Source organism: Diceros bicornis, chromosome 34 (genome assembly GCF_020826845.1).
Source record: "Diceros bicornis minor isolate mBicDic1 chromosome 34, mDicBic1.mat.cur, whole genome shotgun sequence".
Lineage (NCBI taxonomy): Eukaryota > Metazoa > Chordata > Mammalia > Perissodactyla > Rhinocerotidae > Diceros > Diceros bicornis.
The window spans coordinates 37708996-37774026 of NC_080773.1; the positions used below are offsets into that span (position 1 = coordinate 37708996).

At 44.0% G+C, this 65031-nt stretch overlaps 1 protein-coding gene across 3 annotated transcripts; it reads right to left on the reverse strand.

The window, feature by feature from the left end:
* Nucleotides 1–11954: 11954 nt before the first annotated feature.
* Nucleotides 11955–45301, reverse strand: ZNF606 (zinc finger protein 606). Of its 3 annotated transcripts, none has more exons than XM_058530623.1 (7): nucleotides 45215–45301; nucleotides 44102–44210; nucleotides 42979–43035; nucleotides 42371–42459; nucleotides 33193–33319; nucleotides 32844–32939; nucleotides 11955–12085 (listed from the first exon to the last, which is right to left on the reverse strand). In XM_058530623.1, exons 2-7 carry the CDS (start codon nucleotides 44130–44132, stop codon nucleotides 11970–11972), a joined length of 516 nt encoding a protein of 171 aa, XP_058386606.1. In that variant the 5' UTR covers nucleotides 44133–44210; nucleotides 45215–45301; the 3' UTR covers nucleotides 11955–11969. The 3 variants fall into 3 exon arrangements, with proteins under 3 accessions (XP_058386606.1, XP_058386604.1, XP_058386605.1); XM_058530621.1 differs by lacking the exon at nucleotides 11955–12085 and adding an exon at nucleotides 24870–27670; XM_058530622.1 differs by lacking the exons at nucleotides 11955–12085; nucleotides 45215–45301 and adding an exon at nucleotides 24870–27670 and having other exon boundaries at nucleotides 44102–44788.
* Nucleotides 45302–65031: the final 19730 nt, after the last annotated feature.

Below are 65031 nucleotides of genomic sequence, written 5' to 3' on the forward strand. Positions count from 1 at the left end.
TTCCCAAATAACATATATTCATATTCATTTGCCAAAATTTTATTATTGTTTCAAAGCCTCCAAATTCACTGTAAATCTGCTGATTGGGAATTTGCTTTATCTTTTATGTCTGTTTTAAACCACAACGAATTGAATATTACTAACCATTTGTTTTTTGTAAACGTGCATGAAAATTTTTTAAAATTTTGCAAACCATTCTAAGTGCAGGATACCGATAGATTTACATAATATTGTTCCCTCTCTTATCAGTTTTTATCACACACATTTAGTTCACAGCACTCAAACTTCTGAAGTTTTTCAGGACATTAAAATTATTCTTGAAACAAATTTTGATTCCTATTTTCAGTTGCTTTAATTATGCTAAATAAATTCTGCAATTAAAATGAAGTGTACAAGTGGCATTAAAGTTTTGAGGAAGAAAGCAACCAATTAATATAAATATTGATTCTATGATGATCCTGGTCATCACACAAGTCACCAGGGAACAGCATGCTGGGGACAGGCAGAGCAAAAGTCAGGCAAACCACCTTCTGTGGCCGTCAGTCAGCACGTTTCCAAGAAGAAATAGAGAGAATGGACTACCTCGGCCACACAGTCAAGTTGAGCTGGGTTAGGAAGGGTTTTTCCGTCCATTTGTAAATAAATCCAATAGTTCTGGTATCACCCACAGCAGTGGACACCCATGCTTACTCCCTGTGCTATAGGTGTGTGTGTGGGGGGAGAATACAATAATGAGTCAGACTAGAACGTTCTTTTTAACTTCATACTCAAGTGTGAAAATTATCATTTTTCTAACACCAAATAAAATTAAAGGACTAATAGAAAATCCTTTGAAAAATAAAATTATTTCATAGCAGCATTTAATGAATAAAGCAAAATAAGAGAAAGAAGAAAGAATGAGCACCAGAAATCAGTTGAAACCAAACTCTTGAAATAAAGGCAAAGAGCAAACTGCTTGGTCAATTGACTCATCATGGGAATTAAGTTTGTGTGAAGTGTGGGGCCAGCACGGGAGCCTGTGAAACCAATCCTGGCACAGACATCCATCACGCCTGCCCTTTAGGAATCAGACTCACTAGGGAAGGAATTTAGCCCAGTGGCTTCATGGAGAAACATTTAGGGTCTAACTTAAGTAAAGTAAATCTCAGAGACCGGGGTATAAAGATGCCCACAAGCAGCGTGTCTGGTCATCTTATTAGTTGCTGGGCAGGTGGGTGAATGATCTCAAATAAAAATCAAATTATGGGAGATGGACCCTAGACCAGAGAGCCACATTAACAAGAGAATTAGGGTTTCCAAGCACTTTAAAACTATTTCATATCAGTGTAAGTTTTATATCTCAAGACTGATAATGGGTCTGTCGAATCCTGCCGGCTAAGACCCACAATCTTGCAGCACGTTTTTCTAAACTGAGTCTTTCATTTCTCTACAGGTGGCAGTGGGAGGAGGTAAGGAGAGTTTTAACCTCTGTCACCGATTATAGAAAATTCTGGAGGCATAATATTCCAGTCTTGATAATACAACCTGCTCCTAGAGTCCAGAAAAATCGAAAGCATATGCCAGCAGTCGCCACTTCAACACCAAGAGGGCTACAGATAGGATGCCAAATACGTCTCATGGCCCTGCTTACACATGAAGAGGGAATCTGTTAAGTGAAGGGTGTGAGCTCAGTACTTTTATCGGGGATAAGGGTATCTCAGACAGAGCTGTGACAAAGGATGGAGTCAAGACATCAGGCAGGTAAATGTGGGTGACGCTATGTCTCTGGGTCCCTCAGAAAACGTTCCCCCTTCTCCTATCTACCTGCATTTGTGTTCCAACCTCAGCAAGCAGAACTGTTTTTCCACCTAAGACGTCTTGCTGGAGTTTATGACATATATTCTTCCCATCTAAGAATCTTAAATTTATCTGAAAGAAGGGCTGGTTACCTGATGGACATTTGCTGTCAGGACTGTGAGTTGAGAGGCGCCATCCACACAGGTATGGAGAGTGGGCATCTGAGCCTGAGATAAAGGTTTGGGTTCCATGATCTCAGCTCATTGCTGGGAAGTGATTATCATATCACCCATGGGTGCACTGACAGCATCAGCACGGGGACTGGCGATTATCCCTGGAAAACAGTTGTGAAATGTCTAATTACTGAAAGTTGGTAAAAGTGAATAACAAATTTATCCAACAGGAGTGGCAGAAATAGCTGAGGAGAGCTTACCTGTGACACAAACAGGAAAATAAGAGCTCAGGGCAGGTGACCCGAGGAATTGAAATCTAATCAGTGAGAAGGAAGCCGAGCACGTGGCTCAGATGGGATTGGGGTGAGAGATGCGTCAGTCCAAACCAGGCTTTCTTTACATTTCTTCAAACGTGAATAATAACAAATTTGAGGCTAGAGGTAGATTGGAGATTTAGAAAGAGCTTCCAGAGTGAGGCAGATCAGCAGGAGGGCTGTGATGTGAAATGTATTCACTGCTTGTATCTATCGAACGTTCACTGAGAGCCAGCAGCCTTTCCTGGTTTCAGTGAGATCGAAGGGAAAGAACACACCAGGAGCTCTGCTTTCAGGGACCTCACACTCTCAGGTAGGGAGACAGACAACAGACAATAATGAAGAGTAAGTTAATTATATGTAGGTTAGGGCCGGCCCCGTGGCTTAGTGGTTAAGTGCGCGCGCTCCGCTGCTGGCGGCCCGGGTTCGGATCCTGGGCACGCACCGACGCACCGCTTCTCTGGCCGTGCTGAGGCCGCGTCCCACATACAGCAACTAGAAGGATGTGCAGCTATGACATACAACTATCTACTGGGGCTTTGGGGGAAAAAATAAATAAATAAATAAAATTAAAAAAAATTATATGTAGGTTATAAGGTGATAAGTACTATGGGGAATTAAAAAATTATAAAAAATAAAATAAATTATAGGCTATCAGTGACATGGAGTTCTGAGGGTAGGGATATTTATTAGTCAGGGTTCTCCAGAGAAACAGAACCAAGAGGATATCTATATCTAGGTATAGACAAAGACACAGACATAGAGACACAGGAAAAAAATTGGGTCCTGCTTCCAAGTGCTACTGGTTCGAAAGTACAGGATGGGGCCTTCAATTTGGAATACTTACTGTGTTGGCCGTGACGTTTATGGCATACTCAGGCTAAAGAGCCACCGTTGCTCTAGGGTGAGGTATAAATACCATCTGTAGACAGGGGAAGGTGAAGGTCCAGACAGAGCATTGTCAAGATGGTCATTTCAAAATCCACAAACCAACTTTAAGAACAGAATGCAGACGATCATTCAGGGACAGAAAATGTTTCCAAGAGATCTATAATGCAGGTTGCAAAGACAGATTCTGAGTTCTGGAGAGAGTTTGTCCCAACCCCAATGACCAGATTCCCCCATTCTCCAACATCACATTCCTAACGAATCTTTTGGAGCACAGTCCAAGCATTCCTACTCCTCCTGAGAGAATTCTACGGCTACATCCTTGAATGTAATCCACTCAGAAAGTGGCAGAAACATCCCACCAAATGGCCATGGGGAGGGTTCCTCGTTTGGGTGCAGGGTAAGGGATGGAGAGGAGTGTGCAGGCTTGTGGTGGTAGTGATCGGGTTCTGACTGATTGATTGTATTCCTAATTTTGACCTTTACTCTGATGGAAAAAGAACATGAGAGACAGTCCACCATTGGAAATTTTGCAGTTTTGTGTGTGAGACATTGGCTATACAAATAAAAAATTAACACAGAACTGTATATAATCAAACGCTAAATATTATGCCAAAGAGTGCTGAAAAATTTCTCAGACAGGAGTGATCCGAGGAGACTAGAACACCGTAGAATGAGATGACAAAGAATTGACGTGAGCTTTAAAGAACTGGCAAGACAATTAATGTGGAAGAAGAGGAGGATTATGATAGAGGCAACAAATAAAATTTATTGAGCATCTACTCTATGGTAGACTCTATATGTTTTTAAAGAATTAATTTATATAACTTACAAACTAAGAGATAAATAATATTATTTTTTTTCCTTTTTAGAGATGAGCAAACTGGCAAAGATGACATAAGTACCCTGACTAAGGTTTAATGCAGGCAGTCTGGCTCCAAAAATGCATTTGGCAATTTAGATGAAACAAACATCATGAAGAACACTACTCACAGAACTGACACAGGAAGATAGAGAGCATCTGAATAGTCCCAGTCCTATTAAAGAAAATTGAATGTGCAATTAAAAACCTTACAAAGAGGACAATATTCTCTCTTTGGGTTTGTTAAGGAAGGAAAATTGGCATGATTTTCCAATTTTACAAATGCAGGATTTTCACATTCTTTAGGGGAGCAATCACTAGTAAAAGCATTAAAGATATTCAAACATTTTGACAATTTCACTTTTAGGAATTTTTTCTAAGGAAATAGTTAAGGATGTACACAAAGATTAGTTAGGTGTAGCCATTCAAAAACTGTTATAACAAAAATCTGGAAAGAAACTAAAATGTCAAAAACAAGAAGGTTTGCAAACATTATTGTAAATCTATAAAATAGAATCTCATTCAACCTTTAAAATGACAATTTTTTTGTAGATAAATTTTTGTTGATAAATATTTGACATGAAGATACATACATTAACATCATAATATTAAGTTACAAAACAACACTTCTTATCTCATTTGGATAAAAAAGTGTTATTAAATATGTCATCTCTATAGGCATACAATGTACACATAATAAACAGAGAAAATGCCTTGCAGTATCTTTGGTAATTCTCAATGGTAGGATTATTTATTTATTTGGTTATCTGTATTTTTTTAGTTTTTCTATAATGAATATGGAATTTGATTATGAAAAAACAGGGGAATTTATTTTTAATTAAAACCAAACCCATAATGAGATAACACTACACCTCCACCACAAAGGCAAAACAATGAAAGTACTGACAGTACCAAGTGTTGATGAGGATGTGGAGCAACTGGGACTCTGTTACATTACTGTGGAAGTGTGCACTGGTAAAAACCACATCAGAAAACTATTTAGGGGCCGGCCTGGTGGTGCAAGTGGTTAAGTGCGTGCGCTCTGCTTCTGCAGCCTGGGGTTCTCGGGTTCAGATCCCGGGCAGGCACCAATGCCCTGCTTGTCAAGCCATGCTGTGGTGGCATCCCATATAAAGCAGAGGAAGATGGGCACAGATGTTAGCTCAGGGCCAATCTTCCTCAGCAAAAAAAGAGGAGGATTGGCATGGGATGTTAGCTCAGGGCTGATCTTCCTCGCAAAAAAAAAAAAAAAAAAAGAAAACTGTTTAAAGGAACCATACATAGACCCATGACCCAGCAATTCCCCTCTTGGGAATATAAAGAACAGAAATGAGTGCAGATGCCCCCCAAAAGACACCTGCAAGAATGTTTTTACAGCAGCATAAGGCAAGAAAATCTGAAAATAGAAGCGACTCCCAAATATACCAACAGTAGAAATGGAAACTAAATTGTGTTCTATTCAAACAATGGAATTTTATGAAGCAATAATAAAGAAGGAACTACTACTGCTACACTCAACAACATGGATGAATCACAAAGATATAATGTTTACCAAAAGAGGCCAGATACAAAAGGATATATACTGTATGACTTCATGTGTATGAAGTTCTAGAACAGCAAAATGATCTTATGATGATAGAAGTCAGAAAATTGGTTGCTGGCTGGGGGATGTTGACTAGGAGGTGGCAAAAGGGAGCCTTCTGGGTGCTAGACATGTGCTATATATTGATCTGGGTGATGGATGCACAAAAAATTCATGAGACTAGTGCACTCTACTTTATGCAAGTTATACCTCTAGAAAAAAGTAAATGAAAAGTAAGGGTCTTGTATTGTATTTGAGTTGTACAAACAACTCAAAAAATGGGCAAAAGATTTGAATACATCTTTAAAGATATAAAAATGGCCAATAAGCACATGAAAGATGCTCAACATCATTAGTCATCAGGGAAATGTAAATCAAAACCATAATGAGATACCACTTCACATCCACTAAGATGGCTATAATCAAAAGACAGATAATAACAAATGTTGGCAAGGATGTGGAGAAATTGGAACGCTGATACATTGCTTATGGGAATGTAAAGTGGTGAAGTAACTTTGGTAAATGGTTTGGTAGTTCCCCCAAAAGTTAAACAGGGTTATGGTATGGTATCCAAGAGAATCAAAAACATGTTCACACAAAAACTTGTACACAAACGTTTGCATTATAAATTTTAAAACTTCACGTTTTCCTGCTGCCTCAATATTCCCACAAACAGGCTGTGAGCACTCTGCCCAGGTGACCAGGTGACCCAGTGTGATAAGGTCGGCCTTCCCTTGAGACGGCAATGCCTCAGCCCAAGACCGCCATGATGGAGGTGACTTTGCCTCAAAAGACATCGCCCCTGTCCAAGACTTGGCCAATGGCTGTGAATTCACCTAAAAAGTTGTCTAAGTTGTTTAGGGTTAGGGCTAGAGCTTGCAGACGGAGGGAACGTCACCTCGAAAACATTGCCACAGCCAAAGACCTTGCTGGTGAAGGCGACTTCACCTCAGAAGACATCCTCGAAGCCCAGTCCCTCACCTTTGGAGGTGACTTTGCCTCAGGTGACATTGCTCCAGCCAAAGACCTCGCTGATAAATGTAACTTCGCCTCTGACCACATCTGCCTAGCCTACTGTGTTGCCACCAGAGTTGTCTTCACCTCAGAAGACATCGATGCAGCCCAATAACTTGCCAGTGGAGATGACCTGGACTCAGAAGACAGCGACCCAGCCCAAGAACTCATCAATAGAAGTGACATCTCCTCAGACGACATCAACCAAGCCCATTACCCTGCTGACGGAGGTGACTTCACCTCAGAGGATGTTGTCCCAGCCCAAGACGTCACTGACGGAGGTGACTTGGCCTCAGACAACTGCCTCTGCTCCAGACGTGGACTCTAGTTTGAATACTTACCTTTTAAATAACCCCCACACTTGGTGCTCGGTGCTAATTCCTCTGCTACCCCTGACTGATCCCAGTGAGCTGGGATGTTGTCTTCATGTATGAACATGAACCCTGGGAGTACTATTTCCCTCAGATTGTACGTTGTTTCCCCCTGGATCCTGCTCTGCTGAAACCCGCCTGTGAAATCGTGAGCTCATAACCCCCTGAACGCAGAGCAGCCATAGAGGACATTAAACCTCTGTGGGATGCAAACCACTGCATCTTAAATGCCACCCAGCAGGGAGTCCCTCCTGAAGAAAAGCGTCTTCTCTGCCATGTCTAGCCTTTAACCCCCGGATGTGCCATTCCTATGCGCCCTTCTAAAGATTTCCCATGATCTGTTCCCCCGCAACTCCGACCACAACAGGGCCACCCACACCCCAGCATTGCTGAGGCTGGTGCCCAGGAACGTATACTCACACATATGACTCCGCAAACACTTCCTGTCTTCCTCTCACCTATATCACAACCATGCCACCCTGGCAACAGACCAAGACCCCCAACACGTATGTACAGGCTGCCTAAGTTTCAGCCATGGCCCCAGCCCTTCACAACCGCTGGGCCTGCCACCAAGGTCCCCTGGACCTGGGATCCCACCTGCACATCCTCCCTGGTGATGCTGCGCTGTACCAAGTTCTCACACGGCTTCCAAGGGAAACCCCCAAAGCCCCCATTCACTTAAATACACCAACTGCCTTCATCCTTACTCACCTGGGACGGCTGCACATTATAATCCAGTCACCCCTACACGCTTACTGCTTGTGCCCAGGAGCCAACTGCACGTGACCAGTTCCCTACACTGGGGCCTTCACTCTCCTTAAGATAACATCCCCACGGGTGTATCATGCTCTGAATAACAGCACCTTCAGGTTCTATTGTGGCCCAAACTCATGGGCACAGCACCTCATATATTTTTCCTTGCCGACTCCTCCAAATGTTTCCCCAGTGAAAAAGTGGTTACAAAACATTGTCCCTTCTAGAACAAGCCCACGGGTGTCTGAGCCCAAATGGTCATGGATAACAGTGGGCTTTCACTATTTACTAGTCAGGAAAGGAGGCGTCTGTGCCATTCAGGGCACTTCTTGCTGTACTTACCTTAATACTTCTGGACAGCTACAGGCCAGACTACAAGGTTTAGGCCAAGAGGTAAAAATCTTTCATAGCATAACCAAAACCTTCCACCAGATTCCCTTAAATCCAGAGGTGCCTAACCTTGGCTTGTACTCTTTGCTTTCCCCCGCAAAGTGGGGTACCTGATTGCGAACTGGGTTCCAAACCCTCTTCATATGCTCATAGGAGTCTTCCTCGTTGTCACCTTTATCAAAGCCTTGGGTGGCTAAATCAAGTCGTTCCAGTCGCAACCCAGGTGGCGAGCATTATCCATCCCAATCAGTATTGTTAATGATGTTGAGGCACTACAGGGTCAATTGTATTGTAAATTTCAAAACTTCATATTTTCCTGCTGCTTCAACATCCCCACAAACAGTCTGTGAGCACCCCACCCAGGTGACCAGGTGACCTGAGTAATAAGCCTGGCCTCGACAAAGGGGCTTCCCCTTTGCCCTCCCCTGAATGTGACCTAGCGACACTCAAATGCCCCAGTGATATCCCCGCACACCTGTTCCTGTGTTCTCCACCCTGATCTCCATAAAAGATCTCGCTCTCTGCTCCCCACCTGCTTGGGTAAGCCCACGCCTGTGGCACTCCTGCTGTGTGGAGCCGTGTGGTGTGCAGTGACTCCATCTCTCTAGAACCTGTGAGTCTAAAAAACTTTGTCTTCCTGGGCCTTTCCTGTGTCCCCTCTTGTGGCCACACCTGACTGACCATCACCTAAAAGAACACAGAAGAGTGTTCATAACATTATTTATAATAACCAAAAACTGGAAATAACCCAAATGTCCATCAACTGACGAATGGATAAACAAAATGTAGTCTATCCATATGATAGAATATTATCCATCCATAAAAAGGGGCAAAGTAATGATACAGGCTACAACACTGATGAATCATGAAAACATTATCCTAAGTTAAAGAAGCCAAAAGCAAAAGGCCACATATTATAGCATTCCATTTATATGAAATGTCCCAAATAGGCAAATCCATAGACAGAATTTAGATTATTGGTTCCCAAGGGCTGGAGGGAGGAAGGAAGAGGGAGTAGAGTAACTGCTAATGGGGTTTCTTTTTGGAGTGATGAAATGTTCTGGACTTAAATAATGGTGATCGATGCACAACTTTGTGAATACACGAAAAACCACTCTAAAAAGGTTAACGTTGTGGTATGTGAATATCTCATCAAAACTGTTTTTTTTTTAATAGACTGTTTTTTAGAGCAGCTTTAGGTTCACAGAAAAGAGTTCCCATACACCCCCTGCCCGCCCCCAGCCTCATCCATTATCAGCCTTCCACACCAGATATTACAATCAATGAACCTACATTGACACTCTGTACTCAAAGTCCATAGTTTATATTAGGGCTGACTCCGGGTGTTATACAGTCCACGGGTTTTGACAAATGTTATCACGACATATACCCAACCTTATAGCGTCCTACAGCATAGTTGCACTGCTCTAAAAGTCCTGTCTGCTCCACCTTGTCATCCCTCCCTCCCCCCAACCCTGGCAACCCCTGACTTTTATACTGTCCCATAGTTTTGCCTTTTCCAAAATGTCACATACTTGGAATCATACAGTGTGGAGCCTTTTCAGCTGATCTTCTTTCACTTAGTAACATGTATGTAAGGTTCCTCCACGTCTTTTCATGGCTCAATGGCTCATTTCTTTTTATTTTATTTATTTTTGTGTGTGTGGAAGGAAGATCAGCCCTAAGCTAACATCCATGCCAATCCTCCTCTTTTTGCTGAGGAAGACTGGCCCTGAGCTAACATCCGTACCCATCTTCCTCTACTTTATATGGGAGGCCACCACAGCATGTCCTGACAAGCAGTGCATTGGTGCACGCCGAGGATCCGAACCTGGGCCGCCAGCAGTGGAGCGCAGACACTTACCTGCTACGCCAAGGGGCAGGCCCCCCATTTCTTTTTAAAAGATGTTATTTTTAAAAAGTGAAGAGCCATTGAGCTGGATATTCTTAAGTGTGTAGATTGATCTAGGGAAAACTCACACTTCTATATTACTGGGTCTACTCATGAAGGAACAACTGGGATTGTGTTTCTTAATCATTCACATTTTCATTATCGTCGCTTGGTAACGTTTGTAAATTTACTGCTATAGGTTTTGATTAATTTTGTTTTTTTCCCACAACATTAAATTCTTGTGAGTTTGCAAAGTGGCATTCCCCGGTTATATATCCCATCTACGGCTGGCACATAGCAGACCTGTTGTTTTAACATTTATTTGCAAACCGCCGCCTGGGCTATCCCCGCTGCAGCAACCCACGTCCGGTGTCCTCGTGGGCACGTGAACGGGCCGGATCTGAGGGTTACGAGCGCTGCCCAGGAGCCAGAGGACTTTCTCGCCACCACGCGATCACCAACGCGCTCCGGTAACGAAACTCAAAGAGGACCGAAGACAATGGGGAGGCGGAGAAAGGAGAGCAGGGTAACCAGCACCTCCTATCCCAGGCCGCCCACCGCGCCCCCATTGGTCGGAGGCACGCCGCGAACCCTTCTGGGCGTTGTAGTCCAAGCCTCCCAGGGGCTCCGCTTGCGGGACTAGGCCAGCAGAGGGGTTAGTGGACTACAATGCCCAGAAGGCCTCGCAGCTCCCGCCATATTCACCGGGCTGCTCGGGCCGACCATGGCGCGTTTCCATTGGTCGGACTCACGCCGCGATGCCTTCAGGGTGTTGCAGTCCTAGTACTAGACCCCACTCCGTCCGCCCCGCTTCCGGACGAGAACAAGGCCCCGTCCGGTGGACTACAAGTCCCAGAAGGCCGCGCAGCCCAGCCGCGTTTCCTAGGTAACCGAAATCGCCACACGGCCGGCTAGCCCCTTCGGCTGCCGGGGAAACCAGCGCTGTCCCCCAGACGCCGCCGCACACGGCGGTTGTCCGCGCGCCCCGGTCCGGAGGAGGGCGGGGTCAGGAGCGAGACCGCCGGAATCCTACCGCTTCCGGCCCAAGCCCAGTCTAGTGGGCTCTGAATACCCCTCGCCGCAGAGCCGGGCAGCCCCCGCGCCCAGGGGTCAGGAAAGCGCTGCGGCGGCGGGAACGGCGGGAGAGGCGCCCTGAGGCGGGAAGGCGCGACGGTGCCCGAGCGGCGGGAGGCCGGAGCGGGGCCTGCAGGGAGCGGTGGGGCGGGACGAGGAGTCACGGGGCGCCGCCGGGCCGGCCGAGGTCCTGCTCCGGCCGCCCGTGCTCTGCGGTTGCCCTGGGGCACGGGAGGGGAGTGCCGCAGACTGGGGTGGGCTCCTGCGCGTCCCTCGGCTCTCAGCCTCGCCGGCGACCCTGACGGCCGCCGCGGGCCCCTGTGCCCGTGAGTCCTCGGCAGTGCGTTCTGCTCCTGCGGGCGAGGCCGCCGGGGAGACCCCTGGAGAAGAAGAGAGGGACGCGGCGTGTGGACCTCCCCGGGACGGTCCCTTGCTGCCAGGAGAGGGTTCCCGCTGTTTCTGCCTGCCCAGGTTGTTTCCAGTTGCCTGAACCTTTTTGCTTGAGGTTAGGAGTTTTGTTATTGGCAGGGATGTAAATCGAATCCAAGCCTCTCCGTCAAAACCACGGCCTTTTGCTGCTTTGAGTTTTTTTTGGGCTTCAGTACTTTCACTGTGATGTGTTATTCTTTCTGTTAATCTTGTCTTGAGGTGCACTGAGCTCTTTGAATCTGTAGGTTGAAGTGTTTCCTCACTTCTGTCCGCAACGTCCACATCACGTTGATCCAAGCCTGCACAACGGTCTCATGCCCCAACAGTTACAGCAGCCTCCACGCTTGTCTTTCTGTCAGACGATTGTCTCCATTAGTCCATTATCCACACAGCAGCCAGAGGGACCTTTTTAAAAAAAAAAAAAAAAGCAAAGCATCTTCTGTCCTTCCTGGTTAAAGCTGCTGCGTGGTTCCCAGTGCCCCGAGAATATCATCCCAATACAGAAGCACAGCCTTCGTACATGGTTTCGGGCAGATCCAGACCCAGAACCAGGACCTGGAGCCAACATCTACCAAAAAAACACAAAAATCAATCTTAGGTAAGGAGAGACTTTATTCAAAAAGACTTTTGCAGTAAGGAGAGGGACTATTGCAGTAGGAGAACACTCTGACAGTAAGATCTGCAGGCATCTCACAGGTCAAGCAGAAAGGAATTTTCTTTCACAGGGAGGAGTAAACAATGCTGGGAAGAACCAGGTGTGGAGTGGGGCAGTGGAGCAGGAGATGTCTTGAGAGGGGCTTTTAAGGGGATTGTTCGGCATTCTAATACTTGTTTAACCTTAAGAGTGAGTCAAAGTTCAGGGGTCTTTGGGGAGGGAAGAAGCTTAACTAAAATTTGGTGAAGTCAAGTTTACAGCCTTCTGTTCTGATTGATTTGTGTGGACAAACAGTTTAGCAAATCATTTATGAGACAACGTAAATCTGGACAGTCTGTATCTGGCCTTGTCTTACATAAAAAAGGGGGTCATTGAGAGTCTTATCTGCCCTGTGGGGAAGGGTGGTCCTTTGCAGTAAGCCATTTCCCAGAACACAAAAGGTTGGAGAGATTTAACTGTTGCTGTTTTCCAGGAGCTCAGAGGTAAAGTTCAACATTGTCATCTCACATCCACAGCCTTTAGAGGAGGATCTTGGGAGTGGCTCACGAGACCACATGAAGCCTGGACTGCCACCTTCTTCTCCTATGGCGTCATCATTGCGTGGGGCTGTGTTCGAGCCCTGGCAGCCTTGCTTGGGCCCCAAGCCCAGCTGGCTTCTTTCCTATATGGTGTAAACCGTGTCAGGCCCCACCAGACATCTGCTCCCAGGATGACAAGAATCTCTAGAGCACTGGTTGAAAATAGAGATTTCTGGGTCTAGTAGATCTGAGTTGGGGCCAGGGGTCTGTATTTTTAAGAAGCCCTGTGGTGACTTTTAGGATCAGGAGTTAGGGAATCATGGCCAAACTTGGTGATTTCTCACTGGGAAATCTGAGCAGGTTCCCTGTGATTCCGGTCCTCAATTTTCCACACCCTCCCTCTTTGGGGCACAAATATCTCTGGAGACTCCTCTCCAGTTCTTCCCACCAAGAGGACCCACCTTGAGCACAGGTGCTCCCCATTAAATTCTGCTTACTCCATCTGCAGAGGGATTTTTGTCTCTGTGATGTCACAAGGCAGGGCCGTTGCCAGGGTAGAAAGAGTAGCATCTGCAGAGGAGGCTGGGATGAACCCTGACCCTCGTGACTCAAAGACTCTGTATTGCTGGGGACACCCCAGAACTGCTCACATTCCCTTCTACTTCTCTCCTCTGTCCACAAGGTAAGACTGATTTGTTGCTTCTCTGAATTAACTGACTCCTTGATCTCCCCCATTCTATGGCTGAGCCCCTTGACTAGTCCTCCCACATAGAGGGGTCTTTGGCCATCTGCCTAACATTGCAAAGCCCTTCTCCTTGTGGCCCCCACCTCCCAGTCAACCCCACAGTCTCTTCTCCATGGTCACGAGACCCAGGAGGGGGAGAACTCATGGTTTCTCCCAGCTGATGAGGTTAGGCTGCTGGGAAGCACAATCAGATACCCCCACACACACACTGGTATGTTCCAAGCACTCACCGTGCTATAGGTGCTGTGCTGGGCACTAGGGACACAGCATAAACAGGACCAATGAAGTCCCAACCCCCACGGAGCTCACAGCCTAGTGTGTGGTGTCGGGAGAAGGAGTGGACAATAAGGAAGGGAAGAAATGAACAAGGCGATGTTAAAAAGTGACGTGCTACGAAGCTGTCTTGACACGAGTACAGCCATGTTTGGCTGCTCCATTGACCTACAGCCACCAGCACAAAAAGAAATATAAAAGCTGCTTTCTGCGTGGTGGGAACTGGCCCTTCTCTCACGGAGGGAGTTGCAAGTTGCAACATTTCAAGGCTCTTGGAGCGTTGTAGCACGGGATGGACTGGCCATCTGTGCCGGGCTGGGACGATAACCAAAGAGAACAATGCACGTACACAACTACTGGGCTGGGACGTTAGCCAGGGGGCTCAGTGCACGTACGCCACTGATAACCATTTTGTGCATGGGAACACAAAATGCTTGCTCTGCAAACTCTGTAATTGCTTACTCTGAAAATTACTGATGGTATAAAAACTGCTGGAAACTGAGACCTGGTGAGAGTTCCACCTGTGGAAGGGACACCTTGCCCAGGACGTGTGATCCTTGCCCAGCCGCGTTGATTGACAGGGCTCTCCCGGCAGTGGGGCGTGGATGTTGTGAGTAATTGATTTGATGTGAAGTAATTGATTTGATGTGAAGTAATTGATTTGATATGAAGTAATTGATTTGATGTGTTCTCTTTTCGGTCAACCTGGTGTTTCTCTTTCCGGTTGATTGTGTCATTTCTCTTCAGCCGATGTGGGTGTTTTCCCTTTCCAGTCGGGCTGATGTTTTTTCCCTCTTAATACTTGACCTATTTGGATCTGTTTACAGAGTATCGCCTTTACTATCCTCTATATAATAAAATATACCTTCAGTCCATTTGTTTGGAGTGGAAAGTGTCTTTTACGTCTCCGATCGAATCCCCAAACCTCTCATTAACAGAAGCAAATAAAAACAGGCGATGAGACGGAAAGTGAGGTCTGTGTTGGCTGGGAGGTCAGGGAGCATCTCAGGGATATAACCTGGAATGTGAGACCCACGTGACAGGAGGGGGAAGCATCAGCCCCACCAAATATGAAATCATCGGTTTTTCCTCTTTGTGCTTCTGCATTTTCATGTTTTTGTCCTGAACGATTTTCCTTTGCCTGAAGTTTTTATTTTAGTTCTGGTCCACAGGTAAAAATTCCATCACTTTGGTTCATCTGAATGTCTCTCATCTTCATTTTTAAAGGATATTTTTGATGGGTAAAGAGTACAAAGTTGGCATTTATTTATTTTATTGAGGTCATAATGGTTTATAACACTGTAATTTCAGGTGTACATTATTATTATTTTTTGTGTGTGTGAGGGAGATCAGCCCTGAGCTGACATCCATGCTAATCCTCCTCTTTTTGCTGAGGAAGACCGGCTCTGAGCTAACATCGTCTTTTTTTTTTCCCCAAAGCCCCAGTAGATAGTTGTATGTCATAGTTGCACATCCTTCTAGTTGCTGTATGTGGGATGCGGCCTCAACATGGCCGGAGAAGGGGTGCGTCCATGCGCGCCCGGGATCTGAACCCGGGCCGCCAGTAGCGGAGCGCGTGCATTTAACCCTTAAGCCATGGGGCTGGCCCCAGGTGTACATTATTATATATCAGTTTCTGTATAGACTGCATCTCACCCGCAATAGTCTAGTTTTTATCTGTCACCATACATATGTGCCCATTTACTCCTTTCGCCCTCCCCTCCACTGCCTTCCCCTCTGGTAACCACTAATCTGTTCTCCTTATCCATGTGTTTATCTTCCACATATGAGTGAAATCATATGGTGCTTGTCTTTCTCTGTCTGGCTTATTTCACTTAACATAATACCCTCAAGGTCCATCCATGTTGTTGCAAATGGGACAATTTTGTCTTTTTTTATGGCTGAGTAGTATTCCATTGTATATATATACCACATCTTCTTTATCCATTCATCAGTTGATGGGCACTTGGATTGCTTCCACGTCTTGGCTGTTGTGACTTATGCTGCAGTGAACATAGGGGTGCATAAGTCTCTTTGTATTGTTGATTTCATGTTCTTTGATAAATACCCAGTAGTGGGATAGCTGGATCGTATGGTATTTCTATTTTAAATTTTTTGAGAAATCTCCATACTGTTTGCCATAGTGGCTGCACCAGTTTGCATTCCCACCAGCAGTGTATGAGGGTTCTCTTTTCTCCACATCCTCTCCAACATTTGTTATTTTTTGTCTTGTTAATTATAGCCATTCTGATGGGTGTGAGGTGATATCTCATGGTAGTTTTGATTTGCATTTCTCTAATAATTAGTGATGTTGAGGCATTTATTTTCTTTCAGCACCTGAGCTCTGTCATCCCATTGCCGCTGGCTTCCGTTGTTCTCCTGTGAAGTCCACTAGCAGCCATATTGCTGTTTCTTTGAAGTTAATGTGTCTTTTTTATTTGGCTGTTTTCAAGGTGATCTCATTGGTTTTCAGCAGCTTGTCTATGATCTACTCAGTGGGGTTTTCTTTGATTTGTTTATGTAGTTGATTTGATGTCTTTCATCACTTTGGAGAAATTTCCAGCTATTATCTCTTCAAATGTTGCTTCTGAGGGCAGAGTCTTCAGACATTCAGGTCTGAACACTCTTTTCAGAGCCCCCTGTTCTGAGAATGAGGCTAGCCCCCTTTGTGGGGCCATCTCAAAGGCTTTCAGTTCTTTCTGTTTCACCACCATCTCTTTCACACACGCCCTCAGTCTCAGAGACACGAGGCTCCTCTCTTTAAGTCAGTACCCCATTCTCTATTGATGACAGCACTCCTGGTCTTGCGTTCTCAACTGCTAGCCTCACTTTGCATGTTCTGCTAACGCCTGTCTCTTTATGGGACAGTCTTTCTGTGGAATCTCATCTTCCTTTGTGTATTGTATTTCTTTTTTTCCATTCTCATGGCTCCATCTCTTTCCTTAATGTATTCTATTTCATTTTTCTTCAGAGTACTTATTATATAAATATATTTTTCATTATTTGACTACCCTCACAAACTCAGCTGCGTGAAAGCAAGGGTGCTATTTTGGTGCTTCTGTGTCTCAGGGCCTCACACAAAGCCTGGCACGTAGTTGGCATTCTGTAAACATTTGTTGAATGGATGAACAAAAGGATGAACCCTGTCTGTCCCACACTGAGAAGGAGCAGCCACTCACCTAGTGGTTCCTGCTAAGGTAGGTCTCAGTCTGGGTGGAATGGGGTGGAGGGAAAGCAGTGGCCAGAAGCGTAGGCCGGAGGAGGGAGGGGAGCCCTGAGGACGCAAGACCCCAGCATGTGGGCTGACTGTGGGGCTGATGAAGGAAGAGTCTCCGTGGCAGGCTGGAACTGAAGCTGGCTGGACAGGACCCCAAGCCAGGGACAGCTTGCTCCCTGTCCTCCCTCGCCCTGCCCCATGTGTTTCCTCTTCAGTCTCTTTTTGGTCCCAGGCCTTGCCCCCAGTCTGTCTCCCCAACTTTTTCTTCATTCTCCTGCTTAGGCCCACCCTACCCTTTGCTGCTTCGATGGCAGTGTCCAAAACACAGACCTGCGCTCGTCTCTTTTTGTTGAACAAAACCTTGAGTCTCATGTTCTGAACTGCAAGGCAAGTGTTTCCTTTTCCCTCTCTGAAAAAAAAAACCCAGAGCAGGGGAAATGGCTGGTGGTTTTATCACTATTTTCTGGCCATAGACAGAAATAAGGAGTGGTTTCGTCTCCCTGGAAGGCCCACCCTGACTCCCTGTTCTGACTGTGGTGCCTCTTTTGGCATTCCCACCACACCTGCTCATACCCTGTTGTGGCCCCAACAACCTGCCGTGTCCTCACTGATGTACCCAACACCTCAGCCCGGGGACCGTGGCTCCTTGAGGGCATCACAGAGCCGACCCAGGGCTCCACATACACCAGCCCCTCCAGGAGGGTTTGCTGAATGCATGAATGAACGAACAAGCACATGAGCTGTTTTCCAGTGCACTCTTTCCCTCTCATGGTGACCCAAATGTTGTTGTCCACGCTTCAGACTCACCTGCTTCTGTTCTCTATCTGTAACTCTCCCCAAGTTGCAGCCATAAGGTGAAATCACTGGCCAGTGGCATCACCTATGTGTCATCACTGTCCTCAGAGCTGATTACTGAAAGAGGCTGGCACTCACTACCCTTCCCCACCCTCTTATATCCCTTTCACCATTTCTTTTTTTTTAACCATTGTGTACATCTGTTTGTTTATTTCATTATTTATTTATTTTTGGTGTATGTGTGAGGAACATTGGCCCTGAGGTAACCTCTATCAATCTTCCTCTTTTTTGCTGAGGAATATTAGCCGTGAGCTAACATTTGTGCCCATCTTCCTCTGTTTTGTATATGGGACGCCACCACAGCAGGGCTTGATGAGTGGTGCATCGGTCTGTGCCTGGGATCTGAACCTGTGAACCCCAGGCCGCCAAAGCAGAGTGTGTGAACTTAATCACTACGCCACCAGGCCAGCACACCTTTCACCATTTCTAATGGTGAAGTGGGTTATGCTTTCTGTAATAGCTAATACACACTCCACTCATGTCTGAGTGAGCTCAGTCCCATGAGTGTACTGGAAATGAGGATGTCCGGAGTTGGGATGATTGTAACTGGGCTATTTATTATCATGACCTTAAAAGACTTGCTCACATGTATTTACATATAATATCAGTTGTGGAAGATCTCCTCTCTGCCCTCTGCTTGGGGTGTTTGCACCCCCTGGCAGTGGTGAGGCACTGGAAGATCCATTGAGGCAGTGAGTGGCCATTTGGCAGCCCCCATCCAGTTTACTCCAAGCTCCAAAAGAATGAGCTTACGGCCTCCCAGTCCAGCTGGTTTATTCACTGGACAAGGATAACATCCAGTAAGTAAACTGGAGCAAGCACGGCATCCAGGAAGTTCTTAAGCATGGAGACTTGTTTCTCCAATCATCCAAACTGTAGATCAACCTCACCCATTGTCCCGTCTATATGCTCTGCACAAATCCACCCCCAAGATCTTCCCTTTGGTCTGGGTTGCCCTCCCTGGACTGTCAGGACGCTTCCAATGTCATGATAACACAGGAGGGTGTTTAGAGTCTGTGTTTGGTGCTTTGGGATTAACCCTAATGTTGGTTTGGCCTTTCATCCAACAGACATTTGTTGAGAACCTGCTACTTGTCAGGCACTGTTCCAGGTCCTGGGTACAGCACAGAACAGTGAAAACCCCTGCCCTCCTGGAGCTTGTGTCTAGTAAGAGTGAGGCAATAAAAAGAAGCATAATGAGTAAGTTGGTTGTATAGTGTGCTTGAAGTTGATGTGTGTTGTGAAAGTGTAAACTAGAGGAGTAGTGTGGGTAAGGGAACCAAGAATGAAGACTGAGGGTCTCCATTTTAAATAGGGCCTCTTGGCCTTGGACTTGCCAGTGTTGTGTGCTGCCCCTGTGGAGACGTTGACAGGCCAAGGGATGTGGTCTCAAGACCTTTCCACAGACCTCACGTTGAGACAAAGAAGATTTACAACTGAGATTCCTATTCTGGTTCCTACAAGGCAGCTCAACCACAGGCACTACCTGAGATAAACCCAGGTATAATTTAAGAGATTAGGAAATACCAGAAACTGTTAGCAAGACCTGAGTTGATAATTGATTTGAACTAGTGTGCTGGGCTGGGTGGCTGGGGCAGGAGGCAGCACAGCTGAGCTGTAAGAAAAAAATAGAAAAGGAACTTCTGGAGTTTGCTCTTGCTTCTCCCCTGCCTTTGCCTTGGAACAACAGACGGTCCCCACAGCTGCAGTAACCCAGCCTCTGGCCCAGGCTTCCTGAGGAGTGGAACCAAGGAGGGCAGTAACCTGTGCTTATGAATAGCTGAGAGACAGGCGGAGACCCCCTTACCTCAGGCACGTGTTTCTCCACCCTGCCTCTTCAAAGCCCTGGGCTGGTGAATCACATTCCAAGGAGTTATCTTGTGGGATGAGGATAATTGACTGGTTTTCTGATGCCTCAACCTCCCCATCCCAGGATCCATCCCCCCACCCATGAACAAATGGGGTTTATGGGGACCAGGACCTGATCCTGTGACGTGTATGCGTAACAACTGATGGAGCAGTCTATGACCCCAAGGGAAATGCAGTCTCTGGCCAAGGTAATAAGCAACTTTCTCTCTTTTTTGCTGAGGAAGATTCACCCTCAGTTAACATCCATGCCAATCTTCCTCTATTTTTTTTTAGTACATGGGCCGCCAGCACAGAATGGCAGCTAACAGAACCGTGTAGGTCTGTACCTGGGAACTGAACCCAGGCTGCCAAAGCGGAATGTGCTGAACTTAACCACTAGACCACCGGGGCTGGCGTATAAGCAGTTTTCTTCACATAACTATTTCAAAAGAAAAACAATACACTGGATTACAGATTCCATCAGAAGGAGATATATTAGAACAGATGGGCTAAAATTTTAAATTTGTCTATTAAATACATTTAAAGAGATAGGCATGATATTAGCAATGGGAAATGAGAATAATAAAAAAGAACCAATGAGAAATATTAGGTATGTAAAACAATTGTTGAAATGAAGACACAATAGAGGAAATAAATAGCAAAGTGGACAGCTGAGAAATTAGCAAACTGGAAGAGCAATTGAGGAAATGTTCAGGCAAAAGGAAGAAAGGAGGGGCTGGCCCGGTGGCGCAAGTGGTTAAGTGCGTGCGCTCTGCTGCGGTGGCCCGGGGTTCGCCAGTTCGGATCCCGGGCGTGCACCGACACACGCTTGGCAAGCCATGCTGTGGCAGCGTCCCATATAAAGTAGAGGAAGGTGGGCATGGATGTTAGCCCAGGGCCAGTCTTCCTCAGCAAAAAAAGAGGATTGGCAGATGTTAGCTCAGGGCCGATCTTCCTCACAAAAAAAAAAAAAAGGAAGAAAGGAAAAGGAATTAGAGAACATAGAAGAAAAGCTAGAAAACATAAAAGAAAAGTTAAGAGATATGAACAATAGACATAGACATGCTAACATCTGAATAAAGGGTTCCCCAAAAGAGAAACTTTTTAAATGGAAAGGATGAAATATTTAAAAAATAAGATAAATTTCCCAGAATGTAAAACAGATTAAAGATGTCAGATTAAAAGGCCCATAGACAGTGTCTTATCAAGTTAAACATACACTTACCATACAACCCAGCTCTTCCACCCCGAGGTTTTTACCCAAGATAAAGGGAAACTTGTATACACAGCAAGCCTTGTAGAAGAATGTCCATAGCAGCTATGTTTACGATAGCCAAGAACTGGAAACAACTTAATGTCCGTCAACAGGTGAACAGGATGACTAACGGGGCACATGCACATCATGGAGTGTTACTCAACAGAAAAAGGAGTAAACTACTGATAACGCTGCAACACAGATGAGCCTCAAAAAAACATTATGTTGAGTGAAAGAATCCAGTCACAAAAGGTAGCGGAGAAGTAGAATATTGTTTGAGTCTATTTACGTAAAACTCAAAAAGACAATTCTAATATGTAGTGACTACGCAGACACACGGCTGGAATGAACTGCAAAGAAGGAAATTTTTGGAGAAGTGAAAATATTCTCTATTTTGATTGTAGTGGTGGTTACAAGGGTGTAGACATTTTTTCAAAGCTCCTCAAACTAGCCTAGAAAGTCATCAGCATACCAGTGGTCTTTAAAGCCTCAAGACTGGAAGAGATCATCAAGAGAGTGTGAGCCGACAGGAAATGGGCCACCTGACTGTAAGAGGTAAGGGAGGTGGGAGGAAACAGCAAAGGGGACCGGAAATGAAGGGCAGAGAGGCAGAGGCAAGTAATGAAAGCCAGGTGAAGAACATGTTTCATGGAGGAAATGATCCATTATCTAAAATGCTGCTGATAATGTCCAGGAAGAAGAAAACAGAATTGACCACTGGACATAGCAATGTGGAGGTCATTTGGCAGCCAGGAGGTAGGTTTCGAGGGGGTTCAGGAAGGAATGGAAAGGGAGTGGAGACAGCAAGAACAGACAACTCTTGTGAAATTTTGCTTTCTAAAATGAAGCAGAGAAATGATGGCAGAGCTAGGTGATATGGTATGAAGAATCAAGAGGGGTTTTTTTTCTTCTTTAAGCATGTTTGCATGTTGATGGGAATAATCCAGTAATAGAGAAAACCTGATGATATAAGATAGGGGAACTTGCTGGAGCAATGTCCTTGAGTAGTGGAGAGGGGACAGGCTCTGGTGCCAACCCTGCTAGGTTATATACAGTCACTCGCAGAAAGGCACTGGCACTGGAAGGTGGATAGAGCAGGTGGAGAGATGTTTGGAAGGCCTCTGCTGGTTGCTCCCATTTTTCTCAGGGAAATAGGAAGCAAAGTCATCTGATAGGACTGAGAATGAGGGAAGGCTGTCATGGGACTGCTGAAATCTTGGTACTGGGGGAGATCAAAATTGGCCACCTCAAAATATGTCTCTTTACCTTATTTTCTCTGATGGACATTTGACCTCCCCCACTAACTGCCTAAACGAATTTAACTCTGGGTATGGATAGACTAGGAGGGTCCTTGCTAAGCCCATTCTTATCAAAGTTCTGTTTATCAAACATTTACATTTGTAAGGAACATCTCCATTTGTAAAGGTATCTCCCTCTCTGTAATGGGAAGGGGGTGGTGACCTTATTTCTAGAAACTCTTATCAGTATGGAAGGAGAGGACTTAAATCTACATACTCTTGATTGCTGTGCTCCCTGGTGGTCTCCCATGGCTGACTGTCCCACTCCCAACATCCTCCTTTGTCTTTATCTAAATCTATTCAAGAAGAGAACCTCTGCCACTTGTCGAGAAAACTGTTTCCCTGGTTTCTGCCATGTATACATGTTAGAAAGCTTTGTTTGATGTTCTCCTGCTATTCAGTCTCATGTCAATTTAATTTGTAGCCCAGCCATAAAGGACCCAGAATGGGTAGAGGATAGTTTTCCTCCCCTTCAGTACTAAATAGCCAACTAGCTTAGGAAGAGATGCTTGAAGCAGATGGTGGAGGTTCCAGTCACTGGTAATGGAATGGTCCTAGGGATAACAATGGGAGTGACTGGTTGTGGCAGGGTCGTTGACAAAACCATGAGCAGAAAGGTCAAAGAACTGTGAGGTCGGGACACAGGAAGATCATCTACATGGACAGTGGAATCAGGAAGGAGTATGATGGGGGTAACTTTATATGTAGTGAGGCAGGAGCTGAAATCTTTTATATGTGGATGAAGGATCCATTGATAGATCACTACAGCAAGGAGAACCCAGATGATAGTCTGGTATCCCAAGACTCAGGAGTCGGACCTGTTTTAGAGAAGGGAGCAGCAACGATCTAGAAGCAGCAAATGAGAAGAGGAGAGAAAGCAGCCACCCCTTGGAAGGATCATAAGAGACACCGTGCATAGGGGAGACCCAAGTTTCAGTCACAGCAGGAAGGTGAAAGGGGAGCTAATAGCTGAAGGAGAGTTCAAACTGGGCCCAGCAGAAACTTTCAGAGTTGGGGAGGGGTGGAAGGTGAGGTCAAAAGGGCAATGACCTGAGCCATGTTGAAGTAGATACAGGGAGCTAGGAGTCATGGACATCAAGGGCACGTTGTGTATAAAAGCTGTGTGTGGTGGGGGGTGGAGGGCAGGGAATCCTTCCAGGAGGAAGAAGTCTGGGACTTTCTCTTGACTTGTGATGTGGACTGGGCCACAGGAGGCCCTTTTAGAAATATTTCTTAAGAGATATTAAGCTTGGTAATATATAGTTATAGAATAACTTGCCAGGATGCTTGTGACATATTCTGTATGACTTATGAAATCCTTGAGTCCCTAAGTCAGAGAATCTGAATTTGCTCCAAGTCTATCTCTTTGGGTGTTAGAATACAATACCCTCATACTGGCAGTAGGACTCGATACATTAGGCTGCTTTCTCTTACAGAGATAATATTGCTAACTCTGTTCTTTCCACGGCTTTTGGCACAAATCACATAAGAAATCCATTCAATTAATTTACTCCTGCAACATTTATTGGGTGATGACTATGCATTAAGCCCTGAAAAGTAGGGAATCAGATGTTACATACCTATGTGAGCTCCAGCCACAGGAGTCAGACGGTGAACACAGCCTCCCCATGACACCAGGAAGCCACTGTTTCTCAACCACTGCAGAGTCATGGACCCCTGGATAACCTGATGAACTCTCTGTACCTGGATTTCTAACCAATACACTTGAAGCCTATTCAGGAAGGATTGTTGCCCCTAATTATAGCCCTTCTTAAGGAAATGCAGGAAATGTTTGTGAACTGGAGGGAAGCCTCTCAAGTTCTCCTACCATCTTGCTCCCTTTCCCCTGTGAGCACTCAGAGATTTCCTCACTCTGCATGATGGACTGGATTCCCTTCTATCAAGCAATCTTTTCATCTGGAGAAGATAAAAGAAAATATAAACACTGATTTCAAGGAAGACCTTGAGAAATGCTGCTCCCATGTGCAGCAGTGTCTCTTGCCCTTTGCCCCCTGAGGGGCATTCTACTAAACCCATCAAGGGCATTCCTCAGACTTGGCCAAACCTCCAGTGAGTACCCCAGCCCCTGCTATGTTGTAATTCTCAGGGTTGTGGGCAGTGATATTCTAGCAAACCCAGGTCACAGAAAATGCAGTAGTTCTGAATGTCCAATCCAGACTTCATATTCCAAAGGGACCTTAGCTCTCATGTTACCAGAAATCCTTCAGGACAGAAAGCCAGGTAACTTTCTTTCTCATTGTTGAGGAATTTCTTGATTTTTATTATCAAATATCTACTATAGAAACAGTGAACAAAAGAAAAAAAAGTTAGGGAAAAAAAATCACTGGAGAGGCAGCATAACATAGTGGTTAAAAACGTGAACTCTGGAGCCAAACAATCTCAGCTCCAATCCTTTCTAGCTGTTGTGTCCTTAGGTAGGTTTCTCAACATCTCTGCCTCACTCAGTTTCTCCACTTGTAAAACTGGGATAATAATAGTACCTAGCTAATAGAACTAAGGGGATTGAACAAGTTAATATTTGAAAAGCATTTAAAACAAAGCCTAGCACATGGTAAGTGATGTACGTGTTTGTGACACTTAAAAACAATCTTAAATTAACTGGGTTAATTTCTCCATGGGTCTTTCCAGTCCTTATCCATATACATCTTTTAGATATTATAGTAGATATGTATATACAATTCTGTGTCCTTTTTATTCCTTCATGTTATGTATATTGATACAGTGTCCATAATTATAACTTATAGTGATTGCCTAAAACAAATTACAAACTAATTGTCCAACAATGCAGTAACGAGTAAACCGTGGACATTGACACAGGGGGTTATTATGTATCACCTTTTGTTCCAAAACATCAGTCTCATACTTCTAGGCAATAACCTTTCCACCATTACTAATCTCATTTACTAATCTTTTCTAAGGTTCATCTTGTTCAACAGTAAATATCCTATTCAATACTGTTTTTTTCTTAAATTCAGATTTAGTATTCCACATTCTATTCCTTAAAGGGCACCCAGACCCTCCCTTTATAATAGCAAAATTTGTATTTCCATAATTATGCACAAAATGTGATTGTAAAGCTTCCCATCCCATATTCTAGCTTGATGAAAAAGTGTATTTCCAGTTGAAACACTTTTCCTAGCATAAGGTTTTTACCTTAACAATGCCCTCTGATCCACAAATTGTTGAGATCTCTTACTAAAAGATGTCTCATTCCCTATGTTCATGTTCCTCAAGTAGGATTCCTGGTGGACCATGAGGGGAATTTGGAGTTTTGTTCACTGTAATAATCTGTTGTTAAATAAGGGCTACGTAACTGCTGAAAGCTTTTCCCTATTCTTTTCATTCACAGCTTTCTTCTAAGAAGAGATTTTCTATGGAATAATAAGGGGAGAAGTCTTACTCAACTCTAATAAATTTCTCCTCTTGATTATACTGATAGGGATTTTTTTCAATGTGTTATCAAATGTACAACAAATGAAAAGTCTTTCATCAATTCAATTCACAGAGTTTCTCTTCACTGTGAGTTCTCTGGTGTTGAAGTAGGGCTGCGTGACCACTAAAGGCTTTTCCGCAGTCACTGCATATAAAGCGTTTCTCTCCGCTATGCATTCTCTGATGAATAATAAGAGAAGAATTCTTACAGAAAGCTTTCTCACAATGAGTACATTTGTAGGGTTTTTCTCCAGTATGGTTTCTCAGATGTACAATAAGGGAAGAACTCTCATTAAATGCTTTCCCACATTCGTTACATCTATATGGTTTCTCTCCTGTATGAGTTCTCCGGTGTGCAATGAGGTGAGAGCTACAGTTAAAGGATCTTTCACACTGATTACATTTATAGGGTTTCTCACCAGTGTGAATTCTCCGATGAGCAACAAGGTGACAGCTCTGGCTGAAGGATTTTCCACATTTATTGCATTCATAGGGCTTTTCTCCAGTATGAGTCCTTTGATGTCTAACAAGGTGAGCCATCTGGCTGCAAGATTTTCCACATTTATTACATTCATAGGGCTTAATTCCAGAATGAATTATTTCATGTTTAGTGAGAGCTGAGCGTTCTCTGAATGCTTTGCCGCATTCCTGACAGTTATAGGGTTTCTCTCCCGTGTGAGTCCTCTGATGAGCAATAAGATGGGAGCTCCAGCTGAAAGATTTTCCACATTCAGTACATTTATATGGTTTTGCTCCAGAGTGAGTTCTTTCATGTTTACTAAGGGCTGAGTAATCCCTAAAAGCCTTTTCACATTCATCACATTTAAAGGGCTTCTCTCCAGTATGCATTCTCATATGGGCAATAAGATGGGAGCTCCAGCTGAAAGATTTTCCACACTCAGTACATTCAAAAGGTTTCTCTCCAGTATGAGTTCTCTGATGTCCAATAAGATGAGAGTTCCAGTTGAAAGATTTCCCACATTCATTACATACATAAGGTTTCTCTCCCGTATGAATTCTCTTATGTACAATAAGATGAGAATTCCAGCTGAAGGCTTTTCCACATTTATTACATTCGTAGGGTTTTATTCCAGTGTGGGTCCGTTCATGTTTAGTAAGGGCTGAACGATTCCTAAAAACTTTTCCACATTTATCACATTCATAGGGTTTCTCTCCGGTATGAGTTTTCTTATGTTGGATAAGGTAAGAGCTCCAGATGAAAGATGTCCCACATTCATTATATTCATAGGGTTTCTCTGCAGTGTAAGTGCTTGTATGTTGAGTAAGGAATGAGTCATACCCAAAGACTTTCTCCCATTCATTGTATTTATATGCTTTCTCTACAGTACCAATTTTTTGATGTTCCATAAAGGACGAGAAGTAAAAGATATTCTCATATTCTTTGTAATCATATTGGTTTTCTCCAATATGAAGTCTTGGATGTTCATTAAATGGTGGGCTTTGGTTAAAGATTTGATGGCATTCCTTATATTCATAGAGTTTTTCTCCAGTATAATTTCCCTTATGATCACCAAAATGTAGTATATGATTGAAAGACTGAACAGCATCAGTACATTTGAAAAGATTATCCCCAGTTTGCATCCTTGCAGGGTGGATAGGTTGCACTGACTGGTAGAAGGGTTTGTCATAATTATTATTTTCACAGGTAATCTTATCTGCATACATTATGGCTGAGTTACATCTCCAGCTTTCAGCACTTGTATCAGGCTTATAGAAATGTTCTATTTGAGAAATTCTCTGAGATGGGACAAAGCTCTGGTTACACTCTGCCCCAAGTTCACAGAACTCAGAGCCTCTCTGAGACAATACTTGCTTTTGCATGAAGACCATTTGCCTCATAGCTGTGCTCTGGTTCATGTGGTACATTTCTAATTGGTCTTTACATCCCAAAACTTCTAACCTGGAGAACCAAGGATCATCCCATATGTACCTTTCCAACTTCATGCTATGGGATTGTTCTTCAAAAATGCTCTGTGTTGGGATCAACACTTTGCTTTCAAGAATTCTCATCCATTCTGAAATAAACAGAAAAAAACCATGACAGCATAGAGCTAGAACCTCTAAGAACAGTGTGGAAAAGGTGCCATATGTTGTCCATATTTACTGAAAAGGTAAGTGTGAACTTATGTTCAAGTGACTTGTGACCCAGAGAAAGGTCACAACAGGGAAGAGGAGAGCAGTGAAACATGAACAAAAGCAGTTAACCAGGGTGCAACGTGTGTCCTGAAAACTAGTAAAACCCAGGTAGGAACACTTTTACCACAAAAGGACAACCAGAATAAGGGCATGCAGGAAGCCTGAGATGCTCAAACTTCGTACATTCCCAAGAAGGCCTGTGTGCTGCCTGGCCCTTGGCCAACTCCTAGGAACTGAGGTCTTGGAATGGTCTGCCTGATAAGAATGTTCTGCCTGCTTGAGGCCCTGAAGACACTGTACCAGTTTCTCTACATAGTTTGTACAGTGTCATTTAGGTAACACCTGCTTTCCTCTGGGATCTAGAGCCTCAGTGCCTGCAGTCAGTGCCTGCGTGACCAACCCCAGTCAACACCCTGGATTCCAAGGCTCCTGCAAGCTTCCCAGTAGATGACATTTCACACATGTCCTCACAGCCTGTTGCTGAAGGAATTAAGTGTGTCCTCTGCATGCACACTGGGAAAGGACTACTGACAGCTTGCCCTTGGTTTCCTCCAGACAGCTCCATGAGCCTTCTCCCTTTGCTGATGTTGCTGTGTATCCCCTCCCTGTAACAGATCATAATCCTGAGTATAATGACTCCTGAGCTCTGTGAGTTCTTCTAGTGAATCACTGAACCTGGGGGTGGTCTGGGGATCCCTGACAAAATGACACAGTGAGTGCTATTAAGGTGAAAAATAAGAACTATTTAATGGCTTAAAAGACAGATGAGCAATGACTGTTTAAATTATTAAAATGTCCTAATGCATTTCTGTTATAAAATCCTTACTGCTCCCCTATTTTGACACATGTCTGAAAAAGGAGGGGGTGGATTAAGAGAAAGTATCACCAACAGAGACTTTATGCCAGGATGTTATCTAGGATAACATGCTTTCACATTATTTCCTACTCCATAAAGTTCAGTCAATGACACAAAATTCATCAGCCCAAAGGGCAAAAATCATTATGCTTTAAGGACACCTCTAAAGTTAGAATTCTTCTAATGACTACAGAATCATTTGTAGAGCAATGACACAAGAGATATAGACATGACAGACAGCATACCGTGATGAAACAGACAGAGGGGTTATAGCCTGATAATCTGTATTTAAACACTGGCTCTGCCACTATCCTTTCAGGACTTTTCTGATGATTAAATGAGATTGTGAATCCAGTGAAATGTCTGGCAAATTCAATATATGGAAGCCACCTGTCATTACTGCTGAAGTATCAGTCCTCCAACAACTGAAGGAGTCTGTGTTAGTTTCCCATTACTGCTGTAACAAATAACAACACACGCAGCAGCTTAAAATAACAGAAATTTATTATCTTACAATTCTGGAAGTCAGAAGTCCAAATAGTTTCCACTGAGCTAAAATCAAGGTACCTTCCCTCTGGAACCTCTAGGGGAAGAGTCCATATCCTTGCCTTTCCCTGCTTCTAGAAGCTGCCTGCATCCTTTGGCTTGTAGCTCCGTCCTCTCTCTTCAAAGCATATCATTCCAACCTCTGCTTCTGTCAATCACATCTCCTCTCCATGTCTCTGACACTCCTGCCTCACTCTTATAAGGACCTTGTGATTATAATGGGCCCACCCAGATAATCCAAAATAATCTCCCCATCTCGGATCCTTAATTTATTCACATCTAAAAGGCTCTTTTTCCATATAAGGTACCATATGGCAAAAGCGGTACAAGTTCCAGGGATTAGGATGTGGACATTTGATGGCAGTAGGGGTCATTATTCAGCCTACCACAGGGTCTAAAGCCTCAGGACCCAACAAGACCTAGACCCTTGTCCTCTTTCTCCAGGTTTTTCTTCTCTCTTCACTATATACCATTTTTCCCTTTTACTACCCAAGTCCATTACAACAGAGGCTCTACTCAGCTCAAGAACTGGCATTTATTACCAATTTCAAGCTTAGCTCCTAGAAGTTAGGGAATGATCTTCATATAGCTTTTGAATCCTTCCAATAGAAACTTTAAAAAATGGTAGCTGACCAACGCACTGACCAAATGAACAATTCTTGTCCAAGTTTATACTCACTCAGTACTTGTGGCCTGAGTGTCCAGCACCAGAGACAAGAAAGTACAGTCTCTTCCACCTGAAAGTTAGAATCTATCTAATGAGAGGACATACCAAATAGTTATGAACAACACACACAATATATCACTGGGGCTGTAGATGCTAAGTGGGTGGGAGGTTGGAAGAGATCAGCACCAACAGAAGCAATCAAGGGAGGTTTCACACAGGAGAAACGCCATGAACTCAGCCTTCAAGCATGGCTCGAATACAGACAGACTGCTAGTATGCATGAGCAATGGCATGCATGATGTGACTGACATGTAAGGAGGACATTAAGGATGCCAGCTGAGTAAACTGCAGGAACTAGTCAGAAAATGAGAAAAATAATAGAAAAAATTGGAAGGTCTTGAAATCTGGTCAGAGTTATTTAAAAGGCAACTCTAATCACTGTAGGTTTATTGACAGAGACCTCATAATGGAACATTTCAGGGAGATAAATCTAGAAGTAATACCTGAGGTAGCTAATAACAAGTACGAATTTACTCATCAATTTGAGCTGGAATTTTATGAGCAAGGGGCCTGAGGGTGATGCTGGTAAAAGCTGAATGACATAGCTGACATTTCAAAGGAAGAAAATCTCAAGAGTTAGAAGAGAGATTACTTCTTGGAGAGGAAAGAGCAGGAAGTCAAGATAACTTCTCAATTTCCAGCTTGGTACTCATGGAAGCCTGGTACCAGAGATATACATCAGGAAGATGAGGAAACATAATCTAGAAGGAAGAGACGAGATTCTTGGTTCTATCAAGAACAAGGAGACAGCTGAGATGATTTGCAGGAAGTGTAAGGATGGAGGTGGTGGAATCACAGGGCTCAGGATGGTGACTTGGAATAGTCAGCACCAAGGTGGGAAAGTTAAAGTTACAGGAATTCATGAGACCCTGGAGGAAGGTTTCAGATCTAAAAAGGGGGCAACTGGTTAGACTCCACAAAAGCCCACTTCATTAGAGTGGATGGGAAGATGTCCACCTTCAGGACTCCAGAAGAGCCCATGGCACATTGTTAAATTAAAACCAGCAAGATACAGAACAGTGTGTATCCTAGTCTACTTTTGGAAAGGTGAAAAGTAACTACATATTCCTATATCCTTGTAGTTGCATAAAAACTCTGGAAACACACAATAGAAATTACTAAAAGTGATCACCTGGAGCAGGATGTCAGTGAAAATGGCAAAATAAAGTTCACTGCTCCATAAAACCAAAAAAATGGCAAAACTGTCAGAATCTATTTTTCCAGAATCCTATAAATTAATCAAAGCCTTGCAGCAACCCAGGGAGAGTTTATTCAAGAAAAACAGCTGAATTTAAATAACAACAGTGAGCTCTGTGGCATTTTAACTTACCCTAGTCCCATCTCTGGCTCCTGAACTCAGCAATAGCCTTGGAAAATAACAACCCATATTTCTGGTGCTGGGGGAGCTGACAAAGCTGGAGTTTTTTCAAAGCCTCATTCCCAAAGAACAGTCATTATTGGACGTATTTAGTGGTTCCCTGGAAGACCCCACTCAAAAGGCCTGTTGGGCACTCACACAGCACTAGAAGCCTAAAGGGAGCAGGGATCTGTCAAACACTTACAGGCAATGATTTAAATTTGCCACTGTCTGAGAAGATGGAAAACAGTTGGGGCAAACAATACACAAACTAAAAAAACGAAAGGAAAAGCTGAAGAGTGAAATGTTCATGGGGGTTTGAAAAGTTCTGACATATTCCTGGGAATCTAGAGGGCCACATGCATACACACCATAATTAAGCTGTAAAAAGCCAAAGCCAAAGAGAGAATCCCGAAAGCAGTAAGGCAGAAGCAACTCATCACATACAAGGGACTGTCAATAAGACTAATAGCTTATCTCTCATCAGAAACCGTAGGGCCAAGAAAAAAACCATCAATCACAAATTCTATATCTGGCAAAACTATCCTTCAAAAATGAGGGAGAAATCAAGACATTCCCAGATAAACAAAACCTGAAAGAGTTTGCTGCTAGCAAAACTGCCTCACAAGAAATGCTACAAGGAGTCCTTTAGGTTGAAATGAAAGGACACTGGACAGTAACTCAACATACAGAACACCAATAAAGGTAACTACATAGATAAATATAACAAGACTGTAGAAACACATTTTTTTGTTTGTAACTCTTTTTCTATCTGATTTAAAAGACAACTACATAAAGCAATAATTATAAATCTATGTTGAGGGACACACAAGGTATAGATGTAATTTGTGACAATAACAGCATAAAAGGAGGAGGACAGAGCTATACAGAAGCAAAGTTTTTATATACTATCAAAATTAAATTGGTATTTATCCAAACTAGATTGTTATAAATTAGATGTTAATTATAATCCCTAGGGCAACCATTAAGAAAATATCTAAAAAATTCATAGTAAAGGAAAAGTGATTATCTGTGTGTGCTGTGTGTGTATGCGTGTACCCTACGTGTGTGTGGAGGGGGTGGTGGTTAAGAATAATGTGGGTAATGGCAGGGAGTATAAACAAGATTTTTCAGCTTACACATTTTATGTAGCTTTGAGTTTTTTGAATATGTGACTACATTACCTATATAAAAAAACTTTTTTTTAAAGAAGAGTCTGTGGCTACAGGCTACAAGTTTGGCAAAAAAAGAAATAAGAAAAAACTAAAAAGCAGGTAAGTGAATGGGAAGTCATCTTAGAGAAGGGGACAGCAGAGAATATGAGCAGCATCACTGAGAATGGATAGTGAAGAGGGAAAGTACAGCATACAAAAACTGTTACCTTGTTAATAGGGTGGGCATCTATGCTCTGAATCAACAGCAGCAAAAACGTCACACAAGGGATAAAGCTCTCAGAGGAACTGTGAAGGTCTCTGAGGATGGTAACTCCCTTTGGCCTCAGCCCATTTCTCAAACAAGGAGGGCTAGGAGGAAAGTTCCTCACTCTCAACTGTGGCCTGCTCTCACCTGGACAAGTGCTTTGAGGATATGCTTGCTCCACCGACCATGGCTCTTCTCCTTGCTCCAACAGGGAGATGACCTCAGGCTTGGCGATCTGATTCCCTATGTGTGGAGGAAAAATATGGGCTTGTGGAGCCACATGAGCTTCCCTTGCCTGATCCTCTCTGACTTCTCCCTTAGGCAGTATAAGCACAGTCCCTCCCACTTCATGCTTTATAAGCATTAGGAATTTTGTCCTTGAACCTCAGGGCTCAAGATCATCTCAGACCTTCTGAGGCCCCCATGAGCTTTAACAGAGTAGCAGATGGTACTGTAATGGGAATAGCTTAATTTACTGGGGCAGCACCCGCCTTACCCACAGAGAGCAGGTGCCCATAGGTCTCCAGCATCACGTCCCGGTACAGGGTCCTCTGAACCAGGTCCAGCTGCCCCCACTCCTCTTGGGTGAAGTCCACAGCCACATCCTTGAAGGTCACTGGTTCCTAAAAGAGCACACATGTTCCTCCTCAGCCTGGGGCCACCACCTGCAATGTTTTCTGGGGATGGAGTGAGGCTGACAGCCCTAGGAGATGGAATGTAGAGGAATTGGGTACGTTCAATATTCTGACTGATGTAGGTCAAGTCTCACTGGGAGCCACCCAGGGCCCTGCATTTGGGATATACTCTTAGGGAATTAGATACCTGGGCCCACAGTAACCACAACAAAGATGAGCAGGTCTCTCTGAGACTTCTGCCCAACTCTAGTAACAATGGCTAGTGTGGACAGGATTCCCACCAGGGCAATGCCCTCTTCTATGGAGATGCAGACATTTAATAAGGGCTAGGACCAGGGTGGACACAGATGACAAGCAATGGTCACAGAATAGAGACCTGGGGGTTGGAATCTTTGCTCAGCACGTGGATCTGGGACCTAGAAGGGTGATGTAAACATTCACAGGCTGTCTTCCTGGCCACAGCAGGGAAGTTTCCATTCCCAGATCATCTTTGTCCTAAGGACTGGAGCTAAGGGTGAGACAGGATTGAGCAAAGCACCCCGGGCCAAGGAGAATCAGTTACAGTTGCCATCAAAAGCATATGAGTTTTAGAAAGTCCAAACTATGTTTTTAGGAAAAATACAACCAGGAATACTCACTAGACAACTAGAGGGGAAGATGGATTATAACCTAAGTCTGATTTTTGCAATGACTGTATCCCTTACAGTCCTTTTAAGCCATCAACGTGAGCCTCAGGTGTCTGGGCATTTCCAGGGTGGGGAGGGGGCATGCCTTCCCTCGTGGTGGTGGAAGGCAGTGAGCTGTGTGTCACTGGTGATGTGCTACAAACCCCACAGCCCCTGCTCGCACCTAGGTCCCCCTCTTGGCCTGTCTGTGCACTATGGTGCTCCCCTCCAACTGGCAACCTGCTTTCTGGTCTACCTCCATGTCAGCACAGAATCCACCCAAGACACACACCTGCTGAGCAGAGGTGGATGTAATGCAGTGTGTTTCCACTCCCAGAGTCCTGTGAACCTCGACCCCCCCCTTCACAGCCTGCTACATCACTTCTCTTCTACCCGCATGCGGCCTTTCCCACCGCCATCCTTTCTGTCCCTGCTAGTCATGGCTTATAAACTGAGCTTGTCAACTCTGATCAGGGCCAGCCCTCGCTGCTGGGTCTTCAATGTATTGACTTTTACTCTGTGGGTCTGAACTGCTCCCCCTCCATCTGCTCTGGAACTGGGAATCAGAACTGATTCTCTTACTCTGAAAAGCACTTAAAACTGCTGATCACAAGCTGCCTTGGTGAAACCCTCCCCAACCTTGGATTTGATGCCAATTTCTTGATTTTCGTTATAGACCTACCCAGGCCTCAGCTCCCTCAATGGCTGCTGCTTCTACGTTTTGGGGTAAACTTTTTTATTTATTTATTTATTTATTTATTTATTTATTTAATATCTTTTTTTTTTTAATTTTATTTATTTATTTATTTTCCCCCCAAAACCCCAGTAGATAGTTGTATGTCATAGCTGCACATCCTTCTAGTTGCTGTATGTGGGACGCGGCCTCAGCATGGCCGGAGAAGCGGTGCGTCGGTGCGCACCCGGGATCCGAACCCAGGCCGCCAGCAGCGGAGCTCGCGCACTTAACCGCTAAGCCACGGGGCTGGCCCTGGGGTAAACTTTTTAATTTAAACGTAACATTCAGACGGAAAGTGCACAAATTATAAGCTCAAAGCACTTTCACAGAGCGATCACACCCGGGGGCCCGGCTGGGGGGCTGTGCTTACTGCCCGGGATGCTCCTGGACCTGCGCTCATCTCATGCTACCTAATCTCCCCGGAGGGTAGCATCTACTCAGATGGCTTCAAAGTTCCCTCAAACTCAACAAGGTCCAAAAACCCACACCCTGGCAGCTGTCAAGCTGATGGACAGAGCCACAAGCTCACCTCCCACTCATCCTAAGACCCCAATGGAATCCCGATACACACTTTTAAAAAGGACTAGAAGAACCACATCTTACAGTCACAGGAGGAATGAAATCATGAGAGAATGATTCTGCAACTCTAACAAATTAGGGGACACCAGCAGCGATCACCAATGACTGCTAACCACAGGTGGAAGGCAGACAGGGAATTCATGATAGAGGGTCGGCTGACAATACCTGCACCCACTAATCCATCGTATCATCTGAAAATGGGACAACCAGACAGCCTGTGCCCACTGCTGCAACAAAGGAGGGAGGACCCAGCACCACCTATGAAGTATTCTTGCCAAAAAGGAGCCTGAATCTACTCCAGTCTCTAGCCCAACTAGCACCTTACAGGAGATGGAGGGATGAGGAACTCATCCAATGACATCCCAAAGGCAAAATGAGGCAAACCAAGACAGGTGACCTAGTTTCTTCAGCACATGAAACACATGCAATGTCTGGTCCCTGTTTGGATCCTGATTGAAAAAACCAACCATAAAAGACATTTTGGTGACAAGTGGGGAAACGTGAACGTGGACTGCGTATTAGGTAAAGCTAAGGGATTTTTGTTAATTTTGTTGGGTGTGCAAAAGTTACCATCATTATCTTCCAAAAGGTATGCATCTCTTAAATATACACACAGAAGTGTTTACAGGTGAAACAATATAATATCTGAGATTTGCTTTAAATACTCGTTTTCCAAAAAAAAGGTTGTGTATTGGAATAGATGAAAAGAAAGACTGAAAGCTGACAGCTGCTAAAGCTGGTGAACATGGGTGTCTGTGGTCGGCTGAATAACGGGCCCCTCAAAAGATGTCCACATCCTAATCCCCAGAACCTGTAACGTTACCTTAATATGACCAAAGGGACTTTGCAGTGATGTGATTAAGGATGTTGAGATGCGGTTATCTTGGATTATCCAGGTGGGCTCAGTGTAATCACAAGGGTCTTTATAAGTGAAAGATGGAGTCAGGAGGGCCAGAGTCAGAGAAGGAGATGTGACAATGGAAACAGTCAGAGTGATGCACTCTGAAGATGCAGGAGGGGGCCTTGAGCCTAGAAAGGCAGGTGCCTCTAGAAGCTGATAAAAGTAAGAAAGCAGATTCTCCCCTGGAGCCTCCAAAAGGAACAGCCCTGTAGACCCATTTTAGACTTCTGAGCTCTGGGACAAGAGAATAAATTCATGTTGTTCTAAGCCATTAAGTTTGTGGTAATCTGTTACAGCAGCAACAGGATTGACGTTCTACCTATGGGTTTAAAAATCTCCTAAATTAAAGAAAAAAAAAAAGTTTGTTTCTTTTTTAAAAAAAGTAAAAGAAATATCCCAGCCAGTGAAGAAGCCGTTGGCAAACTGGGTTCCACACATTCCTGCAAGATGGGGAGCAGATGAAAGCGTGGCTGAGCAAGGACACAAAGCAGAGGAGATCCCAGCCCCAAACCAGAAGAGGCTGCAGTGGAAGCAGGACTCCCGGAGAGGCTCTGGGCTCTGAGCTTAATACAGTGAACACAGGTGTGCGAGTCAGGGGGAAAACAGATGAGGTGAAGGTCTGTACTTGGGACAGCTTTGCCAGTTGCCTATCTCCCCACCAGCCACTCCACCTGTGGGCAGTACTACCAGTAGCCCTGCACTTACACCCAGGCAAAGCTCCCTGGACCCTTCTCAGACTCGAGTGTGGCTTCTCAGGCTGCCCAGGTGAGCGGCAACATGGAGTTGAGACCTCTTCAGCCCAACACAGGGAGAGGGGAAGGGAGGCCGTGGTCCGACAGCCAGCGGCATACCCAGGAAACCGGAAGCAGAACCGACTTGGTGACCCTGGCCCACCCAGGCCCATGGAGCTTAGAGACTTGTCAGGAGAGAGAGACAGAGACAGGGAAAGAGGCAGGCCAATCAGGAACTAGACCACCAGACCTGCTCAGGCGCAGCAAAGCAGGACTTGCAAACACAGCTTCACAGCTCTCCTGATAAATACAGACAGACCAGAGGACCCTGGATACTTGAGGAACACCTGCTGCTCAGGTGGAGACTGAACTTGGTGGCTAAGAGGACACGGAATCCAGGCAGCAGCTGCATCTAACTTTCAATGAGCTGTAATTCCAATTCTCAGATTGGAGAGATTTCAGTATAAAAGAGGACAGGATGATACAAGAGAAGCTCTCCGAGAGAATGGGAAAGAATTCATAAACTATGAAGGAGAGATAGAAGACACAGCAATTGCTTCAGGAGGCCTAGCACGTAAGAGAAGGGCCCAGAAAGAGTTCTCTGGTGGTGAGAATATGATGGCTGGACTCCCCACTCCCCACCAAGAAAAGGACATGGAATATGAAGAAGAGATTAGACCCACAGCAGTCCAACAGGACATCCATCATCTAACAGAAGACCTCAAAAAGAGAATATAAAGGAAAAGGACAGGACGGAACTTTTATTTTAAATACAGGACTTCTTAAAAAAAGACACAAAAACCCTAGCGATAAACAAAGATAGATATGTTTGACAAATATATACCAAAAAATTGACTGATAAAAGACACCACAGAGTTAAGACAAACTACAGACTGGGAGAAGATAATTCATATATGGCAAAGAATCAGGATCCAGAATGCGTGTAAAACGCCTACACATCAGTAAGCCAGACTCTACAGAGATTTACGTATGGGAGAGATCAAAAGAGAAGGAAATACAAATGGCCAATAATGACATGAAAAGATCTTCAACCTCACTAGCAATCAAGGAAATGCAAATTAAAATACACTATACCTTTTTGGTCTTGAGGTAAGCAAAAATTGGTCAAGTGGCAGCAAAGATGCAGGAAATGGGCACTTTCTCCCAGAGCAGTGAGTGACAAGTGTCTTTGGCCCTTCAGAGCTACACGGCAGTGCTAATCATATTGAAAACACAAACACCCTAAAATTCAGCAAAATTCCCCTTCTAGGTGTAAGCCTAGATAAACACTTCTGTGTGTGCAGAAAGTGAAACCACAAGACCGTCCACACAGCTTTGGTTGGAACTGCAAATATGGTGGGCGGGAGGACGGCCTGACAAGCCTATCCACAGAAGGCATGAGTAGAGTGCACTTCTCTGATGGGGCAATGGGAATGAACTTGACCTGTATCTACCACGTGGATGGACCACAAAGTTGACCTTGAGTGTAGAAAAGCTACAAGTAGAAAAGGCATTGTTAAAAATATATAGAACTATATTATTACCTATGGTATGTCTATGTAGTTTATGAGTATGAAAATGGATTAGCTGTGTACACACCCTGAGTGGTTGTTCTAAGCAAGGGTGGGAAGAGAACATGATTGAGGATTATATATAAAAAGGAAAACAAATATGACAAAACATTAACAACTGTTAATTCAGAGTGGTGGGGACCGTGCTTGCTTGATTTTTATACTTTTCTCTAATTATAGAATTTGTCAAAATAAAATTTTAAATAAATAAAAAATATTTCCAGAACTGAAGGAGACTTTATCAATCTAGAATGGCCCATGGACTGCCAAACAGGAAGAAAAAAGACCTCCAGCTAAAAATGCCCCCATCAGGGTCCACAACTCATGGAGGCCTCAGGGATACAAAAGAAAATGCAAAACCAAGGCTGGAGACGAAACAGAAGAAAAACATGGCAGAAGACAGGCACCCAGTCTCACCAGCTATGGAGACAAGAGGGACCCTTCTGGGCTAGGAAGGGAAACGCAGGTTTCAATGTTACCTGATGCCTCTGGGTGAGCGGGCAGGACAGAGAAGTACCTCACTCCCAGGGAGCAGTGAGCCCTTCCGTTCCACAGGTAAGCCTTACCTGAACCTGCCCTTCGCAAACATCATCTGCTAGGACTTGCAAAGATGTTTCACCCCACTTCTTGTAAACATTCTTGTATATATCACTTTGTACACATGTATAAGCATTTATCTAGGCATTCTAAGGCACTTTATGGAATCTGCTAACACATCAGCCACACGTTTAAGTCATGGGAGGGTTTGAGGGAAGACGTAGAGGATATTGAGCTGCGGCTCAGCTGTTTGCCTGACAGGATCTCATCCAACTGCTCATGCATTACCTGAATTCTCTGACAGTCGGCCTATTCATGGAACCTGGGGAAACTCAGACGGCCTGTTTGGCATCTTCAGAATTTCATTATTAATATTTTAGTGCAATCTCTTTGCAAAGAAGGAAAATGTAACTAGACTGTGCACATCCTGGAGACAACCAAGGATGGGTGGAGAGTATTAGATTATTAGTGTTTTACGTGCACAATATGTTTATCACACAGAAATCGGTGATGGATTGTTACAAAGGGGTTTGAGAATTTCCATATTTGGGGAGGCTGGCAGGGGTTTTTAGACAGGCTGGGACATTATTTTTATTTTCCCTATTCCTCAAAATAATAGGATCTGGGCTCCCGCTGGCTGAAACTTCACTATCCAACATGTTTCCCAGCACGGACTAGTCAGATAACAAGGGATGACAGCACTTCATGTTTTCACCAGGTGAATGCTTTATTTCAAAAAATCCTTAATTTAGACAGATACTGGGCTCTCATCTGTGTTCCTGAAGACCCTGCTTAATACAAAACTCACATGATTCAATCTTGTGTTTCCCACAGGGAAAAATCCAAAGTATGGGGACGGGGCCAGGGGCATGTTCTCAGAAATCACAACTCTTCAGACATGGGAAGGTGTTGTTATTTTAATTCTCCGTTTTATTTTCTCAGCGTTAACTCTAATAATTCTCAGAGACCCTCACATAAATTCACAGCAAAGTGCAGAACTGTGGTTATTAGCGCTTCTTCACAGCGTTTTATTACAACTAACTTCTGTTCCCAAGCGACTGATTGAGGGCCCATCTTTCAGCCTAGCCTAGCTTCACTGCTGACTCTGTTACAGGATCTAAAAATGACTGCACGTTGTAACAGCAGCGAACATCACAGTCGCCCAAGTTCTGATGCCAGACAACCACCACCCTGCATCATCCAGTGCAGGCCCTCTGCCTCCCCGGGACAGCAGCACTGCCATGCGGGGACGCTGCCATGTGGGGACTGCATACTTACGATGCACTTCACCAGTCAGCTTTGAAACTGGGAGGTTTCATTAATTTTTTTTAAATTTGGGGGTAGACATAAAGTTAAGTAGAGACATTATTAATATTTTTATATCACAGTATCTCACATTTGCTTGATTTATTATTTTAACTTATAAATGAAAGACCTAAATATAGTAACGAAACTATTTTTCTTTATCTTTCATAGCAGAGAGTTAATTAAGTAAATGTAAATTTGATGAATTAGGGAAAATCTCCCATTTAGAAATATGGAGATAACCCTAAGAAACTGAAAACAGTAAGTTAAAAATGGCTGCCTCTGAGTCATGAAAAGAAATAAAATATTGATACATACTACAATATAGATGGCCCTTGAAAACAAGCTAAGTGACAGAAGCCAAACACGAAAGGCCATATACTGTAGGATTCCCTTTATATGAAATATCCAGAATAGGCAAATATATAGATAAAGTAGATTAATGGTTGCCAGAAGCTGGGGATGGGGGAATGGAGAATGACCACTCATGAATATAGTTTATTTTGGGGGTGATGAAAATGTTCTAGAATTAGATACTAGTGATGGTTGCCCAAGTCTGTGAACATACTAAAAACCACTAAACTGTACATCTTAAAAGTTTGAGCTTTATGGTATATGAATAATATTTTAATAAAGCTATTACAAAACAATTTTTTTTTTCGGTGAGGAAGACTGCCCCTGGGCTAACATCTGTGCCCATCTTTCTCTACTTTATATGGGACACTGCCACAGCATGGCCTGACGAGCAGGATGTGGGTCTGTGCCTGGGATCCAAACCTGCGAATCCCGGGTGAGGCAGAGCGCACAAACTTAACCGCTACGCCAGTGGGCTGGCCCCCCAATTTTTTTCTGAAGTGGCTGCCTCCAGTGAGTAGGCTGAAGGGGGTGGGGGTGGAGATGACACCTCTCCAGTATCATCAACTCTGCTATCCTTTTCTCTCAGGAGCCACCCTTGTGCCCCTATAGTCACAAAATCCTCCTGCTTCGACTCCCTGGTACTTCACAGATCTTGCTCCCAGGCCCTCGTCAGACAGAAGCGTGAAACGCCAGCCTGCTTCCCACAGTCCCCTTTCTCCCCACACCCCCGCCAGGGGCATCCTTCCAGCCACACTGCAGACCTGGCACCTCCTGCTCCCAACACTTTTCAGGCTCCTTATTATCACCAGGATGGAGCCCCGGCTCTGCAGTAGACATTCAGGGCCTGGCTCAGTTCATCCTGGCCTCTCTAGCCTAAACTCTAACTGAGGTCAGTCTTCACAGAGACCCTGGTCATACAGTGCACACCCACCACCACCCGTGGTATTACAGGAGGCCAGACCCTGCTCACCAGGCTGTGCCCCTTCAGCTGATGTGTCTCCTTCACCTCTTGACTCAGGTGCGTCGTGTCTCCCCGGCAGCCTCCCTCTCCACAGCGAAACGACCGCAGCTGCTCTGTGCCCCGTGACCTCTATGCAGACTGTCCCACCTCCCACAGTATCAGTTGGTCTCAGCTCCTTCAGCGCTTGGGGCCTCCCTAAGCGTCTCAAGCTTCTTTGTGGCCCGAACCACATGTGCAGCACCTGGCAGGCCATGAGGCCTCAGCAGCTGAGAGAACCACCCTGGGAGCTCCTCAAGGCAAGGGCTCGAATTTGTTCTTGTTCCCCTCCCGGCAAGCACAGAGCTCACAAGACAGCATGAAGCTGAATCAGGCACTGAATACGTGAGGGAAGGTGGGAGGAGGAAAGAGGAGGGGGCTCCAGCCAAGGGGGTTGTCCCTCATGCACCAAGACAACCTACAGCATGGCTGGGGCTCAGGACCGGGAACAGGCTAGTTGACAGTGAGGCTCTGAGTTATGGAAAATTCACCTCTCCCTGTCTGCACTCAGGAAGCGATAAACTTCTGGTTGATTCCTTCTCTACCCAAACTCTCGGTGTTATAAACTGAGAAACCACATGGACTGGGATGGCCGGGGGCAACCTGGAGACCTCAGGGAACAGGGCAGCCGTTCAGGAAAAAGAAGAAGCCACATCTCACCTGGACCTGGGCTGTCAGGAGCCCAGTGGCCCTCCTCCCCTCCTCGGGAGTCTCCTCCACGCGCCAGACAGAGTCCTGAGGGCACAGAGCTGGGGGAGGAAAGTGAAGTCACGGACGTAGCTTTCCCTGCTATAAGTCTGCCCATATGAGTCCTTCCTCTGGGAGGTTCAGGGAGAGCCAGATCCTGGCCCTCCCCCTTGGTCAAGAGAAGAGATCCACCTCCATATTTTATTAATGAAGAAAATGAAGCTCAGAGAAGATAAGGAATGTGCCTAAACACACAAACCCTGCACTGTCCCTCCTTTGCTCTGAGGCACCATCTCTGAGAAGCAGTGTCTGTTCAAAGCCTTTCTGGGCCTGAGCCTTAAGTCGCCACACATTCATTCTCGTGCACTCTGTTCTGGAGATATCACCACCGCTTTATCCCCCAGCGGAGTGTTCTGATCCCTCCTTGATCCAGCTCTGCACAGAGACAGATCTGGACCAGAACCCCCCCTGCCCTAAAAACGCACCTGGCTCCCCGATCCCTGGCCATGGCAGATCACTGCTGGGAGAGGCCATGACATGGCAGCCAACGTGGCCGGTGGGGACATAGGCTCTTGACTCACCCCAGGAGGCCCACGGGTCAACACCTGCCATCCCCCAGGACTCGTCTGTAAGGACACCTGCACCAGAAGATCAGGTTAGGACAAGGAAAGGAGGCACTGTGACACCAATCCTAGCAACTAAAGGAAAGGAGCTCTGTCCCACTACTGGGCAGAAACAGAGCCCAGGGCATGTGAAAAATCCCAATATAACAAGCTAGGTTAATACCAGAAATGCACAGGTGGGTCGCTGTCAGGAAATTTAACAGTATGATATAGCCACAGAACAATTAAGAACAGAACCGCTTAGGGCTGGCTCCGTGGTTTAGCGGTTAAGTGTGCGCGCTCCGCTACTGGCGGCCCAGGTTCGGATCCCGGGCGCGCACCGACGCACCACTTCTCCAGCCATGCTGAGGCCACGTCCCACATACAGCAACTAGAAGGACGTGTAACTATGACATACAACTATCTACTGGGGCTTTGGGGACAAAAAAGGAGCAAGATTGGCAATAGAGGTTAGCTCAGAGCCAGTCTTCCTCAGCAAAAAGAGGAGGATTAGCATGGATATTAGCTCAGGGCTGATCTTCCTCACAAAAAAAAAAAAAAAAAGAACAAAACCGCTTAAGTGGCTGAAGAGGTACCTGATAAAATGTTTAACATTATCTAATTTTCACAAAATATTGTAGAAAGATACTCTCTTGATGTCTTTAGTGATGGATGATACATGCAACTTCACTTAAAGGTAAAACACACCACTGACATCACACTATTATTTCACATGGCTCTTCAATTACATACCAGAGCTATATAAGTGAAAAACAATAAAATTAAAAATATTAGAGTCCTACAGAAATTTTCATTGTATGTATAACAGTCTTCTAAAAAATCCCACAAATCACCAGAAAATCTCTTAGAACTAATGAGACATCTCAGGAGATGACCATAAAATAAACAAAAATTACATTGTCTTTTACGCCAAGTTTTCCCTTTCACCAACAACCAAGTTTTTTTTCTCACTTAGTTCTAATTCTGTACCAAGAGAGACCCCCTCCAATCCCCAAAAGCCCTCAGTGCCTCCCCAGCTCTGACTCCTGGTTACAGCAAGTCACTGCTGGGAAGGCCCAGAAGAAACAGGATTTGGACTCACCCCAGGAGGCCCACGGGTTGATGGCCGCCATCCCGCAGGATTAACCAACCAGGCGCCTGCCTAGGAGTACTGGATTTGGTGATATAGGGAGAGCAACTGCAATACCAACCTAGTGAGAGAAGTGAAAAAGACAAAAGTGGTCCTTTCTCACAGAAGATCCAGTGGGAACAAAGAAGAGAACCCATCCACAGGCGCAACAAGAGACTCCCGGGGAGCGTTATAAGGAAACAAAGTTTACATGTCAAAACACAACAGACCTCCTGGAAAGAAACAGTGACTTGAATAAGCTAAGAAAACAGCACCACCCAGGATGAAAGGGTGGAAATCTGTCAAAGGTTCCCAAGAGACAGTCACAACGTCGAGGTAACTCTTCGTTCATTTGACAAAAATTATCGTAAAATCTACCTGCAACCTTCACACATAAGTGGTTGCCTAGAGCTGGGGGGAGTGAGAAACGGGGACGGACTGCTTAATAGGCGCAGAAGTTTCATATCCGCAGGAGTTTCGTTTGGGGAAACAATGAAAACGTTCTGGAATTACTGGTGACGATCGCACAACCTTCTGAATATACAACAAAACGACTGAATTGTGCACTAAAATAATTAGTTTATGTCTTGTAAATTTTATCTTAAAAAAAGAATCCACCTGCAAGACCTACCAGCCCCAACCCTGTCTGTGTCCTCCTGGTGTGGAGCCCAGAAGCCCCCCACCCCGGTTCCAGGTCTTTGTGCAAGCCCCGCGACCTCTCTGAGGGTACCAGCGCCAACTGGCAGAGCTCGGGGACTCCTGCGAGTGCGCACAAAACACCAGGACGCCCACTGGGCCCCAGGAGCACCGGGATCTGCGCCCAAACCCGAAGTAGGCAAACTGTATTCTGCAATGACGTCCGCAACTCGACAACGTCCTCCCGTCACTGCACGTTTTTAAAGAAACACGGGGCCGTTCCCAGCCCACGTCGGACGCCCTTCAGCGCTTCATGTGACCGGCTCGGACGAGAACCGCCGCCGGGGAAGGAGAGGTGGTCCTTCCCAGTAGCGGCCTCACAGGCGGCCTCCCGCCCCAGCTTTCCCCGCAGCCCGACGCGGACGCGGTGCTCAGAGCGGCCGGCCCTACCTGGTCCGCGGCTCCCGGCCTCCCACCCCGCGGGCCGGCCCCACGCTCTCTGCAGGCCGCTCAGCACGACCGGGGTCGCCTCGCCGGGGGCGTTCGTTCGGCTTTTGTTCCGTTCCGAGGTTCCGCCCGGCGGCGCGCCTGGGATCTCCGCGCGCGGCCTGAGGGACAAAGACGAGCTGGGCCGGCGGCCGCGACCCGGCCCCAGGTCCGACGTGCAGGGCTCACCGGGGCCGCCCAGCCGGCTCAGAGCGGCCGCGAGCGCGGGCGGGAGGCGGGAGGGTCGGAGGGCTGAGGGAAACAGGTGCGCGAAGCCGGCGCGGGAAAGGCAGGCGCTCGACCCGCCCAGGCGCCGCGCCGGTCCGATCGCCCTCGCCGCCTCTCCCCACCCGTTCTCTCGACCCTCCGGGCCCTCGGCCTGCAGGATCCCCACCACCCAGGCGACCGCCTCACCTCGGCCGCGGACAATGGCGACCGCTCCCCCGGTGTCGACCAAGGCGTGCCGCGCGGGCTGCTGGGAGTTGTAGTTCTAGGGGGCGCGCTTCCGGTTGGGCCGGAAGCGCCACCATGGCAGGTGGGTCCAGCTGCTCCGCCTCGAGTCCCGCTTCTGCGGTGCCAGGGACCTGCCTGGGCCGTTGGTGTGCGAGGCCGCGGCGAGGCGGGCAGTACTGTCCGGGCTTAGACTGCCGTCTCCCGCCGCCGCTGCCCAACTTGAGTGGGCCTGGGTAAGTCGCGGCCCCGCGAGCCTCAGTTTGCCCGTCCGCAAAATGGCGGCTCAGGGCAGCTGCACTGAGCAGTGGGACTTGATGAAGCCTGAGCGCCTTCTAGGGATCGTTTCATTTAATATTTACAAAATTGTGAGGAAATGGCTGTTCATGATACCCTTTTTCAGATGAGGAACCTAATTTTGAGCTTCTCCTCTCCTCTCATATGAAGCCCTACTGCTTAGAACATCGGGGCTTGTTCCCAGATCTCTTCAGGTGGCAAAGCCTTATGGGAGCATAAGTCACCGTCGACCTGTTTTGTGGCGGGTTTTTTTCCCCCCTGAGTCAACATTTACTGAGCGGGTAACAAGATAACGAAACCTCTGCCTCGGCAGCTGCTATTCAAAGCCGCCATTCAGGAGCACGGATGGGGAGGACGAAAAGCCTCCTCACCCAGCACAGAGAGGAGCCGTGGGCTCTGACCCCCGACCCCCAGCCTCCCGCCCTAGCTGACCCTGGAATCCCCCGCGGCAGAGCCATTGACGCCGCGTTGGGGTCCTCTCGGAGGCTTCTTCCCACTTGGGTTGGGGGTGACCCTCGCCCAGACCTTCCCTGGTCCCCTGCCCCTTCCTCCTTGCTCCTTATTCGCCTTGCCCGTTTGTTTGTCCACCTTTGTTTCCAGCGCTCAGTCGGGGGAACAAGCTAGGCCAGAGAGGCAGCGAGGGGCCGCATTGCAGAGAGCCGCAGGGGCATCGTGATGGCTCTGGCTTTGAGGGAAATGGGGAGCCATGACATGGTTCTGAGCAGAGCAGTGATCGGGTGTGGTCGCATCAAGGCATCACTCTGGCCTCTGTGGAGACCAGACTAAGAGGGCGAAGGAAGGAGCAGAGTGACCCGTAAAACCAGTGCAGTAATCAAGGTGGGAGATGATGGCAGCTTGGATCAGAATGGTGATGATCAGCGGTCAGATTGTGGACGTGTTAGTATTTTAAAGGTAGAGCCAACAGGCAGTAGGTTCAAAGTTAGGCCTCATGGGCTGCGGTCCAGCCTGTAGTACCCAGAACAAGGCAGGGTATAGAGGAGGCCACTCAACGGAGCTGTTCACCAAGGGCTTTGTCAGGTGGGGAATGGGTTACAAATGTGTGAAGACACTGCTTCCCACTGACCCAAGCCTTCTCCCACTCCAGTTACCCCAGTGTGCTGGGTGGTACTCTGTCCTCTCTTGTGCTATGAGGTGGCAAAGGCTGGGCTGCGCGGCCATCTCGAGTGCTCCTATTATGGGACTCTGAGCTGTGTCTGAGCTGCCACTGAGATTTCTGAGTGGGAGGAGATCAGAAGCAGTAGGAAAATCTAGGTTCTCCTGGGACATGCCCTTCCTCTGAGAGATGCCTAAAGAGTTGTCACATCATGACACATGAAGGGCTCCAGCTGGTTCCATTTCCTCATGCCAGGTGATGAGAATGGAAGATAAAGGGAAGGGGAGTCTAGGGCACATTACTTGGAACAAGTTAGGCCTTTTATGAGCTGGGTTGTAGGGTCACCAATAGTAAACCAGCACAAGTGAGCTAGACTGGAAGTTACTGTATGCTCTCAAATCCTAGGATTAAACTCCTCTTCGCCAGCAGAGAGCCCAGGAGTTATTAACTTCAACACCCTATGGCATTCTGAGTCCTTTGCATGGAAGTCAACATGCTTCTCCACTGCTGGTGGCCATGCAGAAGCTCCCCCTTCCACAGCTCTTCCTGGTGCCTCTGCCAGTAGCTCAGCATTCAGCCTGCAATTCCTCATGTCCCTGGAATTTAATGTTAGCAGTCTGCTCATTTTTCTTTTAAGAAAAACATGTAAAACATAATAAAGTTGTAAGGAATTCAGTGAAACCCTGTGAACGCACTCCTAAGCTGAAAAAAATAGAACATTACCCATGTGGTTGAAACCTGTGTTCTCTGCAGTAGAAACCCTCCTTCCTCCAGAGGCAGCCACTATCCTGAATGAGATGTGGATCACTCCATGTGTTTCCTGAAACTTTATGACATGTATGTACTTCAGAGCAACATGTTTTGCTCTGAAGTACATACATTTTTACTTTTTACATTTGTAAAACATTTGCATGTTTTACATTCATATAAATGCTATTGATACCATAAGATTTTATCTGCAACTTGCATTTTTTTTTTTTTATTGATATTTTAATGGTTTCTAACATTGTGAAATTTTGGGTTGTACATTTTTCTTTGTCCATCACCCCATATATGACTCCCTTCACCCCTTGTGCCCACCCCCCACCCCCACTTCCCGGGTAACCACAGTCCAGTTTTCTCTGTCCATGTGTTGGTTTATATTCCACATATGAGTGAGATCATACAGTGTTTGTCTTTCTCTTTCTGGCTTATTTCACTTAACATAATACGCTCCAGGCCCATCCATGTTGTTGCAAATGGGACGATTTTGTCTTTTTTTATGGCTGAGTAGTATTCCATTGTATACATATACCACATTTTCTTAATCCAATCGTCAGTCGAGGGACACTTAGGTTGCTTCCACTTCTTGGCTATGGTGAATAATGCTGCAATGAACATAGGGGTGCATAAGCCTCTTTGGATTGTTGATTTCAGGTGCGTTGGATAGATTCCCAGTAGTGGGATGGCTGGATCATAGGGCATCTCTATTTTTAATTCTTTGAGGAATCTCCATACCGTTTTCCATAGAGGCTGCACCAATTTGCATTCCCACCAGCTGTGTATGAGGGTTCCTGTTTCTCCACATCCTCTCCAACATTTGTTGTTTTTTGTCTTGGTGATTATAGCCATTCTAACGGGCGTGAGGTGGTATCTTAGTGTTGTTTTGATTTGCATTTCCCTGATGATTAGTGATGTTGAACATCTTTTCATGTGCCTATTGGCCATCTGTATATCTTCCTTGGAGAAGTGTCTGTTCATTTCCTCTGCCCATTTTTTGATCGGGTTGTTTGTTTTTTTGTTGTTCAATTGTGTGAGTTCTTTATATATTATGGAGATCAACCCCTTGTCAGATGTATGTTTTGCAAATATTCTCTCCCAGCTGGTTGGTTGGTTGTTCATCTTGATTCTGGTTTCATTTGTCTTATAAAAGCTCTTTAGTCTGATAAAGTCCCACTTGTTTATTTTTTCTTTAGTTTCCCTAGTCTGGGTAGGCATGTCATCCGAAAAGATTCCTTTAAACCCAATGTCAAATAGTGTGTTGCCTATATTTTCTTCTATGAGTTTTATAGTTTCAGGTCTCACCTTCAGGTCTTTGATCCATTTTGAGTTAATTTTTGTGAATGGCGATAGCACATGGTCCACTTTCATTCTTTTGCATGTGGCTGTCCAGTTTTCCCAACACCATTTATTGAAGAGACTTTCCTTTCTCCATTGCATGTCCTTAGCACCTTTGTCGAAAATTAGCTGTCCGTATATGTGTGGTTTTATTTCTGGGCTTTCAATTCTGTTCCATTGATCTGTGTGTCTGTTTTTGTACCAGTACCATGCTGTTTTGATTACTATTGCTTTGTAGTATGTTTTGAAGTCAGGAATTGTGATGCCTCCTGCTTTGTTCTTTTTCTTTAGGATTTCTTTAGCTATTCGGGGTCTTTTGTTGCCCCATATAAATTTTAGTATTCTTTTTTCTATTTCTGTGAAGAATGTCATTGGGATTCTGATTGGGATTGCATTGAATCTGTAGATTGCTTTAGGTAATATAGACATTTTAACTATGTTTATTCTTCCAACCCACGTGCATGGGATATCTTTCCATTTCTTTATGTCATCGTAGATTTCCCTCAATAATGTCTTGTAGTTCTCATTGTATAGGTCCTTCACCTCCTTGGTAAGATTTATTCCTAGGTATTTTATTCTTTTTGATGCAATTGTAAATGGTATTATCTTTTTGAGCTCTCTTTCTGTTAGTTCATTATTAGCATATAGAAATGCAACTGATTTTTGTAGATTGATTTTGTACCCTGCAACTTTGCTGTAGTTGTTGATTGTTTCTAACAGTTTTCCAACAGATTCTTTAGGGTTTTCTATATATACAATCATGTCATCTGCAAATAGTGAGAGTTTCACTTCTTCGTTACCTATTTGGATTCCTTTTATTCCTTTTTCTTGCCTAATTGCTCTGGCCAAAACCTCCAGTACTATGTTGAACAGGAGTGGTGAGAGTGGGCAGCCCTGCCTCGTTCCTGTTCTCAGAGGAATGGCTTTCAGTCTTTCCCCGTTGAGTATGATGTTAGCTGTGGGTTTGTCATATATGGCCTTTATTATGTTGAGGTACTTTCCTTCTATTCCCATTTTATTGAGAGTTTTTATCATAAATGGATGTTGTATCTTGTCAAATGCCTTCTCTGCGTCTATTGAGACGATCATGTGGTTTTTATTCTTTGTTTTGTTGGTGTGATGTATCACGTTGATTGATTTGCCGATGTTGAACCATCCCTGCGTCTCTGGTATAAATCCCACTTGATCATGGTGTATGATCTTTTTAATATATTGTTGTATTCGGTTTGCCAATATTTTGTTGAGGATTTTTGCATCAATGTTCATCAGCGATATTGGCCTGTAATTTTCTTTCTTTGTATTGTCTTTGTCTGGTTTTGGTATCAGGGTGATGTTGGCCTCATAGAATGATTCAGGAAGTGTTCCATCTTCCTCTATTTTTTGGAATAGTTTGAGGAGGATGGGTATTAAATCTTCTTTGAATGTTTGGTAAAATTCACTGGAGAAGCCATCTGGTCCTGGACTTTTATTTTTTGGGAGGTTTTTGATTACTATTTCAATCTCTTTACTTGTGATTGGTCTATTCAGATTCTCCATTTCTTCTTGGTTCAATTTTGGGAGGTTGTATAAGTCTAAGAATTTATCCATTTCTTCTAGATTGTCCAATTTGTTGGCATATAATTTCTCATAGTATTCTCTTATAATCCTCTGTATTTCCATGGTATCCGTTGTAATTTCTCCTCTTTCATTTCTAATTTTATTTACTTGAGCCTTTTCTCTTTTTTTCTTAGTTAGCCTGGCTAAGGGTTTGTCTATTTTGTTTATCTTCTCGAAGAACCAACTCTTTGTTTCATTAATCCTTTCTACTGTTTTTTTGGTCTCAATATCATTTATTTCTGCTCTGATTTTTATTATTTCTCTCCTTCTGCTGGCTTTGGGCTTTGTTTGTTCTTCTTTTTCTAGTTCTGTTAGGTGTAATTTAAGGTTGCCTATTAGGGCTTTTTCTTGTTTGTTAAGGTGGGCTTGTATCGCTATGAGTTTCCCTCTCAGGACCGCTTTTGCTGCGTCCCATATGGTTTGATATGGCATGTTATCATTTTCGTTTGTTTCCAGATAGTTTTTGATTTCTCCTTTAATTTCATCAATGATCCATTGGTTGTTCAGTAGCATGTTGTTTAATCTCCACATTTTTGTCACTTTCCCAGTTTTTTTTTCCTGGTTCATTTCCAGTTTCATAGCCTTATGGTCTGAAAAGATGCTTGTTATGATTTCAATCTTCTTAAATTTATTGAGGCTTGCTTTGTTTCCCAACATATGGTCTATCCTAGAGAATGTTCCATGCGCGCTTGAGAAGAATGTGTAGTCAGCTGTTTTTGGGTGGAGTGCTCTGTATATGTCTACTAGGTCCATCTCGTCCAGTTTTTCATTTAAGTCTAATATTTCTTTATTAACTTTTTGTCTGGATGATCTATCCATTGCTGTAAGTGGGGTGTTAAGATCCTCTACTATTATTGTGTTGTTGTTGATTTCTCCTTTTAGGTTTGTTAATAGTTGTTTTATGTACATTGGTGCTCCTATGTTGGGGGCATATATATTTATAAGTGATATGTCTTCTTGATGGAGTGTCCCTTTTATCATTACATATTTCCCTTCTTTGTCTTTCTTAACCTGTTTTATCTTGAAGTCTACTTTGTCTGATATGAGTATGGCAACACCTGCTTTCTTTTGTTTGCCATTAGCTTGGAGTATTGTCTTCCATCCTTTCACTCTGAGCCTGTGCTTGTCTTTAGTGCTAAGATGTGTTTCCTGAAGGCAGCATATTGTTGGGTCTTGCTTTTTAATCCATCCTGCCACTCTGTATCTTTTGATTGGAGAGTTCAATCCATTTACATTTAGGGTAATTATTGAAATATGAGGGTTGAATGTTGCTGTTTTGTCACTTATTTTCTGGTTCTTTTGCATTTCCTTTGTTTCTTGTCCCATTTGTTTTGGACTGCCAATTCAGTTTGGTTGTTCTGTCTTATGATTCTTCTAGTTTTCTCTTTGTTTATCATATGTGGTTTTAATTTGATTATTTGTTTAGTGGTTACCTTGAGGTTTGGGCGAAAAATCTTCTGTATGAGATAGTCCATTATCTGATAGCCTCCTATTTCCTTATACTAAGTCAATTCAGTCACTTTCCTCTTCCCCTTCTAAGTTGCTCTTGTTATACCTTATTCTATCTTGTGTTGTGGCTGTGTGTTTACAGTGATGAGGTTAAATTTATTTTTGGTGAATTTCTTCCTTTGATCTTTGAGTTTAGTATTTAAGTGGTTGCTAACCTATTCCAGTAAAGATCTACTATTTCTCTGATTTTGTCTACCTACTTTTCTCCTTACTCCAAGCTTTGTGTTCCCTTTCTCTTCTTGTTTTCAGGCCTGAGGGCCTTCTTGAGTAGTTCTTGTAGTGGGGGTCTCGTGGCCATGAACTCCCTTAGCTTTTGTTTATCTGGGAGAGTTACTATTTCTCCATCATATTTGAAGGATATTTTTGCTGGATAGAGTATTCTTGGCTGAAAGTTTTTGTCTTTTAGTATTTTGAATATATCATTCCAGTCTCTTCTAGCCTGAAAAGTTTCTGTTGAGAAATCCGCTGAGAGCCTGATGGGAGTTCCTTTGTACGTTATTTTTTGTTTTTTTCTAGCTGCCCTTAATATTGTTTCTTTGTCGTTGACCCTGGCTAGCCTTACCACTAGGTGTCGTGGTGAAGGCCTTTGTCTGTTAATATATATAGGAGTCCTGTTGGCTTCGCTTACTGGTATTTCCTGCTCCTTCCCCAGATTTGGGAAATTTTCAGCTATTATTTCCTTGAATAGGCTCTCTGTTCCTCTTTCCCTCTCCTCTCCCTCAGGGATACCTATAATTCTTATGTTACATTTTCTAATAGAGTCCGATATTTCTCGGAGTCTTTCTTCATTTCTTTTTAGTCTTAGTTCTCTCTCTTCTTCCATCTGGAGTATATCTGTATTCCTATCCTCTAAAGTACTAATTCTTTCCTCCATATTGTCAGCTCTGTTCTTTAAAGATTCCAGATTCTCCTTTATCTCCTCCATTGTGTTCTTCATCTCCATCAGCCCTGATAGGTTTTTCTTTATGATTTCAATCTCTTTTGTGAAGAAACTCCTAATCTCATTTAATTGTTTGTCTGTGTTGTCTCGTATTTCGTTGAGTGTTTTTATGATAGCTATTTTGAAGTCTCTGTCATTTAGTTTATGGATTTCTGTGTCTTCGGAGTTGATTTCTGGGTGCTTGTCATTTTGTTTCTGGTCTGGTGATTTCATATATTTTTGCATTGTGGTTCCTGTGTTGGTTTTGATTTTCCTCATCCTGGAAGTCTCTGGTTGCAATTTCCACCTGCTGCCACTGTCTGGTGGTAAAGGGCTGTGTAGTCTAAGCCCCCTGCGCTCTGCCCCAGTTTTTCTGCTGCGATCCGCAGTTTTGTTTTGTTTTGTTTTGTTTCTTTTCCCCACTGCGATCCACGGGTCCAGTCCAGTTTATTCAGGTCTGCCTCGGACCGCTAGATCTGGTCGAGCTGCAGACTCCGGGTTGCGGGGAGGGGGGAGCTCTCTCTTTTGCCCTCTGGGTCCCTGACGTGGGAGGCTTCTCGTTTGCCCCTCTTTATCCGCTCTCTGGGTTGCTCAGATGTTGATGGTAGCCCTGTGGCTCCTCTGAGCCCTCTGTGCGGGAGTTTCCCACTGGCTGAGAGAGCCCGAAGAGCTACAGTTTCCCGCCGAGGGCCGCCCCTCCCCCCTCTCTGGGAGCCGCGCGGACCCGATCGCTGATCTGATGGGGAGGGAGCGGAGTTCTCCTTACCTCTCCCCACTTCCTCCGGGGGCCCAGCACACTCCGCTCTCAGATGTGCGGCAGTGTGGATCCCTCCGCTCCAGCTTTTCACTGTCTGGGATTCCGTTGTTGGTCCGTGGCTGTTACTTTTGTTGTATCTTGTGGGGGAAGAATTCACGGGAAAGCTCACTCCGCCATGATGCTGACGTCACTCCTTGCATTTTTTTTTTTTATTGATGTTTTAATGGTTTCTAACATTGTGAAATTTTTGGGTTGTACATTTTTGTTTGTCCATCACCATATATATGACTCCCTTCACCCCTTGTGCCCACCCCCCACCCCCACTGCCCCTGGTAACCACAGTCCAGTTTTCTCTGTCCATGTGTTGGTTTATATTCCACATATGAGTGAGATCATACAGTGTTTGTCTTTCTCTTTCTGGCTTATTTCACTTAACATAATACGCTCCAGGCCCATCCATGTTGTTGCAAATGGGACGATTTTGTCTTTTTTTATGGCTGAGTAGTATTCCATTGTATATATATACCACATTTTCCTAATCCAATCGTCAGTCAAGGGACACTTAGGTTGCTTCCACTTCTTGGCTATGGTGAATAATGCTGCAGTGAACATAGGGGTGCATAAGCCTCTTTGGATTGTTGATTTCAGGTTCGTTGGATAGATTCCCAGTAGTGGGATGGCTGGATCATAGGGCATCTCTATTTTTAATTCTTTGAGGAATCTCCATACCGTTTTCCATAGAGGCTGCACCAACTTGCATTCCCACCAGCTGTGTATGAGGGTTCCTGTTTCTCCACATCCTCTCCAACATTTGTTGTTTTTTGTCTTGGTGATTATAGCCATTCTAACGGGTGTGAGGTGGTATCTTAGTGTTGTTTTGATTTGCATTTCCCTGATGATTAGTGATGTTGAGCATCTTTTCATGTGCCTATTGGCCATCTGTATATCTTCCTTGGAGAAGTGTCTGTTCATTTCCTCTGCCCATTTTTTGATCGGGTTGTTTGTTTTTTTGTTGTTCAGTTGTGTGAGTTCTTTATATATTATGGAGATCAACCCCTTGTCAGATGTATGTTTTGCAAATATTCTCTCCCAGCTGGTTGGTTGTCTCTTCATCTTGATTCTGGTTTCATTAGTCTTATAAAAGCTCTTTAATCTGATAAAGTCCCACTTGTTTATTTTTTCTTTAGTTTCCCTAGTCTGGGTAGGCATGTCATCCGAAAAGATTCCTTTAAAACCAATGTCAAATAGTGTGTGCAACTTGCATTTTATCTCTGTGTATTTGTCATTGCAAGATTTCTTCTTTTTGATATGTGAAGCTCTATTTCATTTATTTTCACTGCTGTCCAGTTTCCTGTTGAATGAGTATACCACAATTTGTTTATCATGTCTACTTTTGATGGCCACTTAGGTTCATTTAGTAAATACTCATTAAAGCACCTACTATCAAGGAAATAGGAATAAAGTAGTGAATAAAAATTGCGAAACCACTGTCCTCATGGAGCTTATATTCTAGGGGGGAATACACAGTATAAAAATAAGTAGACTATAGAACGTGTCAGATGGGGATAACTGCAAAAAGCCAAGTAGGGAAAGGGCAGGAAATGCTGGAGGGGTTGGTTGCAATTTTACGGTGGAGGATCAGGGAAAGCCTCACTGAGAAGGCAGTATGCCAGCAAAGACATGAGGCAGGGAGGAAGCCAGCCGTGCAGATATCTGGGGGAAGAGCATCAAGCAAAGGGCTTCCGGTCTTTGCTACTACAAATGATGTTGCTATGAACATTCATCTACAGGTCTCCTTGTGGACACGTGCAGGGTTTCTCTGGGGTAACCCTTCAGAATGGGACCCATGGGTCATAGGGTATAAATATTTATGTCCTGGGGGACGGCCCTGTGGCATAGTGGTTAAGTGCGCGCGCTCCGCTGCTGGCGGCCTGTGTTCAGGTGCGCGACGACATGCCGCTTGTCAGGCCATGCTGTGGCGGCATCCCACATAAAGTGGAGGAAGATCCGTGCGGATGTTAGCTCAGGGCCAGTCTTCCTCAGCAAAAAAAGAGGAGGATTGGCATGGATGTTAGCTCAGGGCTGATCTTCCTCAAAAAAATAAAAATATTTATGTCCAACATTGGTAGATGTGTCCCCATTTCCAAGAGGATTGCATATTTTTATACTCCCAGTAGCATTTTGTAGGAGTTCTACTTGCTCCATGTCCTCACCAATGCTTGGTAGTATATGATTTTTAAATTTTTGCCAAATGCACGAGTAGGAAATGGTATTGCATTGTGAGATGTGTGCAATTCTCTTATTAGTGACATTCAGCATCTTTTCATAGTTTTTAAGCCATTTGTGTTTTCTCTCCTTGAGGTACCTTCTCATTTCCTTCATGCATTTTTCTCTTGGGTTGTTTGTCTTTTTCTTAGTGGTTTGTAGAAGTTCTTTACATAAATTTAACATTAATCTTTTATTAGTAATATATCCTTTCCAAGTTGTAACTTACCTTTCACTTTGTTTATGATGTCTTTTGAAGAAAAGGATTTTTTTTAAACGTCTTTTTTTTCCATAGTTTGTGTTTTATGTCTTAATTTCAAAATCCCAACTACATCTAGGTCCTAAAAACAGTATCCTATATTTTCTTTTTTTATTTTTATTTATTTATTTATTTCCCCCAAAGCCCCAGTAGATAGTTGTATGTCATAGCTGCACATCCCTCTAGTTGCTGTATGTGGGACACGGCCTCAGCATGGCCGGAGAAGCGATGTGTCGGTGTGCGCCCAGGATCCGAACCCGGGCCGCCAGCAGCGGAGTGCATGCACTTAACCGCCAAGCCACGGGGCCGGCCCCTATATTTTCTCCTAAAAGTTTTTTTAATCAGCTATTAAGCTGTATAATTGACATATAATAAACTGCACATATTTAAAATGTACAATTTCATAAGTTTTGACATGTTTAAACCTGTAAAACCATCACCACAATCAAGATAATGAACATATCCATCACTCCCACAAGTTTCTTCATGCCCTGTGAAGTTCCTCCCTCCCGCCTCTCCACACCCTCCCCCATCCCTCTATTCCCAAGCAACCACAGGTCTGCTTTCTGTCACTGTAGATTAGTTTGAATTTTCTATAGTTGTATATAAATGGAATGATACATTGTGTACCTTTTTTTTGGTCTGTCTTCCTTTACATAGATTCATCCATGTTGCATGTATCAATAGGTCATTCCATGTTATTGCCAAATAGTATTCCATTTTATGGATCTACCACAATTTATTTACCCAGTCATCTGTCGATGGACATTCGGGTTGTTTCCAGTTTGGGGCTATTACAGATAAAGCTGCTATGAACATTAGTGTAGTGTACAAGTCTTTGTATGGACATATATTCCCTTTTCTTTGGGGTAAATGTCTAGGAGTAGAATTGCTGGATCATATGGTAGGTGTAAGTTCAACATTTTAAGAAGCTGCCTATTTGTTTTTCAAAGTGGTTGCACCATGTTACGTTCCCACCAGCAATGTATGAGAGTTCCATTTCCTCCACATCCTTGCCAACACTTGGTATGGTCAGTCTTTTTGATTTTTGCCTTTTTTTTTTTTTGTGAGGAAGATCAGCCCTGAGCTAACATCCATGTCAATCCTCCTCTTTTAGCTGAGGAAGACTGGCCCTGGGCTAACATCTGTGCCTATCTTCCTCCACTTTATATGGGACGCTGCCACAGCATGGCCTGACAAGCGGTGCCCCGGTGTGCACCCGGGATCCGAACCTGGGCCGCCGGCAGCAGAGCGCACGCACTTAACAGCTAAGCCACGAGGCCAGCCCCTGATTTTTGCAATTTTAACAGATGTGTGTTGGTATCTCATTGTGATTTTAGTTTGCATTTCCCTAATTACTAATGACGTTAAGATCTTTTCATGTGCTTGTTTGCCATTTGCATATTTTCTTTGGTGAAAATATTTTGCCTGTTTTTTAAAAATGGGGTTATTTGCTTATTGTTGAGTTTTGAGGGTTCTTTATATATTCTGGGAACAAGTCCCTTATCAGATATATGCTTTGAAAATATTATCTCCCAATCTGTGACTTTTGTTTTCATTCACCTAACAGTGTCTTTTAAAGAACAGAATTTTGTAATTTTGATGAAGTCCAATTTATCAGTTTGTTTTTTTAGGGATTGTGTGGGTTTTTTTTTTTTGGTGAGGAAGATTGGCCGTGAGCTAACACGGCCAATCCTCCCCTTTTTGCTGAGGAAGACTGGCCCTGGGCTAACATCCATGTCCATCTTCCTCCACTTTATATGGGACACCGCCACAGCATGGCTTGCCAAGCGGTGTGTTGGTGCGTGCCCGGGATCCAAACTGGCGAACCCCAGCCCGCTGCAGCGGAGCACGCGCACTTAACAGCTTGCACCACTGGGCCGGCCCCTAGGGATTGTGTTTTTGGTGTCATATCTCAGAAGTCTTTGCTTAATCCAAGGTCACAAAGATTTTCCTCCTATTTTTTCTTTTAGAAGTTTTATAGTTTCAGATTTGCATGTAGATATATGATCCATTTTTATTTAGTTTATTGTGTGAGGTCAGGATCAAAGTTCTTTTTTTTTTTTTTTTGATGTGGATATCTTGTTCCAAGTACTATTTGTTGAAAAGGCTATCCTTTCTCCACTGCATTGCCTTGTGTGCCTTTGTAAACAAATCAATTATCCACATATATATGGGTTTATTTCAGACTGTATATTCTGTTCCATTGATGTATTTGTCTATCTTTATACCAGTGAATCTATAGATTTAAGGATGATTGACATCCTAACAGTATTGAGTCTTCTGACATATGAACAAGTATATTTCTTTTCTTTTTTTTTTTTTTTTGGTGAGAAAGATCAGCCCTGAGCTAACATCCATGCCAATCCTCCTCTTTTTGCTGAGGAAGACTGGCCCTGAGCTAACATCCGGGCGGATCTTCCTTCACTTTATGTGGGATGCTGCCACAGCATGGCCTGACAAGCAGTGCGTTGATGCGTGCCCGGGATCCGAACCCGGACCACCAGCAGTGGAGTGCACGCATTTAACCGCTACGCCACGGGGCTGGCCCCTGAACAAGTATATTTCTTGATTTATTTAGGTCTTTAATTTCTCCCAGCAACATTTTGTTTTCAATGTACAGATTCTTCACATCTTTTGTCACATTTATCCCTAAGTATTTTGTATTTTCTGATTCTGTGGTAAATATTTAAAAATTTTGCAATTTCCATTTGTTCATTGCAAGTATATAGAAATGCACTTGATTTTTATATATTGATCTTGTATCCTGCAACCTTGCTAAACTCACTTATTAGTTCTAATAGTTTTTTTTGGTCAATACCATCAGATTTTCTACATTAAAGATCATGTAATGTGTGAATAACAAGAGTTTTTACTTCTTTCTTTCCAATATGGATTCCTTTTATTTCATTTTCTTGTCAATTGCCTTAGCTAGAACCTCCATCACAATGTTGAATAGAAGTGGTGAGATCAGACATCCTTGCCGAGTTCTGATCTTAGGGACAAAGCATTCTGTTTTTTACCATTGAGTATGATATTACCTGTAGGTTTTTGTAGATGCCCTTTATCAGGTTGAGGACAATCCCTTCTATTCCAAGTTTGATGAGAGTTGGCCTTTTGTTTTCTAAATCAGGCATGGATGTTGCATTTTTTCATATTTTTTCTGCATGTATTGAGATAATGATATACTTTTTGTTTTTTTAGCTTGTTAATACAGTGAATTTTATTTGTTGATTTTTGTTAAGCCAAACATGCATTCCTGAGATAAACCCCACTTGGTCTTGATTTTTTTTTTTTTTTAAATTATTATATTATTGGATTCAATATTCAATTAGATTGCTAACATCTTGTTTATAAAATGTTTGCAACACATACACTTAACAAAGGACTTGTATCCAGAATGTATACACAGCTCCTACAACTCAATAATAAAAAAGACAACCCAACAAAAAATGGACAAGAGGCTTGAATAAACGATTCCCAAAAGAACACATGCCAAGTGGCCAATAAGCACATGGAAAAGTGTTCAGTGTCATTAGTCATCATACCACAATGAGATATCACTCTACACTCTCTAGAATGGCCAAAATGAAAAAGATGGACAATACCAAATGTTGGTGAGGATGTAGAGTGGCAGGAATTCTCATACATGGCTGATATTTGCATAAAGTATTACAACCACTTTGGAGAACTGACAGTTGCTGAAAAAGCTGAGCATACGTCTACTCTATAACCCAGCCATTTCACTTCCAGGAATTTATTCAAAAGAAATGAAAGCATATGTCCACAAAAACAAAAGCAAACCTTGACAAATATGTCCATAGCAGCTTTATTTATAGTCACCCAAAACTGGAAACAGATCAGATTTCCATCAACCTGAGATTGGATAAATTGTGCTATATTTATACAATGGAATACTACTCAACAATAAAAAAAAATGAACTATTGATGCATGCAATCACATAGATAAATCTCAAAAATATTTTGCTGAGGGGAAGAAAGCAGACACAAAAGTGCACAAAATATATGATTATGGTCCCACTTTATAAAATTCTAGAAAGAGCAAAAATAACCCTAGTGATGGAAATCACCCTTTGCTTTTGGGTGTGTAGGGAGGAACTGACTGGTAAGGGGCATGAAAGAACTTTCTGGAGTAATGGAAATGTTCTATGTCTTGATAGGCTTTTGTCAAAAATGATTCAATGGTGTTCCTAAGATAAGAGCAGTTCACTGGTCTGGGTTCTCAGCAAAATTCTAGGCTAATGGGATTCTTAGGATGAGAAAATTGCTTTTGCATCTGGAGTTCTTCCTGCCCCAAGCTTGGAGCTCTGTCCTGCCTGCCCACTGTTTTCAAAGGCTCTGCTGCTCTCTCCTCCACTGTGCAGAGTTGCTCCACCAATGGCCAGCCAACTTGATGCCCACCTGCACCCAAACCAGGTGTTTGTCCCCAGCGTGCTCTCCTGGGAAGGGTTCATCTCTCTTTGGATTTCCTCAAGGCTTCCTTGCTTCCCATCTCTCTTCAACAGTGTACCACAGAAGAGTATGATTTTTAAATTTTGTCTTTGTTTTTCTGATTGTTACTTTAGGAGCTATGGTCATTCACATACTCCTTCATCTTAATCGGAAACAGAAGCATGGTGTTGGTGTTTTTTTTTAAAGCTACCTCTGTGATTCTAATGTACAGTCAGGGTCAGCATCACAGGTGTGGGCCCTATAAGCTGTTAAGGTTCTGGATCTCATTCTGGAAGAAATGGGAAGCCACAGGAACACTCTCCACAGAGGCTCGCATGATGGGAGTTAGGTTTCAGCAGGAACTCTCTCTGCTGTTTGAAGTATAAACAGGTAAACAAATTTCTGAAAACTGATAGGTGGTGTGAAGTTACAGGGTGTGATTAAGGTCCAGCTAGGTCTGGCTGGTCACGAATGGTTGTTCTGCAGTGATGCTTAAGCCAAGACTGGAAGGATGGGTCTTAGCCTCCCAAAAGTTATGGTGGGTGGACTGTGGTTCCAAGAGGGAACAATGTTTGCAGACACCTTGAGGTGAGAACCACCTTAGAATATTCAAGGAAACTGAACAGGGCCAGTGTAACCCAAGCAGTGTGAATACCTGGACCAATGTTGTGGCAGGAGCATTAAAAGAGGCAGGCAGAGGGGCCGGCCCTGTGGCCTAGTGGTTAAGTTTGGCACACTCCACTTCAGTGGCCCCATGTTCAGTTCCCGGGCACAGACCTACGCCACTTGTCAACAGCCTCTCTGTGGTGGTGACACACATACAAAATAGAGGAAGATTGGCACAGATGTTAGCTCAGGGACAATCTTCCTGAAGCAAAAAGAGGAAGATTGGCAACAGATGTTAGCTCAGGGCAAATCTTCCTCAGCAAAAAAAAAAAGTGGCAGGCAGAGGCCAGAAATATAGGCTGAGAAATTATTCTGGGAACTGTGTGGTCTTCATAGTACCTAAGTTTCATGATCTTCTTTTTGCTCTTAAAAGTTCACTACAGCTGCTGTGGGTATAAAGGGATGAAAAGTGGACACAGAGACCAATGAGAAACTACTGCATTGGCCCTGAAGAGAAGATGGCAACATGGCCTAGGCAGGTGGCAGTGGAGGTAGGAATAATTGGACTGATAGATGTGTTTGCAGTTAGGAATCCCAGGACATACGAATGGATTGTGTGTGAGTAGTGAGCTTGAACCAATGTATGCAGGTGGATATTTATGAAGGTCACGTACAGGGATCGAGGATCAGTATCTTACTGGAATGGAAATTTTATTCGGAGATTGGTTAAATTAAGTTGTGGATTTGGTGGGTTCGTACTTTAGCTGAATCCTGGTTTTGTCACTCAATTATGTTTCTATCCTAAACATCTCTAGATGGGGACATTTTTACTTCTCACAAATGACACATCAACCCATCATGCTCACATCTCTGCCTTGAAGAGCCAGTCCTGGTCCACCAGAGTCCCCAGATGGGGTATTTGCCTTCTGGCAAGGCTGCCGAGGCCCACACAGCTGGCCTTTGAGAACCAAGTGTGTTAGCTGTGGACAAATCTTTTTAACTTTTAGTCTCTCTCGTTCTCTCTGTATCTCTCATGCACACACACATACTGGTTCCTGTATAGTGGGTCAACGTCCCACCCTAATAGCACTGATCATATCTCTGGCTACACACACATCAATGACCTGTATTCTATTTCCCACCCAGTAACATGTGGTGATGAAAATTTTGGACTCCATGATCTTAATATTATTCTTGGATGAAAATAACTTTCTTTTTAATTCAAATGATATACATTCATTATAAAGAAATTAAAATCATTTAGGAAACGGTAAAGAGCAAATATTGCTTAAAATCCCACCACCCAAAGATAACCAATGTTAACATGTGGGTGACATTCTTCCCGAGTTCCCTGGGGAGATTGATAGTTTCCTAGAGTTGGGATCATCCAGGTTGTTATGAACCTAATTTTGTCTCCCAGCAATTTGCTGTTTAATCTCTGCACCATAATTACTTAAACATTCTCCTGTTAGTGAGCATTTAGCATTTTGCTGTTGTAAACCATGCTGTAACAAAGGTCCTGTTCGTATGCTTTCATACCTGGGCAGTTATTTCCATGAGTGAATTGCAGAGGTGAGACTGGTGAATCAACTCGTGAGCATCCTTTACATCTGGACACTTCCAACCTGACCACCCTACAAAGATGGTGCACCCAGATAACCATCCATGGTTGCTGAATAATAGAGTCCATTTCCCCACTATTTTTGCCTACATCCCACATAGTCTTTTTAAAATCTTTGCCAATCTTTACCTGACAGTTACCCTCCTTAGATTGCGTTTTCTGCATCTGTAAAATGGAAACGATAATGGAACTTCCATCACTAGGACTTTTGTATTAAATGAGGTTATGCAGACTGAGTGCTTGGGATACTGTCTACCCCATAGCAGTGCTCAAGTATATACTTTTATTATTGTTATTTGCTTCTTTGATTACTGATGACCTCAGACACTTTCCATGTATTTATTGTCATTTGTACTCCTTTTGTGAACTGCCTGCTCATACACAAAGACTAGTGAGCAACCTTGCCTTGGTCCTGCCTGACTGGAATGGAGACAGCTCTAGATCAGGGATTGGCAAAGCTTTTCTAGTAAATATTTTGGCTTTTTAGGCCATGCAGTCTCTTTCACAGCCTCTCAACTCTACCTTATAAAGCAGCTATAGAAGATATGGAAATGAGTGGGTGTGCACTATGTTCCAATAAAACTTTATTTACAAAAAGTCGGGCCAGATTTGGCCTGTGGGCCCTAGTTTGCCAACCTCAGCTCTAGTGTCACCATTAAGTCTGATATCATCGTATTATAAAAAGACTTTGTTCCTGTTACCAGGGTTTTTTTTCCCGAGTTAATAATAAATATTAAATTGTATCAACTTCTTTCTCATTAATCATTTAGATGACTGGTTTTTTTCTCCACTGCTTGATTAAAATGGAGCATCATAGTTGTATATTTCCTAATACAAAGAACCTCTATTGCTGGAGTAACGTTCCCAAGTCCAGGTGTCCTAGCTGTACTCTGTACTGGCAGTGTCTGATCTGGAACTTTACATTAATATTCCTGAGAGATAATGGCCTTTAATTTTTCTTTCTTTGAGTTTTGACAGACTGGTATCACAGGAGATGTAAATGTTCAGCTTTCTACCATGGAACAGTGGTATATCAGAGAGTTTTCTATTTCTTGAAGGTGCAAATTAATTCACTGGTAAAACAGCTTGGGCTTAGAATTTTTTTGTGGAGTAATTCTCTGAGAACTTTTTCAATTTAATCCGAAATGTTTAGTCTATTTAGGTTTTCTGTGTCATCTTCAGTCAATATTATGTTTTCGATGATTATATTTTCCTAGAAAAGTATCTTTTTCATTCAACTGTTGACGTGTACACAAAAATGTACAAACCTTTTGATATTATTTTCTCTGTTTCCCTTTTCATTCCCAATGTTGCAAATCTGTGTATCATTTTTCTTGATCATGTTAGTTTGGAAATTACAGTTTGTTTTTCTCAGAGTCACCTTTTTACCAGGTATTTTCTGCTTTTACCTTTATTACATCCTTCATTCTGCTTTGATTAGAAATAATTTCTTCTAACTTTTTGTGTTGACCACTAAATTTATTTCCATTTCTTCTTGTTTTTGCTACTTTAGTGCACCCATTTCTCTCCAGTGATTCAGACTCACATTTGACCTATTCTCTCTCCTCCTTGTCTTTTTATTGTAAAATTGTAGCAATTTTGAGAGAAACATAAAAAAAGTCACACAATATTCCAAGACTCTTATTAATTAGCTATGTTCATTTCTGTTTCCTTCCAAGCCCTTGTCCAAATGCACACATAAGGTAACACAGCCACAATTCTGCACCTTTCACTACACATTATAGGCATTTTCCATGTTTCTACACAGTGTTTGTAATTACAGTTTATAGCAACTTCTTGAAACAAATTAGCAGCAGTCTAACTTTTTAGCATTGGGGA

Excerpts from the sequence above, each read along its gene's own strand:
- ZNF606 (XM_058530621.1), bottom strand. The coding sequence starts at position 44,132 with ATGGCGGCCATCAACCCGTGGGCCTCCTGGG. Across the intron at positions 43,036-44,101 it reads CAACCCGTGGGCCTCCTGGG|GTGTCCTTACAGACGAGTCC; the intron begins GTGAGTCCAAAT and ends CTTCTGGTGCAG. Across the intron at positions 27,671-32,843 it reads TCCTCAAAGCACTTGTCCAG|AATGGATGAGAATTCTTGAA; the intron begins GTGAGAGCAGGC and ends TGTTTATTTCAG.